This window comes from Argentina anserina, chromosome 4 (assembly GCF_933775445.1).
Source record: "Argentina anserina chromosome 4, drPotAnse1.1, whole genome shotgun sequence".
Classification (NCBI taxonomy): Eukaryota; Viridiplantae; Streptophyta; class Magnoliopsida; order Rosales; family Rosaceae; genus Argentina; species Argentina anserina.
In genome coordinates this window covers 18,886,833-18,958,285 of record NC_065875.1, presented here as the reverse complement: position 1 = coordinate 18,958,285, position 71,453 = coordinate 18,886,833, and the positions used below count along the sequence as shown (strand labels likewise).

Here is a 71,453-nt window from a genome sequence, read left to right as displayed (position 1 = left end):
TTGTTTTACTTCTAAAAAATCTGTTTCTGTTTTGCAATCGCACTATGGCAAATGGTTTTGTGAAACGGCTTCATGACTCATCTCTTCATACATGAGTCATCTTCTTCATGAGCTTTTATTTATTCTCTTCATGTTATCCAAAACTCCAAAGAAACTGTGCTTCAAAATGCCCTGCATCAAAACATATTAGATCATCATGGACTTTGGTAAACTTTCTGACGCAGCTTCCTGTATTACAGCTTCATCAATCTGTATGATTATCTTTGTACAAGTAAAACCTAGTATGTAGTAATCATGTAGTACACAATGTAGTGTCTTGTCTCTACGGTTACTCTTTCCGAGTCGATTCATCAGATTTAAATAGCAAAAATGTTGTGTGTTCTTATTAAAAACTTCCAAACTATTATGCATCTTGAGTCCAGATAATGTCAAGGGGATAGGGAAGAACTGCATTGCAAAAGAGGATGAAAGGAAAAACTTGTGAACAATGAGTTGTTTAGAGATAACACCTTGCACAATATTTATAATTTTACATGTTTGGCATTGTGAGTCGATGAAAATGTTTATGCATCATTGGTTCTCTAGCAGCTAGAAGAAGCACAACGTACTTTTTACAAAATATATATGACAGTTTTTTTATTACAGGCTTAAAATAAGTAGTTTAGAACTTTGTGATTTGTTTATATAGTAGTACCAAGTTAGATTTACCTTGCTAATCTATCTACATAAGCTTTCCATCTGTTCATTCTAATGAAGTATATGGTTCAAAGCCGTTAAGAGGGAAATAGAACAATATGGAGGGTAAAAAAATCATTCGAGGACCAGAATGAAGAGAAAAAGATAAAGAGATAAGGTGAAACAAGAAAATAGAGGTGAGGCAGGTGACTTAAAACGATCCTTCTAAATTTCCATTAATAATCTCACTGTAATCTTCCATTTAATCACAGGGATTCCCTATTTGTTGACAATTACAATCTAAAAAAACTTCCAGGCAATGGGGGCAATATAACAATCCCTCCTCACACACCCTTCTTTACTTTTGTGCGCTCTCTTTTTTCCTCAGTTGGGTCTGTTCTTCTTGCCACCAGAGTTTTTGAAGCAAAAGATCATCATACACAAATCACTATCCACAAGTAGCCAATTGGCATAAACAGAAATGCATGCCAATTGCTGAAGTGGGTCTTTTTTTGGGTTACTTTTCTCTATGAGGGTAACTAGATAGATACTAGGCTAAACTGGGGTGATAGCTTAGCTCCCACATATGTTAAGAAGTGATGTTGCAGGCTGAGGAGTTGGATTTGTCCAGAATAGACCACATAACCTGAACATCTTCATAACCACAAGCCATCACTTCACCATGCAGAGCAGTCACATTATTCTCATTACCTGTTCCACATAACATCAATGGAATACGATTACTCTATGACTCCTTGAATCTATACATAGACACATACATATATACAATATATAAGGTGGTAGTCTGATAGACATGTGTGTATACCTTGAAGCTGAGACTTCTTCTGATCTCTGGTGTTTGGCTGCTGGTTGAAGACCTTGGCAGCTTTCCTGAATGGGGTCGTGATGGTTTTCTTCCATGAAGCCATTATGATGATGATGATGATGATGATGCTTTTTGGAACAGGTATTGTATTGTATTGTATTGTATTGTATTGTATGGTATGAATGTTTTGTATTGCAGAAGAGTCTCACAGCCTTTCTCTCTGAGCCTTATTCAGCTTTTGCTGTAAAAGATGATTGCTGAGGATTCGTATATATAGTGGGGAGGGGTGAAGAAAGAGAGGGGCAAGATCCGTGAGATGGGGTTCGATTAGAATAGAGGAACATCACTCACTCAGTTAATCACTCTTTTGTTATTTTTCTTTTCTTATCTTCATTGAAGGTCGCCGACTGCACCAAAGCACATGGCGCACACTCCCACAAGGCTTAGAATCGGAGGGAAGGGAGAGACTCCCACACGTGAAACCCTTTATTTTTTCTGAATGTGACGTACATTATGGGATTTGCATAAATCCACATGTATTTTGCCCATCTTACTCTTCTTTCTCTTTCAATGTTCGTCACATAAGTTACAAACTTGCCTTTTCACCAAGACAGACATTACCCATCTCATCATCACAGTCACTCCACCTAATTGTGGAGATGATTTGGTATGTTTTGTTCAATATTTGTGGCTTTGACAAAGTTGTTTTAGAACGTTTGAAACGAAATCCACATAGATTACTGTGGCGTCAAGCTTTATAGCAACGAGCGTTGAAGGTTGATACAAGGTCGATGTCGGTTGATAGTAAGGTGGAAATGAAATCGATGATATTATATGATTCGTAATCATTACTCATTCGTCGGTTGTAGAATAACTGGGATCATAGTCAATTGTAAAAGTAGGACACAAACTATAGTCAAGGTCGAGTGAAAACCATTTTGACTGCGGTTGTTCAAGTAAAAGTATAGGTAAAGAGGGGTTAAAATCACAGAAAATAAACTACAAAGGTCCTGATGCATTTGACCCAGCTAGAGAGTTCAATTTAGATGATGTGTGAGAGCATTTTGTCAAAGGATAGGTCGTTAGAGTTCATCTGTCCACGATGGTAGCAAATTAATGTGACTTTTGTACGCAGACATGATATTTTTCTAATAATTTATATTTTGTTCTATCTTTACCTTAGAAATAGACGTGAGTTTCAAAATATATACACAAATGATAGTCGCACTTTGTACGACGTTCTTAACATGTTTTTACTTCTATTTGTACTTTACTTAGCCCTTATTGTTATACTATTGAGTCATTAAGTTGTAGTAAGAATCTTGTTATACTTAGATGTATTTTTATGCTTGCATGAGTTAATAACGCAAAATTAGGGTTTAGGGTTTAGGCCCTAAGTCAATCTAAATGTTAAATGAAATCTTGCATGATTAGATGATCCCCTAAGGCTCTAATTGGTGTCTAAAAAATATGTAATTGGTCGAATTAGAATGTATGATACGTTCGAACTTGTAATTATGCGGTGTAATGGTAAATTTGGTTTAAGTCTGTTAAAGAGAAGTCGATCATGTAAATAGTAATTTAGATTTTATTTTAGTAGTTAATATTCAATATCAAATCCCATATTATTTGTTAACACTAAAAGTTTAGAGTTTTCTTCAATTCTCCGGACTAAACAATCTCTGCTTATTCTATACTAACAATAACATTTTATAGGGTTAATTGTGTGACGCTCGCGTGTTCATCAACAAATTACCAAGATTCAAATATATTAGAGCATTTACCATTTTCACTTCATGCATGATCTCATCTCACCCATGAAGGAATGATCAGATATAACATTGCTGCCAAATTAGCACTGTCCTAAGGTAAGAGCCTTTACTCTTACACCACGGTTCAAGTAGCTTCTAGTGCTCTAGTTGGATGCGTTGATGCAATAATGCCCTATTCATGTCTACAATTGGCCAATTTAATTCTCCTGATCCCTTGAAGGCCCTGCCAGTCTGTGATCACATGCATTTTGAGTCTCAACCCTAACACTCGCAGCTCCCATTGGTTCCCCTTCTTCCCCAGGGACATTTTGGAGTCAGAACTCCCACTCATTCATTCAGTACGACTCCCCCAACCCTATGATTCTGCAAATTATTCCTGCCCTGGCTTCCTTCAAGCAGAGGCCGAATTATCCATTTCATAGGGTATGTGATTACCACATGTTGTGCTAGGGCACAGAGAGTAATCTCCGAGACAGCCAAATCTACTGCAGCAGTTTCTGTTATATGTACATACACCAAAACCCCAACCATATATTGCAACTTGCGTTGTATTGTTCAGAGCTAATTAGTAATCTACTGATTCTAAACCTATCAATGTTCTATAATGTGGGCAGAAATTGAGATACATAGATTAATGGATCCGCATTTAAACTTGTACTCGATATAAAATTGAAGCTAACATGAATTTGTGGAAACGTTGATTCTAATCATGGGTTGACAAAACAAAGTATTCATACATTTTGAAGATATGTACGTAATATAATATACACACCGAAGTTTTTTGTATTTTGGTCTTTTTATTGGTTGTTTATTTTTGTTCTAATTTAATTGAACATTAAGTATGTTTGAACGCTCTTGTTTCTTTAAGTTTCAATCATTCGAATATCCTCCCTACAGATACGTACCTTCATTCATATGCTTCACGAGTTCAAGTTATGGGGCGCACTACTTTTTTAATTTACAGAAATTGGTGGAAAATGGAATTCTTGATGATTAAAGACTAATGAAATGTCACAGTTAATTAGCACAAATAGAGGATGATTGAAGATATGACTCTTCGATATATATATATATATATATATATATATATATATATATATATATATACACACGGTCTGTCTCTGCTATAGTAGTCCAGACGGTCCACACTATGCGGATTCGGCAATTTCGGCCACCGATGACGCGCAACGACAGCGCCGATCAGCACATCCGCACTCCTTTTCTCCCGGTGCTCCTATATATGTCGGTCGGAGCTGCCGATTCCGATTGTCGTCGTCCCTTCTCTTATTAAACACACAACAAAGGCATCCTAAGCTGCATTTTCCATGAAGATGAAGCCACCTTGATCGATCTCCTCCAAACTAGTAAAGGTTTAGATAGCAATCACCTGAAAATTCAAGCACCAATCAAGGTTGGCCGGAAACTTATATCCAGCGACTCCACCGGCATTCAGAAGCTCAAGATTGAGGTATGGCCTCCATTTGATAAGAGAATGGTCGTCAGTGGTGGCTGATTGTGGCAAAAACAAGGGATGTCTGCACTTTAAGAACATTGTGGTTGTCCGCCTTAGAACCACCCTCTATGTTCATATATATATATATATATAGTTTTTATTTATAGTGAATGTTCATTTTAAAATTACAAAGTGAGTTTCATTATTTCACTCACTTTTTCGGTTACATTTCCACATCTCCGCCGAAAAATGAGTGAAATAATGGAATTCACTCTATGATTTTAAAATAAACTTTCACTCTAGATATGGATTATATATATATATATATATATATCATGTGCAATGTACAGTTTGTCTAAACTAAATTACAATTTTATTTTCAAAAAAGAGAACTATATTAATTATAACATTGTGCTCATTTAGAGATTTTTTTTTTGTGACCAACACTCTATAGTCAATATAATATATTAAAATTTACACACCTCACAATGCACAACAAAATATAACACCCCCCCGGACTGAGGACTACTCTCGTGGAACTCGATATATATCGACCCCCGTTATTGGTCGTTAACGGCGTATGAGTGTGATGGATTTGGTGTGGATGCAGTAAGTCTTTTGTTCTCAAGGTTTGCCAAAGCACTGATCGATCTTGGTGTGGATGTGGTAAGTCTTGTGTTCTCAAGGTGTTGCCAAATCTAATAACTTGAAAGCTCAGAGTTAATATCATATTCTCCATTTTATACTAATAATTTTCGGTTAGTTTATCATGTTATCAAGCAACTTGTAGTCTCCAACTCTCAAGGCGCGCAGCATTATATTAGTAATGCCATAACATGCACATGATATATCCTTCTTCGCAAAATGTGTTCTTTTCTAGCAAACCGAGACGGTCATGTTGCTAACAATGTAAGAAAGAGAAGAATTAGAAATCCAAGTCAAGGTATACCTTACCTTCATTGGACTCTTAGCAAACCCTAGAGCTTAAAATATATCGTTATAGAAACTCAAAATGCTCTGTTACATCTGACATGGTCTGAACACTTAAATATATGTATATAGTTCATGCAGTGAAATGTGAAATGAGAAATGCATCCCCCTTCTATCTTACTCCTAGCTTATCCTCTTCTCATCTTTTCTTTAAATATAAGTTAACTCATTAGTTAATTAAGCCTGTGTATTATTCCAACCCACATGCTCAATGTCAGTTTGTATGAGATAAATGATTGAATAGTTTTGAAGAATGGATCTTTGATCTATGATTAAATAATAACTAACAAGGAAGCAAGGATAGTGGTGGGTAGTTTTCACATGTAGACAGAGTGCATGTTTGGGCACTCATCAATTTTTGGTCGGTTTTTTTCTTTCTTTAGAACCTTTCTAAAAAATGATAAAGACGTAAATTATTGAAGATCCAACCGTACAAGTATAATACGAATAATGCTTCTGGCCTGTATTATGTATTGGAAAGAGAATAAAGCGACATGCAAAACCCTGATAAAATTAAGAGAAAATTACAATTACCTGATCATGCGATGAAATTTGAAACAATTAAAATCATTGTATGCATTTTTCGGACTAATTAATATCTTATATTAAATCATCGAAATTGAATTAATACGTTTTCAAACAAGAGTCAGAAATTGCTCTACACATTACTTTGAAAAGAAGGATCTATTATTCTTATATCATCTGGGAACCTTTACCAACGTACGATAGTGTTCTTAAACCTTCAAAACAACAGAAATAATCGCAACATGCCACTCGGAACATAAACCCTAATGTAACGTTCGGTTTGTTAAATCATGGCATGGACATGTCTATTAACTTTAGTTTCCAATTTTCTAGCTAGCCTTCTTCTTTAAATGTTTGTCCTATTATCCTTGGTCTTTTTTACGATAAGCCACAAGAGCTCGATGACCCACTTAATAATTGAATAAAAACACCAACAAATTATGGTGATAATGAGAGGTGAATGAGATTTGTGGTAATCGATCAGATACAGTGGGAGATTGGAAATTTGGATCTTGTTAGTGCATATGAATAATTGTACGTACAACCAAACCAGTACCCACGATAGCAACCCAAGCCAAACTCGGTCACCCATTTTTGTCCATCCAAATATAACAGTGCTAGTTCCTAGTTGGTTCATTTTTTTGCCTTAAGTTGTAGGCTATCAGACTATGTGGCTCTAAGCTGCTCCACACATTTCAGCTTGTTTGTCTCTTAAAGCCATGAAGAGTGTCCCCAGAATTTAGCTATATGGTGTGATTCTTCACGAAAATTTTATTATGTTCCATGACCGTTGTGTATGTGATGTTCTGTATTATGACTATCACAGTATCTACAGATTTAAATTCAGTGAAAAATGTTGACCTAACGTCTGAAAAATTTAGAACATCATTAATTGCGTTTTTTTAGACATGATATATACAAGCTTGATCTCTTAGCTAAGTTAGCTTCAATCAATGGCTTCATGCATGCAAGTAAATGTCTTCATCAATTCCAATTTTTAATTCTATTTAACTACTATTCATCAATAATCAATTAATTAACATCGATCATAATAAGAAGAAGCATGGAGAAAATCCTTGATTATAACATCAACGGGCTATACGTACGTATTGGCATGGTACGTTACTGAGAAACAAAATCTATCATGCACCAGATTTAGCTAGCTCTATGTCACGAGCTTACTCTTTCGCTATGCAACTTGTGCGGCCTTAACACTCCCTTATGCTAAGTCAGCCTTACTCTCGCAAACGCCCTGCTAGAACAATTGAAAAGCAACGAGAATATCTCGAAAAAAAACTTATATTGAACAAAGAAAGAAAGCTTACAAGTATGCTCCTTACTTGATTGCTTGCTTACTTACTTGATGGAGCAAATGAGAAGGGTGCCTTGCTATTTATAGGCCTCATCATCCTACTTTACTAGTTCTAGAGATTTCTAGGACTATGTACATTGTAGAGAATTCTAGAGAACTCTATACATGTCTACATGACCCTAAGATGATCCTTGAGTGTTCTAGAGAATTCTTGAGTGGTCTAGTTCTCCTAGCCTCTCCAAGGTTCTAGAGATGTCCGGAAATGTCCCAAGGCTTCTTGAGACTTCTAACGCCTTCTAGGTTATTCCAAAGAGTTCCGCCATATTCCGGATCTATCTAGAATGCTCAAGGTAAAATTTTGCTTAATTTTGGCGGGATGTGACATTCTCCCCCACCAAATCCCGCGGTGCCCTCATCGCGCTTCATTGTATTGTTGGATTTTGTCCTTAAACTGCCAAAGCGTATCCTCGGACTCCCAGCTTGCTTCCGTATTGGGCAGACCTCTCCATTTGATGAGGTACTCTTTGTAACTTGGTACGCCTCGACGTCGAATGACCCGATCTGCGAGTACTTCATCGACTTCCTTGTCAAAGTTGGTGATTAATACCGTAGGTGTCCGATGCGATATTCCTCTCGATAGGTCTTCCTCGTCCTCATTATAGGGCTTCAACATACTCACGTTGAAGACCAGATGTATCTTTAACTTGGGCAGGAGGTTGAGCTTGTATGAAACTTTGCCTATGCGCTTGATAACTTCAAACTGCCCTTCATATCTACAGATCAAACCCTTGTGCACCTTTCTAAAGGTCTTGAACTGCTGCGGCAAGAGTTTCACAAGTAAAATGTCACCTTTCTTGAACTCGACATGCCTCCTCTTCTTGTCCGCCCACTTCTTCATCCTCTTGGCAACCTTGTGCAACGCTGCTCGAGCTAACTCTACTTGCTCATGCCATGAATTGGCGAACTTGAATGCGGCTGGACTCTTCCCTTCATAGTGAGTGGCAAGGGATAGAGAGGTAGTAGGCTGCTGTCCCAAAATGATCTCAAAATGACTCTTGTTGGTGGCTTCATTTTGCTGCAGGTTGTAGGAAAACTGCGCCACATCTAGAAGCTTGGCACAATCCTTTTGATTGGCACTCACGTAGTGTCGTAAGTATAGCTCCAAGAGTGCATTGACGCGCTCCGTTTGACCGTCACTTTGTGGATGGAAACTTGTTGAAAATTTCAAATCTGACCCCAACATCTTGAACAGCTCCGTCCAAAATCTTCCCGTGAAGCGCGGGTCTCTATCGCCGACAATGTTTCTTGGAACTCCCTAAAGCTTGACTACATTGCGTAGGAATAGCCTTGCTATCTCCTCCACTGTGCAGTCGGCTGATGCGGCCATGAAGATTGCATACTTGCTAAATCTGTCCACCACGACAATGATGCTCCCAAACTCCTCGGACTTCGGTAGGAAAGTGATAAAGTCCATAGAGACACTCTCCCACGGTCTCTCCGGTATGGGTAAGGGGTCAAGCAAGCCCCCCGGCTGCTGTTGGACTACCTTGTCTTGTTGGGAAACTAGACACGTCCGCACATACTCTTTGATCCCGTCTCGCATCCTAGGCCAATAATACATGAACTTTAACAAGGAAAGTGTGCGTTTCATACCTGGGTGGCCGGCCCATTTGGAATCATGGCATTCCTTGGTTAGCTCCATTTGTAAGTTGCCCCACTTCGGTACGTAGATGCGGCGCCCTCTCGTGTAGAGAAGGTCGTCGTCTAGCCAAAACCTCTGAGTTTTGCCTTCCTTCACTAAGGTAATGAGGCTTTGTGCTTGAGGGTCTATCCTTAGTCCCTCATTGATCTTACTTATTAGTGGGTTAGTGACTTGCGAAATGCTTGCAAACTCCGCCTTGCGGCTTAGTGCATCCGCTACCACGTTCGCCTTCCCGGGCTTATACTCCATGGTATAGTCAAACTCCGCCAAGAAGTCTTGCCATCTTGCTTGCTTTGGACTTAGCTTCTTTTGAGTTTGGAAGTAGCCTGTTGCTACATTGTCGGTCATGATCACGAACTTTGTCCCAAGCAAGTAATGTCGCCACACTCGAAGGCAATGGATGACGGCAGTCATCTCCTTCTCTTGCACGGTGTAGCGCCGCTCAAGTCATTAAGCTTCCGACTCTCATAAGAAATTGGATGTCCCTCTTGCATTAGTACTCCGCCAATGGAAAAGTCAGAAACATCGGTGTGCACCTCATATGGCTTGACATGGTCCGGTAGGCGAAGTACGGGCTCCTCGCATATCGCCTTCTTCAAATCTTTAAAGGCTTCTTGACACTCCGATGTCCATTCCCATGCCTTGTTCTTCTTGAGAAGGTCGGTTAATGGTGCAGCCCTCGCCGAGTATCCCTTGATAAAGCGGCGGTAATACTTAACTAGCCCAAGAAAAGATCTTAAGTCATGTACCTTGGTGGGTGGCTCCCATTCTTGGATGGAATGCACCTTGCAATCCTTCATCATAAGCTTGCCGTCCTTGATCTTGTGCCCTAAGAACGACACCTCCGGCTTGGCGAATGATCATTTCTACATCTTGATGTATAGCTGGTTTTCCCTCAATATCTTAAGCACTTCCCGCAAGTGCTTCACATGCTCCTACAAGGTCTTGCTATACACCACACTATCGTCCAAGTAGACGACCACAAACCGATCAAGGTAGGGGTGGAATAATTTGTTCATCAAGGTGCAAAATGTCGCCGGTGCATTAGTTAGACCAAATGGCATGACCAAAAATTCATAAGAACCGTACCTTGTGATGCATTCGGTCTTCGGCTCATCTCCCTCCGCAATGCGCACTTCATAGTACCCCGAACGAAGGTCTAACTTTGAGAAGTAGTGTGCATGACCCAATTGATCAAAGAGATCGGCAATGAGAGGGATAGGGTACTTGTTCTTTACCGTGATTTTGTTGAGCACCCTATAGTCGATGCACATACGTAGAGATCCACCCTTCTTCTTTTGGAACAACACCGGGGCACCGAATGGGGCTTTCGAAGGTCTAATGAACCCCGCATCCAAAAGCTCCTTCAATTGCCTCTTTAGCTCTGCTAACTCGGGAGGCGCCATGCGGTATGCACCCATGGCGGATGGTTTGGTCCCTGGTTCCAACTCTATCTCATGGTCGATCTCTCTCCTTGGGGGTAGTCTCTTGGGCAGCTCCGGGGGTGATACATCCTTGGACTCCTCAAGAACTGCAGCTACCTCCTTGGGTATGTCATCTTGTGGCCTTGGCTCCTCGTCATCGAACTCACTAAGGATGGCCAAGTAGCTCTCCTCTTCCCTTTTGATGCCTTTCTTGAATTGTAATGCCGACAACACCTTGATGTCTTGCTTTGCTGCTCGAGTTGTTGGCACCACGCACGACCTCTCGCCATCCATTATGCATAAGCTATTGGCGAATGGCACCGGGAATGCCTTGACTTGATCATGGAATTCCAACCCCAAGAATACCTTGTAGTCATCCATCGGCACTATCGAGAAGTCTAGGTTCCCACACCAAGTTCCCACGCTTGTCTTGACTCCTCGAGCTACTCCTTGTATGCGGCGGGCATGTGAGTTAACCGCCTTGATGGAGCCTCCTCCATTAGTTGCCTTGAGTCCTAGCCTGTGTGCTTCCTCAACGGAAATGAAGTTGTGAGTTGCCCATGTGTCGAGCATCGCCGTTGTTGGCTTCCCATATATGGTGATGTCCGTGTAGAGCAAACATTTGGCTTGGACCTTGGGTGTTGAGCGGATAGCATTAAGCACCTGCATTGCCACCCTCGGCTTCACTTCCTCCTTGATGACTTCCTAAGAGTGCGTTTAGCGCTCTCCTTTGTGGGCAATGTATAGCCCAATGCGGACCATCGCATAGCAAGCACTTGTTGTCATTAGGCTTGTCCGAGCTCCGCATGTCCCTTTGCTTGCCTTTATCCTTGAATCTTGCCGAGTAGCTCTCACGGCGTGGCTCCTCCTTGCGTTGGACTTTGTCTCCCCCACCTTTGGCATAGTTGCTCTTCTTCTCCTTGGGCTTGGTGGACTCTCTTGGACTTGAGAAATCTACTAAGCCTTCGGCTACGGCAATGGCGGAAGCAAGGTCTGGCACTCCTCGTCGCCTTAGCTCCGTCTTGGCCCATGATTGGAGATCATCCATGAAGTTAAAGAAAGCATCCTTGTCAGATAAGTCGGGGATCTCAAGCACCAAGTTAGTGAATTCTCTAACATAATCACGAATAGGCTCGGTGTGCTTGAGCCTTCGCAAGCGAGCTCTTGCCTCATCCTCGGCATTCTCGGGATAAAATTGCTTATTGAGTTCTTTAACAAAGTCATCAAAGGTAGAGATGGTTCACATACCTCTTTCGACATCTCCTCGCCTTCTCCATCACCACAACATGGCGGTGTCGGTGAGATAAAGAGTCGCGGTCTTTATCTTGGCATCCTCCTCCATGATGCCTACGGCCCCAAAGTATTGATCTAGCCCCCATAATAAGTTGTCTACTTATCGAGCGTTGCGCATGCCTCCAGAGCTCTTTGGTTTTGGCACCTCGATCTGCTTGGCCTCTACGTTGCTGCTGGTGCTAGCCCCCGTGGCTAGTGCGCGCTTGCATAGGGAAAAGTCTTCCTGAATTGCCTCCATTCGCGCAGAATCTGCCTGCATCTCCTCCATGCGTGCAAGCATGCTATTGTGCTCCATTTCTTGCACTTCACGCATCCGGGAAAGTTCCCCCATGAACTCCTCACGAACCTTGTCTATCTCACCTCGCAAGGACTCCTCTAGCTTGAGCATCATGCCCTTAATCGCAGTGTGGATTGCGGCGTCCTCTGCCTCCAAGTCTTCCACCTGGGCTCCCATGCCACTCACACTCTCTTCCACTTGAGTTAGTCGTGAGTCGATTGCAGCTAACATGTCTTTCACTCGTTCCTTCTTTGGAATCGTCGGGTTGACAAGTTCTTCATGACCCTTCTCTTGCGTGTCGTCGGAACCACTACCAATAGGATTGCCATTCTTTGCCATTGTGTCGAGCTAGCCTTTTGATCGAACTTCGGTTCTGATAACAACTGTCACGAGCTTACTCTTTCGCTATGCAACTCGTGCGGCCTTAGCAACTCCTTTATGCTAAGTCAGCCTTACTCTCGCAAACGCCCTGCTAGAATAATTGAAAGGTAACGAGAATATCTCGAAAGAGAACTTATATTGAACAAAGAAAGAAAGCTTACAAGTATGCTCCTTGCTTGATTGCTTGCTTACTTACTTGATGGAGCAAATGAGAGGGGTGCCTTGCTATATATAGGCCTCATCATCCTACTTTACTAGTTCTAGAGATTTCTAGTACTATGTACATTGTCGAGAATTCTAGAGAACTCTATACATGTCTACATGACTCTAAGATGATCCTTGAGTGTTCTAGAGAATTCTTGAATGGTCTAGTTCTCATAGCCTCTCCAAGGTTCTAGAGATGTCCGGAAATGTCCCAAGGTTTCTTGAGACTTCTAACGCCTTCTAGGTTCTTCCAAAGAGTTCCGCCATATTCCGGATCCGTCTAGAATGCTCAAGGTACAATTTTGCTTAAGTTTGACGGGATGTGACATGTAGCTGGCTAGCTGCAAGTTCAGGCGACCATGCTCACATACGAATATGAATACTTTTTATATATGCAATGGAAGTTTAATATCTTCAAGTAATCAATTGATGAACCGATAATTCAGACAATCATTCAAGGACATAGGACTAGTTTACAAATAAATTTCCTCCGATAATTCAGACAATCATTCAAGGACATGGGACTAGTTTACAAAAAAATTTCCTAGTCGATCACCATCGTCTAGGAGGTCTAGGGGACTTGGAACCATTGTTGATATATAAGCGCAGAGTTACTATGAATTGCTATAAGGTGGATGTAATTAGGATCACCGTTAGGGTCTTTGAACAATTAGTATTGTCAGTGGTGCGACTACTGAACAATTAATTAATTCCCAGTCTCCTCTTATCAAACATCAACTCCTAATTGGAATTATGGAATATAACTATATAAGGTTAACTCAGATCGATGAGAAGGAATCATTTCTGGTACTGGTCTACTATGTAGCTACGATAAAACTAACTATCTAATTAATGCATAGTACACAGGAGCAGGAGCAGAAGGTAACATATTTATTCAGTTACACACAAAATGAATTAACTGGCCGGTTTCATTGAATTTAGTGATCACATCTTATATAACTGAATTTAGTTTTAGAATAAACTAGATATGTGAATATATGTTTATTGATTTATTCAATTTATTAGTAACTAGCCTCTTTACACGCCAGCATTTACTTTCAAACAAATTAATAAAAAAAGAAAAATGAGAGAGGACTTGTGGTTAGAAGTAGTGGGCAAGTGGGTTGTGGGTTGAAAGTTGTGGGTTGTGGGTTAGAGTGAGGAATTTATCTAATTTCTTTTTATTTTTTTATTTTTTTTATTTTTGGATTTACAATTCAATCATTGTCTAATATTATAAACTATCTTAGAGCTTTAATCTATTAAAGGTAATTATGGTATTTTTTGGTTTGGCGGTTCCATATGGGGAATTGTTTTAATTAATACTAGTCTTCTTACAATATGTGTATGTGCGAAAGAGTATTCTCATATTTAACTTTACATGAATTCGCTCTCTCACTTTCAATTTTTAGTTTTCATATTGTTTTTCTCTTCGATCACATGGAAAGATTTGAGTTATATGAAAATGTTTTGGTATCTTGGGAAACAAAATAAAAAAGAATTAATGGAAGATATTCAATTATCTTTTATTTTTCTTTTTATTTGTATATTATTAGATTATCCATGCAATATATTGTTTTTTGTTAAAATAGTTTTCTTTAGAAGGGTAATTAAGTAATTAGGCTAGTTACAGCTCCATAAGCCTTATTTGCTCAATTAATACTGATTAGCCTTCTTGTACCCTCGTGTGTGCGTGCGAAAGAGTGCTTGTGCGTTAAAATTATATATTCTCCTATTTAGCTTTACATGAATTCCCACTCTCACTTTCAAGTTTTAGTTTCCATATTGTTTTTCTCTTTGATCAATGGAAAGATTTGGGTTATTTCTTAATATAAAAACAATTAATGGAAGATATTCATTTTTTAATATTTCTTTTTATTTGGGTATTACCAAACTATCCATGTAAAATATTGTTTTTTATTAAAATTATTGGAGGAAAAATACCATTAGTGTGTCTTTGTTAAAGTAAATAACTGAATGAGTTAATGACGTTTATGATCAACGGACAAAACAAATCAACCACCATTATGTAGCCTTAATTACCATTAAAATGAGTAAACTAATTCCATATTTCCTACAACACGTTATTAAAACGTTTGCTTTAGATCTGAGTGGATAAACCAAAGAGAAAAAGGAGAGATGTCTCAACCTAGAAACATTATGCCGGAAATCGGTATCGGCTTCTACTCTGGGCACCCATCATCTCCGATTTGCAAAATTCCTAGCAGACCGGATATGGGTTTTTCAGCTCCCATCTTTGCCAAAAAAAGAAGCCTTGACCCGTAACCAGACCAAGATCCCGACCTCAAGCAGCCCCTATACGCTGATCCGACGACGACGACAACCCCCCTGCATCCATGCATCGATCCCGCCTCTAACCAGGCCAGATCAAATCGGTGATGTTGTTGCAAGCCCAGTGCGCAACTACACTGGGGTCGTTGAAGCCCTAGATCCCGGTATCTCTTAAGTGCGACACGCCTCCCAAAGCATAAAACTATTTTCATTTTACTGTTTCATAGTAATATAATTTATATTTTATAGACAATTAAATTCAATTTATAATGATTAAAGTGACTAATCATATAAATGTCGTTGAGTTTTATGTAATTCATCAATAAAATCGTAACGAGCGACATAGAATCGTGAGATCGAGAATTGCTTAATATGCAGCTTATTTGACAAACTTGCAAGTAAGATCTAAACTAGTATTGCCGCTATTATTAAATTTCATTCATTTACATGAAAGTATGCATGTTACGTGAACAAAAATAGTATCTGAATATTGTGACATATTATATGCCATGCAGATTTAAATTTATTTTTAAATTTGATTGGGTAGCATGTATTTGAATTGTAATGCTATGATTTACATTTTAAGCATTATATTTATACATGACATTTGACATGTATTGTGAGTACGATAATTACCTTCGTTTTGTAAATTACTTAACCATGTAAGATACTATGCTCTATTTGTTGCACATGCTATGTCTATATAATTTTTATAATTATTGTATTTAGCATGTTATATGGAATAAGCATAACCATGACAACGAAATTTCATGAGAATTTTATAATTCAAAAATAAAGATAGGACAAACATATTCTTATGATAAAGTATTTTCATGAAGCATCGAAAAATACGATCATTTCAATTCTTGGTTTTGCAATCTGATTTGTATTTCTTATAAATTAATTAAATTGTATATTTTTACTGTGATAAAGCAACTTCATAAAGCTCCAAAGTTATCATAATGTATCTTGGTATGTTTAATTTTCGTGTAAGTCTATTTAGAATTTTAAACTGCAAAACTAATAAGTCTAGTACTCTATCTACAGTTGGTAAACCAACACAACATATATTGGACTCTAAAGAATTTGAGTACCAACCTCCCCTATAAGCCAACCAAGGCTCAACCATGATCGAATTATGTAAACATGTTTTCTTGCACGTAACTTCACTACTGCACATAATGACATCTATGGCGTTTGAAAAACGCCATGTAAGGGTTTTCATAGCGTTTTTTATGCCATCCTTAAACGTTGTAGAAACCGGCGCCGTCCTTTCATAAACATATCCATGGCGTTTGAGAAACGCCACCAAACGAGTTTCCATGACGTTTTATAAACGCCATGGAATATATTTCAACGGCGTTTGGCAAACGCCATAGAAGTTAGGACATCGTCTAAACGCCATTGAATTTACTTTGATGATGTTGTGGAAACGCCATTGAATTATATTCAATGACATTTTCAAAACGCCATGGAATGTTTTCCAAATTTAAAAAAAAAATTATATATATTGACTTTCAAATTAAATGCAGAAAGTCTATAATCCTAGGGCCAAAACCATTAGGCATCTATTACACATCACAATAATCATTTAATCAATTTACAATACTCCGTGTCTCAATTACTGCAATGTTTCTTGTTCCCTTACAAATTCACAAGTGTTGTCTATGTGAAAATAATGACAGAACAGAAGTAGGTATTTGGAAGCTAAACCAAAGTATAACTGCTGGACATTGGCAAATGTTGAGCCACTATCTATATCAATTCCATTGTGGCTGCATGTGGTCATTCTCTGAGATACAAAAATGAAAGAAAACAAATTTACAAAACTTGTAAATGTTAGAAGTATAGCTAAAAAAGAGGCAACATGCACTACTATTTCATGAGTTAAAATATATTGTCCTGGAAGTATGAGTTAAGAATATTTCCAAGACTAATAAATACTAGTGACAAAATTGATAAGAACTAAATTGATAACAATCTTCAAGAAGTAAATATTGTATAAGGATGTACATCATCAACAACCTATATGAAGAAAAGTGAAACCTTAATTACCTAACAGAAAAACGAAATGCATAAACCATGCTCAAAATCGATGTGAGTAGCATTATTTGAAGCTAATTAGCAAAAGAACCATGCAAGTGGATGAACTATAAATACATAAAGAAATATAAAAGCAACTGTGCTAATGCATATGCACTCAGCCTATAATCATGAACACTATAAAGGAAAAGCAGAGCAGATGAGCTTAATGCAAATTTGTAAGTGTATACAATAAGCATCTCTACCTCAGATTATTGGTCCGTCCACAGTCACGATCAAGGGTTGTAGCCCTCCTGTTAGATAACTCCATTCATGTTTGTTTTTACTAGAGAACACATATTAGCACCATTTATTTTACATACCAAGTTAGAGTTTGCAGTGCATGGAATGTGCACCAAAGTGATATATGAGTAAATAGTATTGAACTTGACGAGCATGGAATGAATGTTTTAACTTCAGAAATTAGAGTATACCTCTACAACATGTCTTTTATCCTCCTATCCTTCTCGGTCAGTTACGATCTAACATTTGCTAAATCATTTTCTAAAAACGAAAGTCTCCAGCTTCTTTGACTTCTTCTATATGGGAATCTTTCTTCTTCAATGTTATCTGCCGAACAGAATACAAGAAAACAAAAAATGAATAAAGATGTAAACAAATAGTGCAAAGATATCATTTATAGCATAAAATTGGTGCAACATAGATACTTGGCCAGATAGCATCATTTATATTCTATGTACTTGTTGGCATAGGCTTATGTCCGCCATAATCAGCGCAACTATCAGCACACTAAGGCTAATAAATAACTCAGCCTCGCAATACCAACAGTGAGCCAGCCGCACTAGCTATGCAACGAGCTGCCCCGCGGCCCAAACCGACTACACAATTAGATCTATTGATCCATAATCTCAAATCCTCCTTATGATAATTCTTGGATTTTGGTTATCACTAGGGGACGCCTTAGATGTTAGAACAAATCCTTAAAAATATAGAGATCTCTACAAGTACAAACCACATAAGGACGTAGGATATTGAGTCTTGATATCAAACCATACTTTGTTGAGAAATAGCAACGTAGTAATTTTGGCCTAATAGAAAGAAGCGATCCAACATGTACTAAGGTTTACTAACAAAGAGATAGGTATTTGGGCAGGTGAAGCTGACACTGCAAATGTAAATTCTATCACATGTCTTTGTTATGATGCGTAATGAGAAATAAGAGCTTAGACTCACCTTATGGCACAAGGTCTTTCAGAAACACACTGGAATCCTACGAGGAGATATTCTTTTGTAATGGACCACAAAGAGATATTCTCGTAATAGATGTCATTGCACTCCACTACCTTATCAGTTTGGTAGTTTCCGAAAAACCTGACAAATGCAGCTTATGAATGGTGAAATAAGGTATCTCTATGGGGATTGAAATTAAGAGATATACATGAAAGTCATAGAATAGACTTTATCTACCTAATAAATGATTCTAGACCACGTAGCGTTACAAAATGTATTGAAACGTTCACAAAGTAAAATACTTGATTATGAATAAGGATCATATGTGTTATGTCATTGCATATTCAATATGAATTTGTAGAGTCTTTTGATGAACTAAAAAGATGTCGTCATTGCAAATCCTAAGTCGAGAATGAAAATATTTTTGGGAAGACACAGTCTCAAAATGGATCTTGAGGACTATAATATTGATGATTAACCATCAATCGGCTTTTAATCACTCTAAAGGTTACAAGTGAGGCTTCTATAGCTCCCATGATCAGTCGAAGTCTTTAAAGATAGATCAGTTTTTGTCTAATTGAAAGATGACGAATAAGTGTTGGGAAATGAAATTCCCTATACAAGTGCAAAGATGCATTATATATTGCACTTAATACAATATACTTTACTTGACCTCTTATTCGTTGTATAGCTTAGCGCTCACGCAACAATAATACCTAAAAGTTTAGGTTTATAGTCCCTATAAAGAAAAGAGAAAATGACATGATGAGAATAGATACTATTCACGTCATTGCATATTTGGCGTAAAAAAATACGTACAAAATAAAACACATAATTAAATATGCAAAAGTTATCAAATCTCTCATAATTAATGTAAAGATTAGGAGGAGGTGCAGACATCAGTGGGAGTCTAGCACATATATGCTAATCTTATATGTAATAGGTGTGTTGTGTTATTTTCCCCTTCGACCAAAGTTTTATTTTCTCCCACTGGGTTTTGTTACTTGGCAAGGTTTTTGATGAGGCAACATCGTATGCACCATTATATCTTTAAACTCGGCACACGAGGGTGTGTTGAAGGAAAAACATCATTAGTGTGTTTTCGTTAAAGTAAATAACGGAATGAGTTACTAACATTTATGATCAACGGACATAAAGGATCAAGCACAATTATGTAGCCTTAATTAGCATTGTAGTTACCATTTACTTTTATTATAATCCTGGCCCATATTTATAGAAGATACATATATATATCTATCTTCCAATTAGGGATCCCTTTTTGGTATTTTAAAGGGATAACTCATTAACCAACTTTTCGATTACATTTTCACATCTCTACCATTCAATTTTTAGGGTCTAATGTGTATATCACTGTGTAAAATTTCAGGAAAAATGGTAATCGTTAAGGTATCAAACTTGTTGAAAGCAATAGACGCACCAAATCTGTTAAACTTGAACCGTTCATGCTTATAAGTTTAAATCTTAGTTTTAAATACCTTAAACACCTATATTTTAGTTGAAATTTTACAGGCTCTAAATGTTGAACGGTGGAAATGTTGAAATGTGATCGAGAAGTTGATCAAGTGACTTATCCTTTGATCAAGAAGTTGATCAAGTGACCTATTCTTTTTAAAAGATTTTAAAAAAGGATCTCTTAGTGGAAGAGCTATATATATATATATGTGTGTGTGTGTGTGTGTGTATTAGTGGCGGAACCATGATTTGAAACCTGATGGGGGGGGGGGGGGGGGGTTCAAGTATAGCATACGAAATTGAGCTTATATTAAAATTTCATAACAAAATGACCGAACATACAATTTTGTGTAATTTTCTTGTAGAAGTCATTTTTTTTTCAAATGAAAGAAATTTATAGTATACCATAAACTACTAGCACAAATTAAGATGTTTGGAGATCCTAAACTAGTTAAAAATAATTAAAAATGTACAAGTAAAGACAGTAGTAATTTATCCATTTGTTACTTCAAACTTTTTTTTTTATATAAATGCATAGATTTTTCTATTTTTTGATAAAAGAAATCAATTATTTTATCTATTTTGATTGGTAAGGGATAAAACCCAGTGAAAATAATAAATACACTCCCTAATATAATTAATTGTCATTTCAATTGATTGGTTATAATAAATTCTAGAGGGGTTGATGATGAAATTAAGTAAGAATTGAACTGATTTTTTTTATATTAATTAGCTAACTAATAAAGCAAATATCAAATATGCTAAAACCCATGGGGTCTGAACCTCTTCAGGCCTCATAATAGGTCCGCCCCTATATTGAAAGTACTTAATGGATCAACTCTTATTTAAATGAATGTATAAAGAAAAACTAAATCAATGCAAGAACACAGAAGTTTAACTATAGTGGAAATCTCCAAGAGATAAAAACCACTACGGGACGTTTGATGTAGTCCACACACTGCAAATTCACTATAGTTGGAAATGTTTACACAAGTCGAGATATAAACTGAATCTCTTTTACAAGCTACTAAGCATATTTGATTTAACCAGATCTACTACTCAATGAACTCAGTTGCAGGCTACCATACTCTGAAGAGATCCTCCAATATCTCTATCTTGAATAACCTATTAAGCAATCACACAAGTGAGTCAATAGGAGTCAAGAACTCAACACAACACTTTATGTTTTTTTTTCACAACTCTGTAGAGACTAAGCAATATAATATATCAGAAGCAAAATAAACTCAGGGAAAAGCCACACAAGCACAAAGATAACATGCTGATATATATAGAGGAACTCAACTCCCCTTAATTCGGATCTTCCTGCACCAAAAAGGATAGAATCAAATAACATAACCAATAAATCAATTTAACCTTGATTTAAGACAATTTATTAGAAATTCTATAAAGGCACAATACTGTTACCAAATAAATCTGAGTGAATCAGAAATAAATCCACACAACAAGTGCTCATAGTCCAACAAAGAATCGTGTTGTATGAAGAGCCAAAATGCAATATATATATATAGGGTTTTCTTTAGTTTTCAAATGAGTATCTAATTTAGAATAATCTATTTTGAATGGAATTTCCTTTTGAAAACTAAAGAAAACAATTATTTAAAGATTGGCAAAATTTGATGCAAAAGACAAAAACTGAAATATTCTTTCTTGATTTCCTAGACCAACTAAATGAACATAAAAACATTCAAACTCTAACAAAAGCAAAATGGCAAACTGTCGTTCCCAATTCAACCCAAACTAACACTATTTCTTCTAGTCATCCTCCTTCAGAAACTATAATTTTTAATCACAAATCAACCCCAGTTTTAGTTTCGCCTTTTAAAAATCATTCTGAAGATCTAAAAGTTAAAGAACTTTATCCGGATGCTAAGAAGATCATTGAACAAAATAATTACACAAATAATTACTTAGTTACTATTGGAGAACAATTAGACAAAATAAAAACAACACTTGATCATGTTACATCTAAAGTTCACATTCTACCTAATCCTAAAACAGAATCTCCCATAATTCACTTCAATAGTAAGCCGACTGTCACGCCTCCAAATTCAATCCAAAAGATAGAAAAATTGTTAAAAAATCTAAAAAATGAACCAAGATCATCTAATACAATCTCTGTAATCAATAGAAAACAAACTCTTGATTCTACTTCCGATAGCGATTCAACCATAATTTTCCAATTAGACAAGGCATTCCAAACTTTGAATATTGATAGAATAATGCGACCAAAGAAACAACATTCAAGAAATTGGACTGAAAGGCCACTTCCAATAGATATTCAACCAAGCACTCATTCAAATATACAATTTGCAGTTTCTTCTTACAAAACATATGAATGGAACATTGATAATTTATCAGAACAAGAGATATTAAATAAACTACATCACATGTCAATGGCAGCAAATAGTTACATCACAAATCACAACTTCACACAACCAGAAATTGTTGATATTCTATCCTCTGGGTTCACCGGAATGTTGCATTCTTGGTGGGAAAAACATCTCACCGCTGATGCAAGGTCCGACATTAAACATGCAATACAATGTGAACCGGATGGAACCCCAATCTTTGACGAACGTTGTAATATGGGCGTTTCAGATGCAATAAATACCTTATTCTATACAATCATTCAACATTTTATAGGTACTCCGAGTCATATTACTTCTCGAATTCATGATCAACTCAGTAACTTAAAATGCCCAACCTTAAGTGATTTTAAATGGTACAAAGATGTTTTCATATCCAGAGTAATGCTTCGAGATGATAGTAACCAACCCTTTTGAAAAGAAAAATTCATAAATGGTCTTCCCAAACTTTTTGCACACAAAATTAGACAAGTCCTCAGTAATGAAACATGATTTATTAATTATGACTTTTTAACCTATGGAAATATAATTACAGTTATACAGAAAGAAGGCATGAAAATGTGTATTGATATGAAACTAAATTCCCAACTAAAATCAGAGAAAAACATAGCCAAATATCAATTAGGAAATTTCTGTGAATAATATGGTTTACCATCCTTACCTCCCTCCAGACGAAGAAAGTCATCCAATAAATTTATTCATCATTCCAGGTCTAGTTGTCAGAAACTTTATTTCCAAAAAAGAGAAAATTTTGAACCAGACAAATTTTATTCAAAAAATAAGCCAAAGAAAAATTGGAATAAAAACTGGAAATCCTACCCAAAGAAAATATCTTTTGATAAAGGTAAAACTAAATGTTTTAAATGTCATAAAACCGGTCACTTTGCAAATGAATGTCAAGTTAAAACTACAATAAATCAATTAACACTTACACCTGTTGAAAAAGAGAATCTAATTAAGGTATTAGAATTAAGAAATACAGATTCAGAGAATGACATAAGTGAAGATATTAGGTCTTTATCAGGATCCTCTTTTTTCGAATCAGAAAAAGGATCTTCCCCCTCTCAAAAAATCACTTTTGGCTGCAATGATGCTTGTTGCAAAACAATTAATGTTCTCTCTAAACAAGAAGAACAACAAGAATTATTAATTGATTTAATTACTAGAATTGATAACCCTGACTTAAAAACTGAGTATCTCAAAAAATTAAAAAAATTAATTACCCAAGAAGATGTCGGTAAAATACCCTCACCAAAAGTCAGTCTTACCTCAACATTTGATAGGTTCAACAGAAGTAAAAAAGAAATTACCATCCAGGATTTACAACAAGAAATTAAGAACATTAAAGTAGAAATTCATGCTTTACAACAATCTCATTCTAAGCTTATAGACGATAATATAAATATCAAACAAGAATTAAACATTATTAAAATAAATGATGCATTTTCCAGCTTAGAAAATCCTCCAATATTAGATGAAGAAAATAAAATACCAAATGATGAAGAAACATCTGAACAAAATATTCTTAGTGTTATTAATCATATTCAACTCAAAAAATGGTATACCACGATCTAACTCAGGATCAAAGATTTTGAACTCACAACAATAGCCCTTGTAGATTCTGGAGCCGACCTTAATTGTATCCAAGAAGGTTTAATACCTTCAATATATTTTGAAAAATCTAAAGAATCTCTCAGTTCAGCAAATGGTTCAAAAATGAATATTAAGTATGAAATCCCCAGACCACATATCTGCCAGAGTAAAGTTTGTTACAAAACATCATTTGTCCTAGTGAAAAACCTAACTGATAGGCTCATCTTAGGTCTACCATTTATTACCTTAATTTACCATTTCCTTGTTAATTATGATGGAATCATTACTTACCCTTTTGACGAACCAGTCAAATTTAATTTTCTTTCAAACCCTGAAATTCATACCTTAAAGGCATTACAAGAAAATTCAGTTACAAAAACTATCAATTGTATCCAGACAAAAACTAGACAAATTAATTTTCTCAAAGAAGAAATTAATTTTAAAAGAATTGACAACCAACTTCAAGATATCACTCTTCAAAGTAAAATTAAAAATTTTGAAGAAAAAATAATTAAAGAACTGTGTTCTGATCTTCCTACGGCATTTTGGCATAGGAAAAAACATATCGTTTCTCTACCATATATAAAAGGATTCAATGAAAGTAATATCCCTACCAAAGCTCGTCCAATACAAATGAATCACGAAATCATGGAATTCTACAAAAATGAAATTAATGAATTACTCAGAAAAAGAATAATTCGACCTAGTAAATCTCTTTGGTCATGTGCCGCCTTTTATGTTCAAAAAAGTGTTGAACTTGAAAGGGGTACTCCTCGTTTAGTCATCAACTATAAACCATTAAATACAGTCCTGGAATGGATCAGATACCCTATTCCCAACATAAGAGATTTAATCAACAGACTAAATAAATCAGCAGTTTATAGTATATTTGACATGAAATCAGGTTTTTGGCAAATCCAAATCAATGAAGTTGATAAATATAAAACTGCATTTGTTACTCCTTTCGGCCATTATGAATGGAATGTAATGTCATTTGGTCTTAAGAATGCACCCAGTGAATTCCAAAATATTATGAACGACATTTTTAATCCTTACAGTCACTTTTCAATTGTGTACATCGATGATGTCCTAATCTTCTCTCAGTCTATTGATCAACATTGGAAACATCTTCATCAATTCTTTTCTATTATAAAAAAACAATGGTTTAGTAGTATCCGCTTCAAAAATAAAGCTATTTCAGTCAAACATCAGATTCCTAGGATTTAACATCCACCATTAGCAGATCCAACCCATTAACCGAGTTATTCAATTTGCAGACAAATTTCCAGATATCATACTAGACAACACCCAATTACAAAGATTTCTTGGATCATTAAATTACATAGCAGATTTTTATCAAAATCTCCGAAAGAAATGCAAACCCTTATTTGACAGACTAAATAAGAATCCTCCTCCTTGGATCCTTACTCACACATCTATAGTCAAGGAAATCAAAAGCCACGTTAAAACATTGTCGTGGTTAGGAATTTCCCTTCCAGATGCTTTTAAAATAGTTGAAACCGACGCTTCAGACATAGGATATGGTGGTATACTTAAACAAAGACTTTCTCCTACCCATCCTGAACAAATTGTCCGTTTCCATTCCGGAGCTTGGAACCCAGCCCAGTCTAATTACAGTACGATAAAAAAAGAAATTTTATCTATCGTCTTATGTATCAGTAAATTTCAAGATGATTTACTAAATCAAAAATTTTTAGTCAGAGTTGATTGCAAGAGCGCAAAAGATGTCTTAGAAAAAGATGTTCAAAATATTGCTAGTAAACAAATTTTCGCCAGATGGCAAGGAATCTTAGGTATTTTTGATTTTGAAATTGCATTTATAAAGGGGAGTGATAATCATATACCAGATTTTCTAACCCGAGAATTTTTGCAGGGTTCATCATGCAACGGTTCAACTCTCCCGGCTCCCACAGGGCCGGAAAAAAAATAGTAAACCTTGAGTCACCATCACCAGTAAAAAATGAAATAAAAGATGAAAACCCCAAGTCATCCTCATCTCTTAGTCTTGTTCCCCATACAGGTCATACTCTTTTGCCAGTCACAAACAGATATAGTCCACTAGGAACTACTCTCAGTCAACCAAAGCCCAATTACCAGTCAGCATTAGTCAATGATTATGATCCTTTCAAACTCCAGACAGCTCCACCTCCACCGGCGTATGTCCATCATCCGAAATCATCACCTTATCAGTTTAGGGCTAGAGAATTTTGTTTCTTTGCTGAACCATCCTTAATACAGTTAAAATCACCAATTGCTATGGCGAAACTTTTCTATGGCGCAATCAACCATTATCCTCCTGGTAAACTATTATCTTTCTATCACAATTGTCTCACTACTTCTGAGTCAATATCAATCAAAGCCATCTATGAAAATCAAGATCCAACAAAGAAAATTTTGTACCATTCCCTTTATATTAAAAAAGTTATCCCATTATCTGATTGGGGTTTCGATGCTTTTTCCAAACACCCAACATTCGAATGTACCTATCATGACTATATTGATGCCTGGAATAAAATTTTCCTCCATCAAAAACAAGATTTCAGTCACTCTTAGTTTATCAATTTTGATAGTAAATTCATCCGCCAGTTCCCTTTATGGTTCGGAGAATGGTGGGAGTACCATGGTGCCTCTAATGATATCATTCCTCCTGCCCTACAATCAGCAGTAAAGAAATTTGAAGTTTCAGTTCCCCATACTACTTATGAAGAAAACTTTGACCCAACTCTCATATTCATGTCAAAATACAAAATCCCTTGGATCTTAAAATGGAATTACGACTTTCACAATGAAATTTGTATTTCTAGAAACTATCTAGTTAAATGGTGGGACAAGTTCAACACCGACAGAATTCTCACCCAGTTTGAAAGAGAATTTGCAGACAATCCTCCCGGTCAAGTTACAGTTAAAACAGCTCCGATCAATCCCCAGTCAACACATGGTCAGGTCACAATTAAATCATCCCCTGCAGAAGTCATTTTGGCCCACCAGCCGTTTGCAATAAGCCCAGGCCAGGCCAGCACGGCCCAAGCAACATCCTCCTCCAGTTAGAAAAATAAGTCAAAAAAGTCCACATCTTCAAAATCAACCTCCACCACAGCATCAGAGCTACAAAAAATGGCTGAGAAACTTATTCAACAAGCAGTCACTCTATCATAACAAGCTACTAATCTTTCAGAAGCCGAAGATAATGAAGATAATTACTCCTCATCATCAGAAGCCCACAGTGAAGCAACCCCGAGTCAACCAACCAGATGGGCTGACTACCAGGACAGTCAAGATCCGTATGAACTGTAGAAAGAGCAGTACATCTCAAACCCAGTCAAAACCTCAAGCTCAATCAAAGTCAAAAGCAGAAATTAACTTTTCCACCGAAGCTACAGTTAACCGGCAAAACACTATTCACTCACATGCCAGACACTCCACTATTCAGCAACAGTCAAAAGTCAACAGTAAAAACAGATTCGTTTTCTTATATAAGGAGGCTCTCTCCCCCATCAGAAGGCACCCCCGGAATTTTCCAATTCCTCTCTTCTCTCCCTCTCTGGACAATCCGAGAGCTTCTTCATTGTAATAGTTCTCCTCAATTCATGCATAAGTTCTTAGTCAGTAACCTTTAAAGTTTTCATTCTGTTGTATTAAACCTTCTGTAATATTATGGTCACCTAGTAACAATCAATAAAACATAATAGTACATGCTTCCGTGGTCTCTGGTATCATATATATATCTGTGTATGTGTTACCTATGGTTGTAAGTTATGGAGCTTAATTAGAACCGTGCGTGTGGGTCCTTAAATTGTAAAATAACCATCAAACTGATTACCTTGTCCCAGATTTGTTCTCCATATGATTACCATGCAGATAGGTAATAAAGATAAATTATCAGTTCGAAAGACTCACATATATTACCTCTTTTGAGGATTGATATAACTACTCAAAGTAATTTTTATGTTGTATGCATGTCATACAATGTGCTAATTAATTGTTTTCTTCGCTATATATATTCTCATGATAGTCACATGCATGCAGAATCGTGCATGCATGTTAATGATCTCTCTCTCTCTCTAAATCACTTGCTTAAGAAAGATAATTCACGATTAGAAATATATTAAAGTAGTAAACACCAATTTATAAGTCTTTTTTTCTTGAAGGAAAATTTATAAGTCTTAAACGTACAAATGTTTTTGGGGGAATCATAAGTACTGTTGGGCGCTCCTGAGCAATATGGATTCCCCCTTATTCTCTAGAGGAGTTTTTGGCTGATAAAGTAGTTAGCATAAGTCTTGCACTGCTGATCTGTTGCCCTTCTTAATCAACATTAGTAATTATATTTCTATATAAATATTATTTCATGATGTAGTAAATTTGTGATAAAAAAAATAAAAACATTATCAAAATATAAATAAACAATCAAAAATAAATACAATTAATAATATTAAAAAATATATCGCATAAATTATATACCGAGTATATATAACCCAAAACATTCATCCAATAACTAATTAGATAGGTATAACATCCTGCGGTGAATTGTTTTTTCAGTCGACGTGTTGTGTAGTTTTTTTTTATTCATATTGTTTAAGGGGCAGAGCCAGCTATAGACGAGATGTTTAGATTAGGCATGATTATTTAATTGTCCCCTCACTAGAAACTATATGGTGCCCTCCATTAGTAGGAAAAACTTGTGATAAATTGTGTACTTAAAACACTTGTCATATTCTATGGACCTACGATTCCAACTTCTTAACCTTAGTTTTTTTTTTACATCTTAACCTTAACCTTAGGTTATCTTTTGTCTAAAAAATAACCTCACGTTATCATTAATTTCTAGTGGAACAATAGCCATGTTAACGTAGTGATAATACTCGATGTGATACGTTGTATTCCTTGTGGATGATGCTCAAGTGAACTTGTTCCCGTCTTTTCGTTTGCGCGCGGCCTTCGCGTTGTGATTCGTCGTGTTGATGACTGCGTTCAGCCCCCTCGAGCTGCACTCGCATCTTGTCGAACTCGGCTTGCAGAGCTGCTGTCTTCTCACGCTCGTGTGCTTCGCGCTGCTGGAACTCGGCTAGGTCTTTGGCCATGCTTTCCATTCTTGCGGCGGTAGCTGGATCCGGAGTCGCGTTAGTGCTGACGACCGTTCCAGGTGTATGGGTAAGGATGATAGGGTTGTTGGCGGAAGGTATGGGATGGTTGAGACTAAGGTCTGTGATGTCTTCGATATGACCGTCTGCCGGAGTGGAGGGGGAGAGATTGACGGTACTCATGTCGAAGTGTAGTTGCTTTACTAAGTGTTGCATGTGATTTTTGGTAACTTTTTGTCGCAGTTTCCCACAGACGGCGCCAATGTTAACGTAGTGATAATACTCGATGTGATACACTGTATTCCTTGTGGATGAGATACGTCATACTCCTTGTTCCTTTCCTGTCACAAGTGGCACACGTCGTCAAAGTAGAGACCACGACGGCGTGGTCTTCAACTCTCTGACGCTTAAGTTAGGATGATGGTAATTTATGCATAGTAACAGTAGAGGATGTAGTGTACTTATCTTATGAGGTCAAGGATTTGACCTTTTATTATTGAGTTGAGATAGATCATTTACCTACATTTTGGTGTGGGACGAGGTCCGATTAAGGCGTTCTCTAGAGTCTTCTTTGAGATGCGCGTGAGGGCGTGTCCGTAGTCAGTTTGGGCCGCGGGGAGGCCCATTGCGTTGCTAGTGCGGCTGACTCGCTGTTAGTACTGTAAGACTGAGCTATTTATTAGCCTTAATGCGCTGATAGTTGTGCTGATTATGGCGGGCATAAGCCTATGCCAACAAGCCACATCTTTGACTAAAACTATTTATTTTTCTCTTATGCTAAACCAAGAAAATGACAACTCTTTCATCTTCTTCTTTACTGCCGCCATGGTTGGAGACCAGCTCCTTAAACCCTAAAATTCATCTATAGTAAGTTACCATCACTCATATTCATCTTCTTCTTCTGATAAATTTCCTCCCTATCAAAAACAACCATTAATTAAACAGCTTGGTCCCCGTATATAGTTTGAGTTGGTGCAAGGAATGCAATGAATAATTATACCAATGTTGCAAATCAGAAATGAAATATTGTGTTCATTAATCAATAATTACATTGATTTTTAATTTTTTTTCTTGCTCCCACTGGTGAATAATTCACCCTCCGCCACTGATATTGTTCATCCAAAATTTCAAAGATTAACAGAATTTAGGGAATCATAATAACTTGCACGACAAGACTAGACTTGTAGTAAAAAGTCGTGGACTGGTGATTCTCTTCAATCGTTCAAACTTTGAAGTTTGAAGATGCATTGTTTAAATAATTATTGAAGAATCTTTGGCATGCAACTTGATCTCCAGATTAACTAATTCATGGTTCTTGATCTGACCTTATCGATTAATCGTAGCTTGATTATAGAGTATGGACCAAACTGTCTGGATTTAGAACCCCAGCAGATTTAAACTAATATAAACCAAACTAGAAGAGAATATATTTGAGAATGCGAACCATGAAACAAGGCCGATGGTAGTGTAACCAAAAAAGAATTAAGGCCTATGGTAGCGTTCTTGCATGCAGGTCATGGTCTTACTTCGATATTATGTATATTATAACCTTTTAAAGTTATAAAACTACTGTCGGAATCCTATTCAGTTAGCAATATTTTATTTCGTTTCATTTTTGTATGGCTAAAGCATATTAGTAGGCTCTTCCTGATTTGAACGTTAAACTTAAAAGAAAGCTTACCTGGACTAATTAAGTGATAAATTTAAGCCTGTAACTCTATAAACGCTTAAATAATATGCATATTGAATGTATTGATTGATAACTAAATTTGGTGCATTCTTCCAATCGTAATTGGAAAGTTCTTATTCAGTTCTTATCGTATGTTCGTACGATCTTCATTCGATAAATTTCATGCGTATATACATTAGTAAACAATCAGTGTGCCTTTCAAATGGTATTGGGGTATATATCGTGAGCATAGTATTTGAGACATATATTTCATCTAAGACTTTCTGCGGTCATAATTTATTTTTACAACAACATCAGTAATATATAATTAAAATATGTAATTGTCTTGACACCAACATGATCAAATACTGGTGGAATAGAAAAGGTAGTTACACAGCTAGGGGTTCGATTCTGTCACCAATTCACCGGAGTAAGGTTAAAGATGCACATGGTGCATGTAGAAGTAGAACCACCAAAAGGGATCCCCTTGCAGAAAGGGATAGGATCAGTCAATTCATATACATATAAATGGTTCACCTTCGATCACTAACGAGTTAGAAAAGAAACAGAATCAAGTGAGAAAGAACGAGAGAGCGTACTTTTACCCTGAGAGTGTTTCACTACTTAAATGGACAGAGGAAGAACGCAAAAGCGAATAAGAATCCTTACCGATCGAGTTGGTAAGTTTTAGCAATGGGCAGGCTTCTTCAGCAATATTGGTTTTTAAGCTAGTTTTAAGATTTAGGGTAAAGGGTTTAGAGTCACTTTAATGTGTCTATTTTGCTGGGTTCATTAGCCATGAGTTGGAGGCCATAAGCATTAGGTTCCTTTGCCATTCATCCTAAACTTTAAGACAACAAACCAGGGGCCCTGTTTTTCTTTCTTGAATTGAAAGAAGCCATTATTGTAACCTAGCTAATAAAGTGGATAATTTCTGGGGTTGGCATACTCCCAGCTCTTGTTGAAAACACTACTTATAACTATTTCAAGTAACCTATAGCGTTATATAAAGCATACTCCAGCGAGCTGTATGAGTAGAAATTACGGATTTCTACTCTTACATGCCAATCAAGCCACAATTAATGCCAACATTTTTCATTGATAAATGGAATATGCCTAAATGGTACTACGTCTGGGTTAAATCGTAATGCAGGATTACGAACTTCCAACTGAACAAACTTCTAGCTAGCTTTCTTTCGTATTCCTTTATGGAAAAAGAGAAGTGATTGCGCGCCGTCCCTTTTCATTTACAATGCTGATTATGATTGATCTTTCTTGAGCTACCGACAAATGAGCATGAATCCATGGACTGTTGATGATATGTCTGCTTCTTTCCTGTAGTAATTATATGCTTCTTTCTAGACTCGCATGCACTAATTTGCTGCTCATTGTAATGTTATATATGACCATCTTACTTGCGATCACTTTGGATGTAAGCACAAACATGCAAGATACTATTTCATTTGGACTCAAATTAAAACAATGCGAAAAAAGGTTTTTTTTTAAATGGGTTAGACCGGCGGCTCTTACGCCGCCGTATCCATTAATAAAACTGAAGAATACATGAGAAACATTAAGTCTAAACCTCATACTGTAAGAACATCCCGAAATAATATCAGGCGTTTTTACATAACTTATGCACTCTAACAAGCACCATTTAGCAAGAAGGGCAACATGTTAGCAACTCCATTTGCTTTACATAATCGCGACATATTGGAAAGATAATGCTCCCACGGACCAATGGACATATATACAGTTATGCATCTCCATCCACTTGTATAAAATGGATGCTTGACATCGATCATTTATTTATCTGGAAACTGCGAAAATTCAAAAACGTACAGACACTTTCGTGTGTTCCAGCATTGGTTGCCTAGTTGGACTAAAAGGAAAAGGATATCTATTCTGTTATGTATATTTATGCAGTACATCTTTCAAGGTTAAACTTTAGTCCATTATTTATCTGTGTTAACGTTGTTTAATGGGGCTAACTTATACATGTTTACCAAAGTCAGGTGTTCTCGCTTGATTCTCAATTTTAGGAACTTTCGATTATCACGTACTGATTCACTTGATGCCGTTCTATTGAGAAAGATGAAAGAGTAATCAGTCGACTAATCATGTAACCAATTAAGATAGAACGTCTGCGTATACAGCCTACTTAAGTGTTTCATTAGTACTTTGTTTTCCAATAGGAAAAAACCATACGTTGATAAGTGCATCTATAAATAGAGCAGTAAAATGTGCTGGTTGGTGATTTAATCCATCACAACTTTTACATTTTGATTGATCGCTGTACGTTTGATCTAAAAATATAAAAGAATGCAAATGTTACAACCAACCCTCTCTAAGCCCTCTTTTGGGTAGCCCAGTAGGTCCAGTCTTTAGCTTTGTAATTGTTAGCTGAGAGATCTTATCCTCCAGCTATGTTTTGGCTTCTTCCTCTATCTATATGTAAATATGTAGTGGCTGTACTCTCTATCTTTGGCATGAATGAAAATATCAACTATCTCTTCCTTTTGTTAGCTTTTATTTCATGCATTTCATTTTGTTCTTCCTGTTCCTACTCAAATTCCCAATCCAGAGAGTGTGGTTGTATCAGAAAATCTACAACAGCAAGAGAACGTACGTACGTAAAAGGTGAAAAAAATCTATTCTCTGCGTTTTATTGTCTGCATTATGGTAATTAACTCACAGATTACTGCACGCTTCCAAGAAAATTACAAGAGATCGAAGAAGAAGAAGGAGCTGAAGGAAGGGAAGTATGACAAAAAATAATGGAAAGTACAATTACCAGCTGATCTGATCAGTCAAACAGTACTACATTAATCTCTAGGTTAACGTACTGATTGATCAAACAGCATGGTACTCAGCATCCGAAACGTGACTCTCGTAGAACCTTGCAATAAAAGCAGTGGCCTTGCGGTCGATCCCAGGCTCGGCAGTCCAACCGCCTCTGTCCTCATCGCTCGGACATCTTCTTCTATAAATACCACCATCATCAGAATATGTGTCGTCGCGGCTTCCACCAGAAAAGCAGGCCTTGAACATGTTGCAGAAGGAGAACAACGATGTCTTTCCCATGATGATCTTCTGCGCTTTATGTTCCCTTGCTAAATTTGCTGGCTGGTTTTCTTCACAAGCAAACGTTTATAAGCCTGTAGTAGTACGACGCAATGGAGTGAAATATATGTGCCTATTTATAGTTTTAGGAAAACCACCTTTCTTAACATATGGGAGTCCAGCTAAGATTGCTGAAGGTTAAGATTTACATGGACGGCTGGGATTCAATGATATGATGGTCATGAAACTTAAGAGAAAGAGAAGCATCAGTGTTATTGTCCTCTACTTTTGAATTGACCCAAACAGTTCTCTTTGGTGGTACAGTACCCAACTTTTCCTTTTGTTCTTACCAGTTTTCTTCATCACCCAAAAGATGCTCTCTAACTCTTATAAACTAATGCCTACGGGAAACTAGATTGCAACTACTTCTAATTCTAAAGAATCTCTTTATATAGAATATGTATATGAACGTTAAAACTACTATTTACTGAAGTACAAAGTACAAACTACAAAGTAGATCAGATCGAACATGCTGCATAAACCCAATTAAGCAACCAGATAGTCTTATCGATCTATGTCTCTGATATTTATAAATTTAGGAGAATGCGTTCTCGCTCTCGATCATGTTAGCTTGATATATACATTTGTTTCGGCTCATTTCTGTACGATATCAGCTTTCTTTTGCCCTAACATGTTAGAGCCTTGCTCATACATCAATTTTTAGCTGTTAAAATTTGAATCTGCCAACCCCCGTCTAATTCTATGGCTGAATGTATCGATCTGCTGCTAGCTTCTCATTTATCTGTTGTCTGACAACCATGGAAAGTAATACCAAATCATATGATTACGGATCGATCAGACCCATATTAGAAATTGAGAACAAAACTTGGACTTACGCGCGCAGATGATAGTTGAAAATTGAAATTATAGCCAACTGCTACATCAATATAGTACGTAGTTCTTTCAATGGTGTTTGAAATTTCAATGGCATAATTGGGCAACATATATTATATTTGGAAGTTATATAAAGTCGCACCGCATGCTCTGTACCTAGCTAAGTACTTCTCTTACAAGGAAACGAAGAAGACAGTACGAAGATATTGAAGCAAAGGAAAAAAATCAAAAGCAAGCTTTTTGTGTTTGCAGAGCACTGATAGCTTTCAGCTTTCTCTTAATTTACTTATTTTATCAGCACTTTTGGGATAAGCATCGGCTGTTTACAATAGCTGGGAGGTTTCTGAGAAAGCAGCTAGCTACTGAGCAGTGCATTCAAGCTGTCCAGCCTTGTGGCATCTCATCAAAGCTAGATACACACAACGGGTTAGAACCAGAGAGTTTGGTATGCAATATCTTCTTTCTATTCAATATGCAGGGCACAAGATCTTCTTCTTTTTCGCCTTTTAGCTTGTTTGATTAATTACCAACTTAGTATTATATGATTCCTTGTAGCAATCACATCTGTGATGTATATCATTTGTATAGTTTCATAAAGAAGGAAGACTGGAAGAGATGGTATCGATCTAAGATATTTGATCAAAATCCTAGAACTAAACCTAAACTCAGACACGTGGCATACTGGCAGTAAACGAATATATGTACAGATTAGACTCTTGTGAGTAAATTATTCACAGATAAATTCCTTCCTGCACAGCTAGCTATATCTAAACGGAATACGCAGCTAGCAATATTCTGACTTGACGATGTATTATTTCTCACCTAAAACTTCTAGACTATATTCTTCGAGTTCAACAACTGAAATCCGGTAAACGTATTGAGCTTCTTAATTGATTGGGAGTGAAGATGTAAGTTTGTTGAATTTTAATCTTACGCTCAACAATCATTGGATGTTTGTCCCTTTTGGTAATTGATCGAGTTGTTGGCCCTAAAGAAGGCTGCGAAGGCTGGATAGCAATTGTTCTTTATTTAGCAATGGAGGTGGATAGCTCCGAAGGCTGAAAGTAAAGGTCGGTTCATTAGATCAACTGCCAAAATTAGGCAAGAGCCGAGTTAGCTACACCATAAATGAGAATTTTAGAAGGTGAACAAAAAAAAACTCATTCATGTATCACAGTTTATAACTAACAACCGATCAGCTCGTATAATTGTAGTTTGAAAATGTGATAATGTATATGTACATGTACTTGTACGGTCTTTATACTTTAAGCATCAATCGCAACTATGTTTGTACACTAACTCGTGAACTCTTTATAATATAATTGATTCACACGGCTGAGGAGTCAAATTTCTCTCCATAATGATAGCAAAGTAATTGCTAGTATTTTCGTTTTCTTTTAGGCCCCGTTTGGTTAATAAGAAATCATGTTATAAAAAATGAATTCATTTCAGTTTCATCTCTAAGTGTTGTTTGGTTGTCATGTGATATTAGAATGAATAAAAAGAGTGATTTGACTGGAAATTGACTCATTCTTAAAGCTTGAAATGAATTACCTACTTAGAGGTGATAATATATTTTCATTCCCATCAATAAAGATTAATTTTCTTTTGATTTAGGAGGAACGAAACAAGAATAATAATAACGTAATAGAACATAACGTAACTTTTTATTAATTAATAATGAGGCATATATATAGACATTACATACGGATTATCCCGAAGAATCAGGGATTCATATCTATTACAAAAAACATAATCTACTTCAATAAGGAAACCTAAATAGGCTAAGACACACACAATAGTATAGTAATAATTCTCCCGGAACACTCCCCCTTGTGTCGCATGCCTAGGTTGCATGGTGTACATATCGTTGCCTCGGTAAAAACCTTGTTAAGCAAAATTAAAACTTATTGGGTGAAAAACAAAAGCTTGAACGAAGGGAAAAAGAGCACAACACATCATCTACATTTGATAGCATCATGTGAGGTAGACTCCCCCTTGAATCTGCGAAACAACTCTCCCTAATTAGTGACATAATCATGGAGTATAAAGAACAACATATAAACGTTCATTACATGCTTCTCAAAAATAGTCTTGGGCTAATGATTAATCATTAATCTAGCCACACACACTTAGATCATACATGCTATACGTAGCCAAACTTAGAGTTTAGGAAACAAGATTGCATAACAACTCAAAATAAGAGTTTATAAGGAAAATCAGATTCTCGGATAGAATGACCTTCACTCATTTTAGACGGCCATAACTTCTTCGTTATAATAGGTATGAGTGAACCGTAAAATGTTCTAGAAAGTAGACACCCGCGGCTTTTTAGTGAGATAATGTTCACAACCTAATATGACCGGACCAGTTCACAATGCTCTTTTGAAGTTGACTGACTTGCAAATTCCCAGGCAGAATTATCATACATCCCAGACAGATATAATCGAATGGTTGGTGTCCCTGGAAAGTAGACACATAGACATTTCCAACGGTACCAAATTCACCATATTTCATGAAGTGAGCTGTCCTATAAGTCTCGTTGAAATTGACATGTGAAACTGGATACATTCCGATTTGTCACATTCAATGTGTCTTTTACCATGGAATGGGGGAATGTACCAAGGAATAACTGATATTGGCCCGAGACAGAACTGTACGCATCATTTACGCTGCCAATGTCGACTGCTACACCAAGGCGCACGTTGATATTGCTGGAGCTGCTGGAGGCTTTGGTGTGGATATAATTTGTGTTGGTTCACTAAGTGTAGAACTTAACCCATGTCAAAGGAGCAATGCAAGTCCAATGACGATGCATAGGCACATAGTTAATCACATCATAATGAAAGCAATAGTGTCCCAACAACACTAACATATATGAATATATAGCTCATTGAAACTCATCATCGTCTTTACTTAGATGGAATAGAGAATTAAGAATTAGCTTTCATATGAACACGTATGTGTATGAGTTCTTACAACCAATTGTACTATGTTATCTTGAACGTCACAATTTGACTACATAAGCTTTTCGTGGTCTGGAGGCATTTAATCAAGCAATTAAGGTCATTCAGACACTTTCATATATGTATTAGATCCCTTTACAAATATGTTATGACCACTATCATATGTTGCAAATCAATTTTCATGGACACTACTACTGATCAAGTAGCGGAAATCAATTATGTTAATTACGAGAGAATATAACTCGTCGTGGTCAATACTAGGATACTGAGACAATTTTTGCGCCATAAGTCTTGCAAATATCGCATGACTTCATCATTCCCATTACACTTACGAACGATGACTAACATAACAAGTCTAGTTCAGCCTGTATTGATTCTTTCCACTTCGGCCAAGTTGCTCATCGTTGATTCTTTACAATGGAATAAGAGCATAAGTGAATACATCATCAATGATGGGAGATCAATCCATCAACACACGCGTGCGCGCTTATACGATCAATTGAGAGATTTCTTTTGTTCTCTAACATCAACAAAAAGAGTCTATAGTGTCCCACAGAAACTTAGTTGATAGACATGTTTAGAGAATATCTCTTGATGATGGGTGTAATACTTGTGCCTACGTACCTTGTTTCTCTCTAGTTTTTTATTCCAAAGAATAATGGTATTGCCATTATCTAGGTAGGAGCTAAGACCGAAGTTATGACCCTCACTAGTCCATTCTTGTGTTTGCCTCCTTTGTTTTGTGGTGCAATACCACATGCGCCGAAAACACTACAGCGTACGATGGTGCCATCGCTGGCTTCCTTCATATTGTCAGGGATGGTGCCAACGGTGGTAGGACCAGGTCATATCAAATTCTCCCATATTTAGAGAATTCCAACCTTACTGGCACATCACAACATTTATGTGCAATCTCGTCACTTTTACAATATCAGTAAAGTCATTGAGCATCGAATCTTTAACTTTCTGGAAGTCGATAATGCATTACACTTCTTAATCACTTAGAGCAGTGCGCGATCTTAATGAGACATAGTCCACGTCAATTCCTGGCGTTAAAATTGGAATGGGAGCATTCCATATCTCCCCATAACGACGGGAAATATGTCTCATCAAAGTGATCGTCAGCTAATATCGCAGGATAGATATCCACAGTTTTAAATTGGAAATAGTGGACAAGTATTGGTGATTCATAACCAACCAAAATACTTAATCGTCTCATGTAGACCCATTTGAGATACTAAAATAGAAATACATAAACAACTTCACCAAATAGACGTTAGTGAAAAAAAGGTTGGGACTGTATCCAGTAACCATATGATACGCACTAAACGCTTGGTGAGTTGTGGGTCCGAAACGAATAAGTGTCGTTGCATGCAACATTACATATCTCCATGTAAAAAACCAGCATGTTAGTACCCATAACCAAGTCTGAGCTCTGCTGGATCATACTGTGAATGAATATGAGGAATTATTTGTTCAACGACAATCCCAATAGATATGCAAAAAATGAAATCATCAAAAGTCTTGGAGGTGAACTCTCCAACGCTATCCAATCGAATAGATTTGAGAGGATGGGAAGGGCGGTGAGCCCTTAATATGATGATCAGAGCTAAAAACTTAGCAAATGCAACATTCCTTATGGATAACAAAGTGACGTGTGACCAACGCGTCGATGCTCTTAACCTATACCATAAAAATACCGAAAAATGTCCGCGTTCGGTTGGATAGTGTTCACTAATGTCACCTTATATACTTTGTAAGAATAAAATATTCTCAATTAGAGTCTTCACATAAAAATATTGAGAATAAGTGATACGACCCGAATCTTTTACAATTCGTCGCGATTATAGTTTTATCTTTTTCTCAAAACGAGAGTTGTACTAAGTGTGACGACTCTAAAAGTTGATTTTTGATGTATAAGATATTCGGGAAAACTTCCTTAACAAAACTTGTAGGGCTCGTCGATAAAAATTCATGGACATGTGGCATGCCTAAATCGGAGTTCGTATCAAGAGGTTACGAATCAAAAAGCATTTGGGCATTTTTGGAATTTAGTATAAATAGGGGGTCAAAATTAGAAAAATGAGGAGGATTTTCGAAAAACCCCATTCGCGCCACTGTTCACCTGACCCCGATTTTTGTCCGAATCGCCGTCAACGTAGCGCCGCCGTCCGACTGATCTGGGCTGCCGCACCGGTCGCGTTCTGGAGCTTGGGGGGTCTCCGTTCAATCTGGGTAGGTGGCGTTGTCCCTAGTTCAGCCGTCCTGGAGAAACGACGCAGAGAAGCTCCATTGTCGCCAATCTCCTTTTCATCAAAATTCACTCCTCCGGCCGCCGTAGCTCGAATTTCTTGAAGGGTTTTGAAGGTCTCATCCAGCAACTTGGCCTAGTAGTGAACTAGAAACTTGTTAGAAATGTTGAGTAGATTGTGTTGATGAAATTTGGTGGTGGTGAAATTCCGGCGGCGCGTGGCGCCGGAATCTGACCGAGTTGTAGGGTTCAAAATAACCCTCCGGTGTAGGGAATTCATGAGTAGACTATGAGATTGAATCGATGAAGTTAAGAATAGTTAGGATTTGTTGAAAATACGGATATTCAAATTGTGAATCGTGAAAATCCACCCGTTGGATTGTTTTTGTTTTCATCCTTGGGAGTAAGGATTTATTTATCGGACTTACCAGACGTGTTGGTTATTTAATTACTAGAGAATAGGATTCTCGACTTATTTCTTCGATTAGAATGGTGTTACACCTTATTGTTGAAGTACGAATGGCTTGACCTCTTTAAAAGGATACATAGACAGCCCAACCAAGGTTTTGGGTGCAGCTACAAATATTCTAGATTAGATTCTCATTGCTAGATGTGTTGATGCTTTACGAATTGTGGTTATTTAATGATGGTTGCTAGATGATCATATTGTTAGATGAGAGTATGATGTTAATTTTTACTCCTATAGGAATTAGTGTTAGGATCATGAAAATTATTGTCAGGTAAAGGCATGCGAGTAAACATCGAGTGTTGTGTGATCGTTCGGGTTGTGGGTTCGGTTATCTCAGTTAGTCGGATTGATTAGCTTTGGCATTTACGAGTGAGACTCAGGGTACGATGATATCGTTATGCGTGCGTGAGTGAGACTCGGGGGAGAACTGGAAGAGAGGGGATGAACCGGAAGCGCATTGATATTACTGAGTCGCTAGAAGAGAGGGGATGTACTAGCAGAGTTCCGATAGAGATTAGAAAGGAGAGGACTAGTGACTCACCGAGTGACGTATGGTCTTGTGTTTACTTCCTGAGTGAATGTAGTTATAAGTGTAAATTTACACGGTTCAGCATTTATAGAATGTTGTTGGATTGTTGTGACCAAGTCGTCTTAGTGGGTTGGGCAGTTGCAGTATAAAACGAGCTATGAGCTCTCGGGGTCCAACGCGATTAGGTAACGAACGTGGCATACTCCATCATACTTTTTGAATTATATTTTTGAATTGTGATTGTGGAGTTGAAATTTTAGGGAGCATGGTGCCTCTAGGTGTCGAGGTTGGATTTGAGATATTGGGAGTGCCTTTTGTGAAGGTTGGGTTGACTACTTTCAGGAGAGACTGTACCGAAATTTTTGGTATATTTCCTTTGACAGTGGTCCCGACACGATCTGCCTGGATATTAGGGTATAATTTGGGGCGGGTCGTGTCAATAATAGTCAACAATTAAGAATGTTTTTTCAGGAGGCCGTGCACGAGGGGCCTGCAGAGTAGTGCAGGGGTCGTGCAGGGAAGCTGCGGGCAGCTACAAGGGTTGTAGGGCTGCGGAGTTGCATGGAATGTAGGGTAGCTGCAAGGGTGCAAATCCATGCAAGGTAGCTGCGGGGCAGGCAGCAAGGTTGTATCCAACCAATTTTTGAATTTCTGACAAAGATATTCCTCTACATTCTCAACATATGCATTCAGATGAAAATTATTGGCATGTAAGATCTTTAAAACATAGCAGGACACAGATATAAAACACAATCTCCGCACGAGATCAGTAAAATAACTATATGCGCCGTAGGACAATGTGGGTGGTTACACAATTAGCAAGACACTCGATTTCATGACGGGACATTCTTAAAATAAAATTTAGAGAATCAACGACACGATGAACTTCTCTAGACAATACGTCGTAGGATATTGTAAGAGGAGGGATTAGAACAAAGTGCAATCACATCGAGTGTATCGCATGACAATAGTACTACATTCTTCAACGTACGTGTTGGAAACGGATGTTAGAAGAACCCATCCAAATGGTGCGGGTGGTCACCAATAATAAAAATCTGTTGAGCTATGAAAACGACTTGGAGAAAACCGGAAAGATAACCAGAAAACCATATCCAAATAACTCAAAACCGAATAAAATTTTGGCAGGAAAACGTTTCAACATGGAATGTTAGAAAGGTATCGGAAAACAACGAGAAAACAACGAAGAAACAACGAGAAAACCGGTGGTGCTGGTGACCTGAAAATTAGCCGCCGCCGGCCGGAATCTGGCTGGTTAGGATGCCGGATTTCATATTCAACAGGAGCGTCGGCAGAAACAGGCAATGGTGCCGAAAACGCCGAGAATGGGCCGGAAGGCGGCCAAAGCGGCCGAAAACATCGGTAAAACGTTCTGGAAACACCGGTAGTGGCCAGAAACAGTCAAGGAGACCAAAAAGACGTCAATTTTGACGTTCCGCGGTTCGTTTTCCAAATACTAAGTGTCAAATTCACAATTTAGTATTATTGGGGTTCTATATAACCCAAAAAGGCCAATTTAAAAAACATGTGAGTTACAAACGTTGACCATTCATGCTAAGTTTAAGGCAAATAAAATTCTCACGAGACCATCTTGTGAATAATGAATACGAGAAATTTTATTGAATATGTCAATCTTTAATATAATACAAACAAGCTTCCAATTCAGATAGACGACTTAAGCTAAAGTCGAGTAAGAAACATGACAATGTCAATGTCATACTTGAAAAATATTAAGCATAAAAATATAGTCAAAATAGATTGACTAATCAAATATTCATAGCAAACAAAACTTGGTTATGAAATGGGGCGGAGCCTTAGCCTAAGGCTCAAAATATGCGAACTTGAAAATGGAAGAATGTTACGTTTCCATTTCAAATGTTCCCTCAATAGATATAGATATATGTGCCAAAAATGGCATGTTTTTCTTGGATATGGAGCATGCATCAAGGTCTACTCTGATAAAATAACGTCATAGACGGTAATTGAATCACTTTAAGTATGTCCCATAAAATTTGCTATTTTTGAGATATTTTGTTAGCAAATAGTGATGCTTCGGAGTAATGAATTTCAACTCAAATAAATGAGTACGTATACCTTAGCAATATCGTTTATAGACATGAGTTTAAGAAAACTCAAACATGCAAATAACAGTCGCGATGACGATGCATCCACAAGAAACGAGGGTTGTATAGGTTTCGAATAAACGAAACAATTCAAGTATGTAACCAGAATTATAAGGGTTGTGATGTATATGGTCACAAAATAATCGATGCATATCGGCGATTCTCATTATCGCACCCAAAACAACGGTGCACTCATGCTACCACACGAAATCGATTCTTTCCTTTAAATAATAACGTGACTCCCCCATGACCGTCACACAAAAAACGTTGATCAAGAGGGGAATCATATCCCTCTTTGGTCTCATCGGCGCTGTAAGAAGGGCCGGAAAAGAGACATGAAGAAGGCTAATATCACCTAATAATATATATATATATATATATATATATAAAAGCAGCAATTTTAAGAAAAGCTTACTTAGTGGTCTACCAAATAGACCGCATTTAAATAAATTTCTCTGTAAATCGATCTTCATGCAGGAAAGTTGCTTGATGAATTCATTTTTTCTTGTCGATCTTCGTACTGATGGCATAATAATCGCTTGAGTAACGTCCATCTCTAGCAAGCATGACATCACAATGGTACGACGATTGATCATTTTTCCTATTACGAGCACGTGAAAACATAGTTAGGAACTATACGTGCAAATAAATGATTAAAGAAAAAAATAGGAAAATGAAAAAGAGAGAAGTGTTTAAAAGCCAAATAGGCTTATTGGGCTGGGCATGGCATAGGCCCAGAGGGGCTTGTATAAGGCCTAAACTAGCATTGGGTCTTGCCAGGTCGGAATCCTTTTACCGGGTCGGAGCCATATAAAACGAGTTGAGTCGTCCAGGTCATCAATTCGCGTCGGAGTTGGCAAGGAGGCGGCGACGATCTTCGAGGTTTCCGAGTTAGGGGTCGACAACGTCGGGTCTGACACGAGAGAAGGGGCCGGAACCATGCAGAAAAGTTATTGGCAGACTGGTTGGGCGTTGGGGAGGCCCGACGAGAGCAGTCGTCGATTCGACGAGTTATAGGATGACGTTGAGGGAAGCGGTGACCAGGCTGAGTCGAGGCGGGGCAAACATGCAACACTAGTTCACATCGACGAGGAGGGAGACCGATTTGAGCTGATTAGAGAGGAGATGGGGTGCCCAGAGAAATTTGCTGGGTGCCCATATCATCTTCGATTTGGTTTTTTTTCTTTTTTGACAGGTTTTCTTTTCTGATAACTAATTGTTGGTACTGCAAATTCTCGGGCGATGCCAAAAAGGAAAAAGGCTGCCAGAGCATAAGATTTCAGGGTTAGGATTTTAAATTTTTCTGTTGGTAGTCTCGTCGCTCAAACACTTTAGAACAAAGTGCATAATAACGTGATCGAGAATGAACAAAACGAGAATAATAATAACGTAATGAAACATAACGTAACTTTTTATTGATTGATAATGAAGCTTATATATATGCATTACATACAGAGTATCCCGAAGAATCCGAGATTCATATCTATTACATAAAACATAATCTACTCCGATAAGGAAACCTAAATAGGCTAACACATAAGGGTAGAATAATAATTCTCCCATAACACCTTTAAATTGTATTTTATTTTCTTATAAATGAATTTAAATGAAAATTTGGATTAAACATTCTATTCTAATGACTTACCAATATAATTCTAATTTTATATTCTAATATCTTCCAAACACTCACATGTAAATATGAAAACTTATTCCATTTCAAATTTGTTTGGAAAAGAAAATAATTCATTTCCATGTCTAGACACTCCTGTCAACCAAACGGGCCTTAGGGACATAGAGTCAAGCTCAATGAATTATTGATACGACATCACTTACGGTAAAAGGATTCGAAACTCCCTCAACATGCAAATTGATGACCAGATCAAGTCTGCGCACAGCAAAGGTGCTAATTAGGGGTGGGCATAAAAAACGGAAATCCCGATCTCGTCCCGATCCCGTCTCGAAATTCGTAGGGACGGGACGGGACGGAGTGTAACGACCCCAAAATTTCGAGCTTAAAACTCAAAATTCTAAAGTCGTTTAACATAAAATAATCTCAATGAAATCGAAATCATTTAAATGTCACAGCGGATCAATTCTGAGTTCTCAATACAACTCAGTCAAACCAATTATTACAACCCAAAATTATAATCCATACATAAAATGGAAATGTAATAATCCTCACAAATCACTCACAAATCTCACAGATAAAATCACACCAATTCTCACACACAAATCCACGCTAAAACCTCACCACAAGTAGGATACGAATGATTTCGAGCCTCCGGAGTCGTCGCTCAATCTCCACTAATCAGCACCTGCGGAATTATCCCCTACACCATCGAATTGGTGCACCGGGATTATAAACACAAACCCGGTAAGCTTGTAGCTCGTATGAGTAAAATCCAAATATAATTCGCATATCAAAATATACGAAAAATCACAAATCAACAAATATAAATGCTCTCATGAGTCAATGGACAGCCCATCTGGTTGTCCCAAAGGAATATGAAATGAAACGCTCATGAGAAAATTAAGTAACCCTTCTGGTTACCCAAATGCATTTATAATACGGGTACCAAGAACGCTGGTACACATCTGTTACCCCTCTCGTAATACACCGCCGATATTGGATAGCCACCCGCTACCCAACATCCAAAACAATCTGAGTACCCATGAGCAGATAACCACCCGTTACCTCACATGCAGTACTAAGGCAGACATACTAGAGCTCTAACTGTATCGTAACTTTCGCCCGGCCAAAGGCTAGTTTCCGACTTGCCAAACACGTACAATAATCTCACATCATATTGTACTAATCACGTCCGAAGACAAATCAACATTTTAACAATCTCAATGTTAAAAATTCACGTACAATAATCTCACATCATATTGTACAATTCAAATCACATGCTCAATATATTCACAATAAAATCATAACAGTATATTATATAGCAAACTATATATATTCGTACTTATTTACCATTTATACAATACATATATAGTCCGCTATATCTTATACATGTCATATTTCACCACACATGTTCAATACACAAACTTCCGTCATTGAAATGACCATTTCTAATGAATTTATAACAGTATATAATTTAATGAACTATATATATATGTACTTATTACCATTATACAGTATATATGTAATCCACTAAATTGTATACATGTTGTAATTCATTATTAAATACTCTTGCAAAATCTTGAATCACCGCGAGGGTAGATTCATAAATATGTGAGATTTTACTCACCTTATTGACTTGAGCGTAATTCCACAATTCTCGAAGATAATTTCTTTCCTTGATTTAACGATAACCTTGAAAAGATAAGAAAAGAATTTAGAATCGTTTCGTAAACCTTTAAATGCCGAAACAGTAATAATCGGTTACTGTTCAGCAATTTTCGGTTTTACGAAGTTACTGTTCACTGTTACTATTCACGGTTACTGTATAAATATACAATTAATACGTATTTCTGTACATATAAATAATATATACGTATTTCTGTACGTATAAATACTATATACGTATTTCTGTACGTATACGTACGGTTTGAATGTAAATACAATCTCAGTAAATAAAATTTACTAAATTACCCTTTTACAAATTACTTTTTACATTTACTGAAAGTAATTTATATTTACATTTACCGTAGGTAAAATTTAATTACATTTACCGTATGTAAATAAAATTTACATTTACATTTACCGTACTTAAGTAAATTACCAAAATACCCTTATCGGAATCACTGTTCACGCGCCACCTCCGGCAGGCCGCGCGTGGGGCCCACGCGCCGAGGCTAACCACGGCGCGTATCACGCCACCGCCACCACCAAACTTCTTCTCTCTTCCTCCTCTACCTCCCCACGGCATCTCGCCGTGCTTAGCCCCCCTCAAGCCTCCACACGCGCCGCCTAAGGCGGCGGTATCCCCAAAACTCCTCCTCCTCCGATTCTCCCCCAAACTTCATCAAATCGATCCCAAAATCATCCACACACAACACAACATCAAATTAAATGTATTCCTTACCCGTACGTTGCCCTAAAATGGCCGGAGAACTCAAAATATTCGGCGGGGTCGAGACCGTGCGATCTGCGAATTGGGCGATGCGAATCGAGCTCAGGTCGCACCGTTGATGGTTCTGGAAGTGAGAAGCGGCGAAGGGATGAGCGCCGAGGTCTGCGTTTTCAGGAGCGGAGCATGCGGCGGTGAGAAACGCAGGAGGTTCGGTAGTGGCTCACTGCTTCACGACGACGAGGCAAGGCGTCATTGGCTCGGGGTCCGACGCGGGGGTCCTTGCGAGGTCGTGTGGAGCGGCGGTGAGGACCACGGAGGGCTGGAGGGTGGCAGATCGACGAGAGGAATTTTCGAAGGGGGAGAAGGAGAGTCGGGCCGAGAGAGAGAGAGAGAGTGAGAGGGAGGGAGGCGGAAGTGAAGAGAGAGATAGGGTTTTCCAATTATGGAAACCCTAATCTCCAAAATGCCCTTATATACTTGTTTCCAAAATCGGAAACAACTTCTAACGTTAATAACTTTTACGTACAACGTCCGATTAGAACGCGTCACATATCCACGAACTCGTATCGACGAGCTCTACAACTTTCGTGAAGAAAGTTGTCGAAACTGAGCGACGGAATAAAAGTCGATAATTTCGTTCGGAAACGTAACGTTTTTTTTTTGAATCAAACGTTCCGATAACGTTTCCGTTTCCGTTCCGTAAAGTTGCAAACAATTATATTCATGTTAATTGAGTTTCACAACTTTATAGAATTCAAATCAATTCAAAAATCGTTTTTAAAAATTAGGGTTATTACACGGAGGTCTAAAAACGTTCGTCCCGTCCCGATCCCGTCCCGTTTCATAATAGTGGGATGGGACGTGGGACGAATAATTTATATCCCGCTTCGTCCCGTCCCGTCCCACCTTTAATGAAAACTTAAAAAATTCTTATATATTTGTATCAAAATGAAACTAATTTATGTTCTTAATAACTCCAAGATTATATCAATTCAAATAATAATTGTAAATTATAATATTTTGAACATAATATGTATTTTTTTTGTTAAAATTTCATTATTAAATGTTATTTTGTTAATGAAAAAGTAAAAATATAGGTTTTTATTTAACTTTATAGGAATGTGGGATTTGTCCCGTCCCGTCCCGATCTCGTCCCGTCCCAACCGGGATTAGTCCCGAGTGAGATGCATTTTTAAAACACTCGTCCCATCCCGTCCCGTGCCCACCCCTAGTGCTAATTGCTAAACACAAGAGTACAATCTCATTAAAAACTGCAAATTAGCCAACATACAATTACATTATGTACTAGACAAAGGGCAAAATTTGAAATGCTTAAAGGAAATTATTTAGAACATAAACCAAATTAATACTAGAAGCATATATCCAAACTCTAGCCTCTCCCGAAAATGGAACCATTAATTTGATACCCTAAACTGCAAAGCCCCGCTGCCACGATCGACCTAAACGATAAACACAGTAGCCTATCAAGCAGATAACACTAGATCAAGGCTCCACTGGCTATTCAGAGCATCAACCCGGTCACCTATACATTGCCAGCCCAAAACTGCATATCGGTACTAACGTTTACCCGAAACTCTAGTCGGGTTTTGTGAGATCCCTACGAAAGATTTAGAGTTCCGTAATTGCTTCGCATTGAACCGGATTTAACCGAAAATTCCAGGAAACAATGAATAGAAAAAGAAGTTGAAAAAGAATTCTTTAGATAAAATATTTGAAATATGACAATGGAATCAGGCACCACGAGGTGACAATAATAGTGACATGTATTTGTATCGAAGTTCACATAGCTACAAGGTGCGAAAGAAACGACCGGGTGTGGAGGAAGGTGGAGAACGCACCACGAGCGTCCGCTTACAATTCAATCACAAAGACCGGTAGCCACCTACTGCTCCTCCTCCATGGTTTACCTCCGCCCCCACCAACCACCTCCCTACACCGTTGTGTGAATTGACTAAACGGCCCCTCAATCCTTGTACCATGGACCCCTTCCAAGCATATGAACAATGCCCATGCCACCACCAACCAAGTAAATAAATAAATGATATGATATGTGACCAAACGCAGAAGAGTCTTACAGAAAAGAGCAAAAGTCCTCATCTCTCACCAGTCACCAACTCACATCACACGATCCCATTGAATTGTGTTGAAAATAATTGGTTTTGTATCATCATTTTGGCATAAAGAAATTGAAACAAAATTAGAAGTGGAAAAAAGTACATATACCATTACTTCCAGCTGATCAAACTTCCTCAGTGATCATCTATCTGATACTGACTGCACTGTCATGGCTTCCCGGTCACCGGAGGACAAGACGGAGGCTATAGATGCTCCCCTGCATGCAGTTGGGTTCGAGATTCAAGAAGTGACACCACAGAAGGTCTGTGGTTACCTCAGAGTCACTGAAAGAAGCTGTCAGGTATCATCGTCTTCATTGGTTCCATGTTTCTTCATAGATTTGAGTTATTTCCTGAAGAAAGTCAAACACGGAGAAATTGAACATGGAATATTACTGATCGTTTGGAAATAACCCAGAGCAGCCATTCAAGGTGTTACATGGAGGTGTATCAGCTCTAATATCGGAGGCTCTGGCTAGCATAGGAGCTCACCTGGCTTCTGGTTTACAAAGGGTGGCTGGAATTCACCTTAGCATCAACCACATGAAGCGAGCTGAGCTTGGTGACCTTATCTATGGTGAAGCCTTACCCATCAGCGTTGGCAAAACTATTCAGGTTCATCTCTTCCACATCCAACTCCACTAGTAGTCACTAGTTAGTATTTGGTTGTCATAAATTTAGTTTCCAGATGACATTTCAGATCTGCATACTAGTTTCACATCATCATCAATATTACCCATTTTAGGCAGAGTAGAATGTGTGGACTCTATTTCCCATGTCAGTTTCCCAGCATTATACAGGAGCCTATTATACAGAGGTAATTTCTAATGAAAAAAATATAAATCTACTGGCACCATCCGGCCTACCTTTGTGGAACTGTAGGAATGTGAATCTATTGGCACCATCCGGTCTGCCTTTGTGGAACTGTAGAAATGTGAATGTCATCCAAGAATGGGGTTCCCTCCACCTTGGGGGTTCATTTACAAAATGATTATGATTTATGAATGACAAATATATTACACGATTCTAAATTGTACTGATGTGGTAGTATTGAATAGGTTTGGGAGGTGCGACTTTCCAAGATTGATCCTTCAAACTCAGATATCAAATCCCTCGTATCATCAGCAAGAGTTACTCTTTTGTGCAACATGCCTGTGCCACAGCACGCAAAAGATGCAGGTGAAGCCCTCAAGAAGTATGCCAAATTATAAAAACTTATGTAACCCTGTTTGTGTTTTTAAGTTTCCACACTTGTTACTAAACTTTATGAAGAAATTAGTGAATCCATTGCCAGCATGCATAACTATACTTTAGTGTTGTTTTCGCCGATAACCTGAGACTGTCAAACAGTATGAAGTACACATCTATTTTCTTTCTTTCCTTTTTCAAGGCGATGTGAACTAAACAGAAGGGAGTGCCCAAGCAGCTAAGCTAGCTAACTCCAGTACCTGGATACGTTTAGAGACGACACAAAATACAGTGATGATAAAAAAATCAGCTAAGCAAGGAATCAGTTTTAGAAAAAATCTTCATGATAATCCCCAATCCAAAACTAGCTCCCAATCATTGACACCATTTATTTTGTCTAAATTATATTAGTTTCTCACTTGTTTATAAATCAATATTATCCGATTCCCACACCTAAGTGGATAAGTCATAAACTATCATCACTGCGATCATTATCCCCGAGAGCCAAAGTTCTCACTTTATTAATCATATAGTAGTTGGCATTGTTGAATTCAAACTTGATTAACTGATACTAAAGCAAGCTTACATTATGTACAGAGCATACTGATACTGCTCACACCAAGCTAGAACGAAGTTACTGACTCTACACTTTAGTGCCTTAACATGCATACAAATCGAATCAACAACAAACGTCACTTTGAACTCTTCCCCCAGCCAGTTGCAGAAATCATCTGCCTTGAAAACGAAAATCAAAGTAGTATTAGCAAAACGGTCTGCTAAGGAAACAGAATTGGGGAAGCAAATTATGGTAGTACCTGATACTGCTAAGCTGTTTGGTCAAATCATTGACCTCAAGGCCAGACAGTTTCAGAGAAAGCAGAGTTCCAGGTACCTCCTGCGAGACCACATCGGAGAGCTTCTCCATTGAAGCTGCCAATTTTCTCAAAGACTGAAATCCCATTAAACTTGATTGTTATATGCACTGATCCAATCATCTTATTGCTCAATGTTCAAAAGATAACAAACTTACCTTGGTTGTTGGAATGGAAAATATAGCAAGGGATAGAAGCGCAGCAAAAGCCTTGAAATTACAGCCAGTAAAAGCTTTGATCAGAAGTTAATAATAACTTTGTGTTTGATTATAATGATGTAAATCGAGAAATGGGTTTACCGTGGAGAGGACGAAGAGGAGAGAGGCGAGGCCCAATTCGGGAGAGGGTCGAATTCGCAGAGCTCTGAAGGGTTGTAAGGTTACAGAGGAAGAAGAAGAAAGCAGGGTTTGTGTTTGTGAGGTTGGGATATTTGGTAGTTGCAACTTCGATGAATATGGAGTATTCAATTTGTGGGACACGACGGAGGGATCTTTCCGGGCGCCGTGAAAAGGGACTGCCGGCTTCAACGGCAAGGCCACCGGAATCGATCGACTCCACATATATGTATGACGTAATCCACTAAAAGCTATATTATCGTCCAAGACCAGATGAGCGACGTCGTTTCGTCGAGCTGCCTTACTTGGCTATTTCGGTATGCCTTCATTGCCTTGTGACCATATAAGGTTTTTCAAAAAATAAAAATAAAAATAAAAGGTGTTTAGGGCTTCTTTGAATTGGGAGCTATAAGCAGTCTCTCAAAGATTTTGTAGGAAATTAATTTATGAGGGAGGAGGTTGTGAAGCTGGCCTCATCATCCACAGAGGCTTACTTCTTGCAACTAAACTTCACCTCAGTTCTCCTTCTATTGAAGCTGATTGTTCTACTTTGATCTCAGCTTTACATTCCTCTGAAAAATAAGCTATTAATTGGTTTTTGAGTCCTTTGATTTAGCAGATACTTGTTAAATCGAAATTTATTTCTTCAGTAAAGCTGGTCTTGCATAAGTCGTGAGGCCAATAATGCTGCTGACCTTGTAGCTTTCTTGGTTTCCAAGTCTGAGTGACCTCTGTATTAGATTGAGAATCGTCCGATTTGTCTTTCTCATTTTTTATATTCTTTTTTTGATAAAGAAAATAGTGAATTGGTGAATCTACTACTCTGGATCCGGAGAGCAGATACGGTACATGCCCTCTCTGGGGGGTATTTTTCACATGCAGATGATCAAACTTTTGACCTCATATTATCATGAGTATCACATCAGTATTCGTCCAACATGCAAATGCAACCTGCATTACCACTACACCAAACCCCTTGAGAATCCTCCGACTTGTCTTTCTCATTTTTTATATTCAGATGCCTCATGAGGGCTTTTTTTTCATGGCTCCTTGGTTCTTGTTTGATAATTTAGAGTTTGTTTGTCAAAAAAAAAAAGAATAAGAAATCTGGATGGTGTGGTTGAAACTTACAAGAGTCATTAATAAGTTTAAAAATACATGAGTTTGCTAGAAATATATCAAGCAAGTGTCACGCCGTCACTTACTAATTAAAATTATTTTCAAAGTGAGATACATATAAATTTTGAAGTGGTATTATGTACTTATTCTTCACTGGCAGAGATATTTCGTATACGTAATTTGTATCGAGTGATACATTGATACTTATAATTTACGCCTTCAAAATGATGAATCATGCATGAAGCTTAAAAATTGGTGCGTGCATGTATCAGAATGCATAGTTCAACTCGGATGTATCGGCTGAAGTTGACTGTTTATCCTAGCTCTTGACTTGATCAAAGTGACAATCCCGCCCACGGCCCACCTAGTCGGCTGGTTACTAGTTGTACAACTTGTTAGTGCGTGTTAGTGAGTGTGTGTTAGTGCATGTTAGTGCAGCATGATTAACTCCATAAATCACGGGAGTGATTCATGGAGGAATCGCTTGTAGTTAGCCTATATATAGGTTAGTTTGATGTTGTATAGATATATATTGTGATTAAGGAAAAATACTTACCTTGTTTCGAGTTGGTATCAGAGCATTGCTCTGCTCCTTTCTTTTTTTTGTGTGCAAGCTTGCCATCTTCTCTTCTCCCGCTGCACTAAGTCGGAATACCCGACTCTCACTCAAGCCCACACACCGGCCACTACAAAGCTCTCCTGCCTCGCCGCCGTTGTCCCACCATACGCCCTCACCTCGACGTACTCATGCCTCATCGAGCCGGCCACTACAAAGCTCCACCGCCGCTGCAAAGTCCTGCATCGCCGACGATCGCTCCTGCCTCACCGAGCCGGCCACTGCAAAAGATCCACCGAGATTCACCTTGGTTCGCCGCCGCATCAAGCTCGCCGGTTCGCCCCCGCGTCAAGCTCGCCAGTTCGCTGCTCCCCTCCACCAGCACCGCTGCAAAGATCCACCTTGTTGGATCGGATCTTAACCCAACCAGAGAAGGTATAAAGGAGAAGCTATTGATATTTCATCCAGGGATTTGTTGAATCCGACAATTTTTTCACCCGACCCGGTCCATATCCCATATCCGACCCGGACTCAACCCGACCCGGATTCGACTCGACCCGGTCCAAGATCCGACCCGGCCCGATCCGGTTCAAGTTGGTGGTCTTTGTTGTCAGTTTAGGTTCACCAACAGTGCACGTACACCCTCGACAGTTTTTTCTCCATTTTCTACTTTTCAATGGGTTATGGAGACGAAGCTCATGTTCCGAAATTTGAAGTATCTGTCAAGAGTTCCGACAATGGGTCATTTGGAGGAACTAAGCTCAATGGGACCAATTTCCGAAAATGGAAGCGAATTATGGCGGCTCATCTTCGAGGCATGCACAAAATGGGGCATGTCACTGGAGTTACTAAGGCGCCTAGTGCATATGATATTGTTGCCTACACTAAATGGGACGACGATAACGGCCTTGTGATGTCCGTCTTGTGGAAAGCTATGAATGAAGAAATAATTGATCTGGTGGAGGCATGTGACACTGCGCAGGCTATATGGCAAACACTTGAAGATTTATACACTAACGACTCTGATTTCATATAAGTTCATGAGTTAATGTGCACCGCTTTGGCAATACAACAAGATGGGCAACCGGTTGCGCAATATTTCACTAAACTAAAGAATGTCTGGGCTGAAATTGATATGAAACGTCCTTGCATGATCAAGAATCGAGAGGATATTGTTTGGTACCAACGTGAGAAGGAGCTTGAGCGAGTTCACCATTTCCTGAAAGGACTTGATGTCAAACATAACAATGCGAAAGGAGAATTACTCTGACAGACCGAACCCCCTAGCCTCATTGCCGCTTTCACATATATCCGGAATGATGAATCTCATTAAGAGAGTCTTCATCAGACACAAGTTGAAGTTTCCAGCCTTACTGTTCGTGCTCGCTTTCCTGCCTCACCCCTTCAGTGGGTCCCTCCAGCTCCACTTCATCAGCAAGGACCACCACCAGGCTTCGGGAATCAGCCCCGCCCTCCTTGCTCTTATTATCATAGTACTACCCATGCTCGTGTGACCTGTTGGAAGCTGTATCCACACCTTCGGCCTAAGAAACCGAGTTATCGCCCCCCAGCAAAAGCAGCTATTCAAATCGTCCAGGATCCCAATCTCTATGGTGTGGTTGGACATGATCATCATACCGCAGGAGGGGCAGTACCTACCGCATCCATAGCTGGTCGTGGAAAAATTGGTATGGCTTTAAATATTTCTACCTTTGTTGGTTTTGATACTTGGATTATTGATTCGGGCGCATCTGATCATATGACTTATGAAAAATCTTATTTTACTGTATTGTCTCCTCCACCAGTACCCTATGTTACTAATGCTAATGGTGAGGCATTTCCCGTATTAGGGAAAGGGTCAGTTCGTATTACTCCCACCATAGAGCTTCACAATGTGCTATATGTACCTGCTTTATCTCATCATTTGATATCTGTCCCACAATCGAACGCTGATGCTAAGTGTTTAGTGACCTTTTTTCCTATGTATATGATATTTCAGGATCTTCTCACCGGGGAGTTCATTGGTCAGGGGTATTTGAGGGCAGGTTGTTTCATCTGGATCAGACATATGCAGGGGAGAAACCAGGTGCACAGTCACGGACCGCTTTAATCTCCACTTCTGACAAGCTAAGTGAAGTTTGGTTATGGCATCGTCGCTTAGGGCATCCATCTTTTAGTATTATGAAAAAATCCATGCCTACTTTGTTTTTTAGTGTGGATGAGTCTTCTTTACGTTGTGAGACATGTGTTTTGGGAAAGAGTCATCGGTCTACTTATTCTCCTAGTACTTCTAATAAAAGTACTTTTCTTTTTGAATTAATTCATTCTGATGTTTGGGGTCCTTCCAAAGAGTCTACTGTGTCCGGGATGCGGTATTATGTCTCATTTATTGATGATTGCACACGTCTTTCATGGATTGTTCTCCTTAAAACTAAAAATGAGGTTTTTCCAGCTTTTCAGGCCTTCTATAACAATGTACAAACACAATATAATACCACAGTTAAAATTCTTCGTTCTGATAATGGGGGGAATATGTGAATCATGTCTTTCAGGAGTTCTTTACCACACATGGAATTGTTCATCAAACCACGTGTCCTTACACACCTGAGCAAAATGGAGTTTCTGAAAGAAAAAACCGTCATTTACTTGATATGGCTTGGTGTCTTTGTTTTAGTGGCCATATGCCTCCGTCCCTTTGGGGTGATGTTGTCATAACTTCTGCCCACCTCATTAATCGTCTTCCCTCTCGTGTCATTCAGGGAAATGTTCCATATGAGGTGCTTGCATCTCATGTCTCTTTACCCTCTTTTCATAATCTACCTGCTCGTGTTTTCGGTTGTGTTGCTTTTGTCTATCTTCCAAAACACCAGCGGTCTAAGTTGGATGCCCGGGCCGTTAAATGTGTCTTTGTTGGGTATGGAGGACATCAGAAAGGATACTGGTGCTACCATCCACCTACTAGGAAGTACTATGTCTCTATGGATGTTACTTTTTTGAGGATATGAGTTATTTTTCCTCTTCTGATACTGCTCTACAGGGGGAGAATTCGTATTTTTAAGAGCTGTATCATGGGAAGGGGGAGAAAAATACGCCAGTAGGTATGGTGACAGGTTCAGGCTCAATTGAGATTATCAAAATATCAGCTACACAAGCACCATCCGATAATTCTGGTGTCATTACTTCAGAGATTCAGGAACCAGAAGATGATAACACAACTGCCCCTCTTGTCTCCGATACTACTATTACACCTGACCAATGCTCTCATGGTATGGAAGATCACTCATATGAGGTTAGTCATTCTACTAGGACTAATACTAGTGAGGCTAATAGTTGAGAATATGTCTTACCAAATAGGTCTACTTGGGGTCAGCCAACAAAAAAATATGAACCTACCATTCAGGCTAAAGCTAAGTATCATGTGACAAATTTTATATCTACCAAAAGATTGTCTAAGTCATATGAATCATTTGTGAATCAAATATCTACTGTATCAGTGCCTAACACAAGTACAGGATGCATTGTGAGATCCAAAATGGAGGAAAGCAATGGAGGAAGAAATGGAAGCATTTCAAAAGAACAATACTTGGGAGCTTGTATCTCCACCACATGGCAAGAAGACTGTAGGATGTCGTTGGGTGTTTACAGTGAAGCATAATCCAGATGGGTCAGTGAGCCGGTATAAAGCACGCCTAGTAGCAAAGGGGTTCACCCAGACATATGGCATATACTATGATGAGACATTTGCACCTGTTGCAAAGATAAACACTATTCGGGTATTACTTTCTTGTGCTGCTAACTTAAATTGGCCACTTAGACAGTTTGATGTTAATAATGCATTCCTCCATGGAGAACTTACAGAAGAAGTGTACATGGATCTTCCACCTGGATATGCGTCTGCTTCTCCAAGTAAATTTGTATGCAGATTGAGAAAGTCTTTGTATGGTCTTAAACAGTCACCTCGTGCTTGGTTTGGAAGATTCTCACAATTCATGAGGAAAATTGGCTACAAACAGAGTAACTCAGACCACACATTATTTCTCAGACATCAACAAGGAAAGGTAACAGCCCTAATTATATATGTTGATGATATGGTACTTACTGGGAATGATACTGTTGAGGTGGATAGATTACAGAAACAGCTAGCCACAAAATTTGAGATGAAAGACCTAGGTACACTCAAGTACTTCTTAGGCATTGAGGTTGCCAGAGGAAGTGATGGTATCTATCTGTGTCAGAGAAAGTACATCCTTGATCTACTAACGGAGACCGGTATGCTGAATTGCACTCCCATTGATACTCCTATTGAGCAGAACCATCGGTTAGCAGAATATTCAGATCAAGTGCCTACTGAAAAACCTCGTTATCAGAGGCTAGTTGGACGCTTGATTTATTTATCACATACGAGACCAGATGTTGCATATGCAGTAAGTGTAGTGAGCTAGTTCATGCATAATCCCAGTGTAGACCACATGGATGCTGTTATGAGGATTTTGAGGTACTTGAAGTCAGCACCTGGAAGAGGAGTAATGTTCTCCAATCACATTAATATCCTTGAGGTGTGTGGCTTCACAGATGCAGACTAGGCTGGAAATATTACAGATCGGAGATCCACATCAGGGTACTTTACCTTTGTTGGGGGTAATCATGTTACATGGAAGAGTAAAAAACAAAAAGTGGTAGCTCGATCTAGTGCTGAAGCAGAATACAGAGGTATGGCTCAGGGAGTGTGTGATTTATTATGGCTTAAAAATTTGCTACAAGATTTGGGTATTAAGCATGAGTATGCTATGCAGCTGTACTGTGATAACAAGGCAGCCATTGATATTTCACAGAATCCGGTGCAACATGATCGTACAAAACATGTGGAGGTTGATCGTCACTTTATAAAGGAGAAGCTAGACACGAAGATCATTAGTTTTCCTTTTGTTCATACAGAAGAGCAACTTGCCGATATGCTCACAAAATGAGTGTCTAAAAATGCTTTTTATAACGCACTTAGCAAGTTAGGCATGGTTGATGTATATGCGCCAACTTGAGGGGGAGTGTTAGTGCGTGTTAGTGCATGTTAGTGCAACATGATTAACTCCATTAACTCCATAAATCACGGTAGTGATTCATAGAGAAAGCACTTGTAGTTAGCCTATATATAAGTTAGTTTGATGTTGTATAGATATATATTGTAATTAAGGAAAAATACTTACCTTGTTTCGAGTCAACTAATCGTTGGATTAGAGCAGGTCCAGCATATCACGTCAAATGATGGTTGAGTGGTACGTCCATTAAAATTTATAAATGAATTGGGAATCATAGCATTGCATTTCAGCATTTGCACCATGCAGCTCAGGCAAATCCTATCCTGAGATTATCATAACAATAATCATTAATGCATAGACCTCAAAATCAAGAGCCATGACTCATCACTGCATGGATTGGAGGCACACAATCACCACATGAAAATGGTTTAAGACTATCATAGATTCATAGTGATTCGCCATTTCACCAAATTAAGGATCGATCAAGGGCAGGCGATAGAAGACCGTACGTACCTTCCTTCAACTCTTAGTGTATAGGAGTATAAAACTACCAAGAACAGATTGCAACTATCAGAATCTATGCATGTATGTCATCCAGTATAATACCTCTTTCACATTATCACATAGATTACCGAATCAACTCCTCTTCGCCGCACAAACACGAAGTAAAAAAGGAAAAGAAACAGAACGTTTACTACAGCAAAAAGAAAGAGTTTCTTTCACGATGAGTTACAATGTTCCATTCACACGAACTTAGGCTTGATGTTGATATCCAAACACAATCAATCACCTTCATCACCACCTACGATATGGTGAATTGACTAAAATGCCCCTACAAGACCACCTCCAGCCAAATGATCATTGGTATCATGCCCCCCACGTCACTCGTAGAAGAGTCTAACAGAGGAGAATAGTCTTTTCATCTCACCAACTCCCACATTGGAAAAGCCGCACAAACGTTAAATTGAGTTGGAATTGTTAGGTTTATATCATCATCTGTATATACAGGGCAAAAGAAAGCCAAAACAAGGAGGAGAAAAAACGCATACAATTACTTTCAGAACAGGTCATCTAGCTTTCCGATATTGACTTACTCATGGATACCCTGTCTCCGTCTCAGCCACCACTTCCGTCATCGGAGGACAAGACTGCAGCTCTGGATCCTGTGCTTCATGCATTCGGGTTCAAGATTGAACAAGTGACTCCCCGAAAGGTCTCTGGTCAACTAAGAGTCACCGAAAAGAGCTGCCAGGTATCATGCATCTCTTAATTTCTTTTTTTCTTTCTTCATATATGAACTCTTCCATGGTGGAAGTCGAAGTAAAGAAATTCATCAAGGATGACAAGGAATATTACTAATCGATCATTTGCAAATAACTGTGATCATCAGCCATTCAAGGTGTTACATGGAGGTGTGTCAGCTCTGATATCGGAGTCTCTGGCTAGCATAGGAGCTCACCTGGCTTCTGGTTTACAAAGGGTGGCTGGAATTCAACTCAGTATCAACCACATGAAACGAGCTGAGCTCGGTGATCTTATCTACGCTGAAGCCTCACTGATCACCGTTGGCAGAACCATTCAGGTTCATCTCTTCCACACTCGTACCCTTTAGTAATTACTACATATTCCATCTTAATTTCTAATGACTTATAATGGTATTTGACAATTGGTAATATGTACAACCAGCAAGGGTAGGTTTCAAGAAACAGATGACATGTTTCAAAAATCAAAACTGCATATTAGCCGGTTTTATCAGCAACGTTATCCACATACGTCACGATGCATCCGGACCCCAATTCCATTCTCATTTTCCCAGTATTATATAGTAGTCTATATTTTACAGATAATTTAGACTGCAATATTAGAATCGATTGGCACCATCTATCCTCCAACTTGGTTGTAGAACTTATCAATGACGTCTATGTAATGACATTTACAAATATGTTATTCAATCAATTCTGCATTCTTTTTTATTAGGTTTGGGAGGTGCGAATTTCGAAGATTGATCCTTCAAACCCAGGCATAAAATCCTTAGTATCCTCTTCAAGAGTTACTCTTATATGCAACATGCCAGTGCCAGAGCATGCAAAAGATGCAAGTCAAGCCCTCAAGAAGTATGCCAAATTATAGAGCTTTTGTATTCTGTTTAGATACCATGACTTGGGTGGATATTGTTTCTGAAATCAGATTTCATGATTAACATTGATTAAACTTGAAAATATTCATGGAGAACCAGAATCTGAAAACAAATAATAATGCAGACACGTGTACAAATAAAGTGTGATTTATTGAATATCAAGCGCGGGGTAACAATTTTTGTGAACTCCTCTAATTCTATTTCCGTATGTGACTTGACTCAAGGGTGTACATTTGATCTTGAGAATTTTCAGTTTGATTTGGATTTAGATTTGATGAAGAACGATCGATTTGGCAACTTGATGATTCTTTGTGGACTTGGATTTGGATTTGGATTTGATGAAGAACGAGCGATTTGGTAGCTTGACGATTCTTCGAGGACTTGAGTTCGATTTGGATTTGGATTTGATGAAGAACGAGCGATTTGGTGGCTTGATGATTCTTCGTGGATTTGATGATCTTCGTAGACTTGATGATCTTCGTGGACTTGAGAGACTTCGGGATTTGTCGAGAGTGATCTTGCTCAAGTGATTTTCTCTCTTCTTCTCAAGTCCCATTCTCTTCATGTTGGAAGGGGTATTTATAGTGTCAAGACTTATATTTTGTAGAATATTTTAATGACACTAAAATAATAAATTTCTTTAATTGTATAATTAAATCAATATGTATTTTCCGATTAATTTAAAATTAGTTATTCCCATAACTAAATTAAACAGAAAATAATTGACTTAATTATAACCGTTAAAGAATTTATTAATTTATTAAACGTCCTATTACCATTTCGAATCGTCAATGACATTCAATTTTTTGATTTACGTAGTTTCAATTACGATAATCCATTTATGTACTGACACGAGTTTTATTCGGATCCGCACCAACTTTATTGACTTTCGGGCCACGTGTGCAATCTTATCGGGTTCTCGGTCGATTTAATTATTTAATGAAAATGGTTTACTCCATAATTTCATGTGTTTACAATTCACAAGAGAGCACACACATCATGTTTGGGGGTACTCTGATTGAGATCTCGTAAAATCATCAACAAAACATTTAGGACAACTCAAAATAATTAAGGGTGTTGTTACTGGAACTCTGGCGGATATCTCAAGACATCTTCCTCTGTCTCTCCCACCACATTCCAAATAAACATGTTTCTTCATAACTCAGCTGGAAGAGTAATTCAGAGGTCTCATACTCCAACCAATACAAATTGAAGCCTTGTATTTTCTTGTTCTTATGAAGCAATTTCGTAGTACCAAAGAGCAAAACAGTTTCTAGTTTCTCGTATATGATTCACGTGGGACAATGAGCATCAAATATTGCTGTTACTTATTTACAATTCAATGATTCAAGGATCAGATGGGATGTATTTTATTTACGAACAACCATAAAATGCTCTGCATATCACATGGGATACCAAAAATCACTTGATCCTTGATTCCATTTTGATGTCCTAGTTTGAGGAAAATACATGAAGTTGAAAACTAAAGGATTGCATTGCACTATGCAGCTCTGGCAAATCCTACCCTGAGATTGCCAAAGTCGAACACAGTGTGGTATGCACCCAAGAATAGAGCTCCAAGAACCCTGCAGAAAGCAGTAATGTCAAAGCAATGCATACATATCAACAGTTCAACACCAGGAGTTGGCAACACGGCCATCTCTACATGGAGGTGCACAATCACATGAATGCATTAAGTTGAGAAGTCAAAGAGAATGATAGTGTCTTACCATAGTGGACCTTGTGGTGGAGGCACATCTAACGCAACAAATCCACTCAGGCAGACAGTAGAACACCTTTCTTCAACTTTAAGTATATACTGAATATTGCATGCAATGATATTAGGAGCTATAAAAGAAGAATCAGATTAAATTAAGAAGTTGGTTAAATATATTCCTTTCAGAATATGTGCGTTCTATCTTAAGAATAACATATCAATCAAGTAGGCATTGTATTTAAAAAGAACCATGAATTTATATGCTAAACAAATCCACCTGATCTGGAGTGAGGGTGAAGGTTTTGTTTCCAATCACGAACGAAACATCTGGCATGGTTGCAAGGTTATCGCAGTTGACAAACGATCTTCGCACAGGATTTGGAAGCTTCTCACACAACTTTTAGAGACAAGGAAATAAACAATTCAAGAACATGTAGTCTATAGAAATATGGTAGCAAGTCTGGTATTTTTAAAAAACATTCACCTCATTCACATGTGTAAATACTTTCTCCCTTGATACTTGTTTTCTAAGTTGAAGTTGAATCCAGTAAGCAATCATCTCGCACAAAGTACATAAAGGAGTTTCATCAAGAGATGCCTCCTTCTGAGTTATATTTTGAACCACTTTCTCAATATTATTGCTGCAGGATGTTAAATATGCATTTGGTTATTATTATTTAGATAAAGTTACCGAATCAATTAACTTCTCTTTCCATAAAACCAAACATATCATACTAATAAACTCTAGAATAATTATTCAACAAATAAAATAAAACCTCTAGATTAATTAAAGGCAAACGGAACGAAGTTGATAATAACTATAAGAAAAATGACTCACTTTACATGATGAGGTCCGTCATACGAACATAGGCTGATATCGACACACAGTACATCAGGCCTTACCTGCACATAATGAGGAAAATTCTAATACATTACTTCATTTCCTAAATGGAAGTGCTAAAGACAACCAAAATCTAAAGGGACAAAGACAAACCCCAGAGACTAAATAGTCCCACATCAGATTTCCATAAGTGGAAACTACAGTTTTACATTCCAAGCTTGCAAACCCTTCAGCTCCGATGGCATGGTTGATCTGAGCCACAACAGTCTGGAAAAAAAAAACAGCTAAAGATGGAGTTTAAGGTCTTGAGTGGAAGTAAAAATTAACATCAATTAATTCAAGTCTGAAGCTTTAGGCATGATTTGATACAGTTGGACCAGCAAGTAAGGATGTCCCTGAATCCACAATGGCAGCGCAGCCACCCTTGCAGAATCCTGAAAATTTGGAGTGTGATGCATTAGTCAAGTGAAGCTATTTTCTTACTTTTACATATAAAAGAGACGAAGCATGAATTCCCACACTCAATCAAAAACTTAACAAACTTTATCTGTCAACATAGAAAAGATGGCTAAACACGATAGGGAGTGGAAATGTGAAAGGACCTGTTGAAAAGTCTGCAACAATAATATCTCCCACCTCAATCTGGGAAAATCAACATTAATTTGAGTTATAAATTATCCAACTTGTTAAGTAATACATGTATTATAGAGGAACATCATTTCCTTTCTATTGTAATAAACCTGCCAGTATCCCTTATGTGAAATGGGGACATATGTGTGATCACCCGTAAAGTGCTTCCAATCATATCCTCCAAAGACGATTTCACCTCCAACTTGTGATTTTGGATCGTGATTGAGCCAAATAGAGAAAATATTCTGGCTTATACGACCTTGTTGCACCATGTTGTACCTGTATCCGAAAAACTAAAAAGGCATAAATCCAATATATCCCTTTTTCCCTTTAATATAAGGTAATTTTAGATGGTTTTTAGTTTTCTTCCCTTTATATTTACCCCCACCCTTCCCTCATCTTCTTTAGAAACTTTACTAAGAAGCTAGCTATTTTCTGTGGTTTCCCTATCACTATGAACATAGCTAGGCACAGTATTCTAATTTGATGAGAGATACGAAATAAATCTATAAAGATATTGTTGAAACAATGAGGGTTGGTGGGATTAACTTTGGCTGAACGGGTGATGATCTTTTTTTTTCTTGCTGAATATAATCATGGGGAAACCCAGCTTGTTAACCATGGTGTTGGGATGGAGTTAGACTACCCTTTGCTGGATAATGTGCCTCCCCCTGTTCTTAGTTACTGTAGCTAAACTCGTAGCACCTTTGTGTCGGTTATGGGTTGTTTTGTTTCATAAGGCTCTAAGTTGAACAGAAATGAGGTGCATCTGATATATCAAGATGATGGCATAGGAAGACACATATAATAGAGAGATTAAAAAAGACAAAAGCAGCCAATCCCCAGAGTATACCACACTGGTGTGGGTTCGCCAACAGAAATATCCTGAAATCCAAGTCCAAAAACCCCATCAAACCGTGCAGCTAAGAATGAAACAAACCCTTCCTTTGTAACCTCAACAAATTCCTACAGTATGGGAGCATATATAGCATCAGATATTTGGGAAAAGAAAATAGCATCAAAAAAATCATACAACCCAAAACGGAAGGAGAAAACCTACTTGATTTTTAACGATAATATCCCCAACTTTAACATAATCCCCACTGAAGTAGCCAGATACAGAACCAGAGCCATAAGGAATTTTGCAGGGTATTCCTAAAAATTAAACACACCACAAAATTTGAGTTCCCTTCTATCAAACATTTCCCACAAGCAATATTTCTGCCAACATAACAGTAAATGCCATTTACCAATTTTGGTATAGGTACTTGATATAGTTGCCCTGTATTTAGAATGAAAATAGCAAGCAATCTGCATAGAACCATTCTTAACAATAAACTTAAAAATGGATAAGAATCATGAGTTCAAAACACATTATACTCATTGCAACACTTACAGAAAGAATGCATCTCGAAGACGGGACCCAAAGCTTAGAGCTTCCAGTATCAAAGACAACAGCAAAGGTTTGTGGGGGTGATCCAATGCCAATTTCTCCATAAAATTGGGAATCAAGATAGTTCTTCAAATATACAATGCTACCTTTAAGACTATCTTCATTATCACTCTGTTGAGAAATTATTCTACTGGTGATTCTTGCAGCATTTATCCTACTGATGTCTAAAGGATGCTTTTTTAGACTAATCCTCACTAACCCATCATCGGATTCCGTAGCAGCCAAGTAAGTTGACCAAACCCATAAGCAAATCACAACTAGAACCCACTTACAAGCCATGATCCTAGAGTTCTCTCTAGCTGTTTATCACATAAAAGAAACAGTTTTTAAGAAAAAAGAAAACTCTCACAGACATTTCCACACTCAATTGAACCGCAACATTTCAATATCACATCACAAAGTCGATCTCTGACATGATTAAAAGGAAACAACTTTGAGTGCACTACAGAGAATTTGATAAGTTACTTCGTACCTGAGAGCAGTTTCAGTCTTTCACAGAGTTGAAGAACGTACGAGGGACACAAAGCTCATGCCTTTACGTGGGTGGATAAATGAGGGAGGGAGGGAGTGAGTGAGTGACCAGTTAGCTGCTTTTGGTTTAAGTAGCTTTCTTCTTCTGTTGTGCTTCCGGCATCGTCGTACTCCATTTAGATAAGAGAGAGTTTGAGGAAAGCACGAGGTAGTTTCGAGGTTTACGTATGGATTGGGAAGTGGTGTAAGTAGCCAACTAAAATTGACACAGAGATGGGTAAATGTGTAGGCTTCTTCCTGACTCCTCAGTCTGGCCAAGCTCGTCAAATTGATTATGTATGTGATGACAAATCGATCACCATCTAATTCAGCTATTTATGAGAGATGGTGAACCGAAGAGATTTTTGTTGGTGGTCCCGGCGACCCGGCCCGGCCCGGCCGGTAGTCTGGAGACCCGAACCGCCTCTAACAAATCCTACATCTACTCGGAAAAGATACACGACTGCACACAGCACACTATACATGCATTTTATGCAATAAGGTCCTAATTTTACAAAACCTAAATCTGCTCTGAAAGGCGAGTCGATCTCTATATAAAGACTAAAAGTCTATACTCATAGAATCACAACACTTCATTTCATTCTATCGTTCTAGACTTGGTTGCAAACTCTCTGCTTCTTTCGCAATTTCGTTTGTTGTTTTGGGCTGTTTGGTGACTTTAAATGGCCTCGTCTCTCTCTCATGCAAACCATTCATCAGGGACTGAAGGGGCTATCTGGGTTTCGCTCTTGTCACTCTGATCTTCGAAATCTGTCATCCCCCTCCGTGCAATTTTTGGTCCGCCCTCGAACCTTCAAGAAACTCCAAGTGCTGGCTACTCAAACTACCTCTGGAAACTACTCTCGTGTTGCAACTTATGGAAAGTTTCGTCGTGGTGGTATTAGTTTTGTAATGGATGGAGTCCCTCCTCGGAGTCAACTATCTGAAGCCGATATGCAAGCGGATCTCGACAGAATAAGGAGGCCAAGCAACAAAAAAGAGGCATGCATGATACTCTCGGGAGTCCATGAAGGGATTGACTCTCGGGACGCCAATTCACGTGTTTATACCAAATGCTAACCAGAGAGGTCGATCGATCTGGTTATGACGAATTATCCGTCACTTATAAGCCTTCACATGCAGATCTAACGTACGACATGAAGTACGGTATCAGATCAGTAGTGAAAGGTGATGGTATATTTTTAACTAGGGAAGCAATTAATAGGAAAAGTAGCTGCAGCCTGCAAGACCAGCTGCGAAGAAATTCCTCAAGGACTTGGCCGGAATCGAGGTTCTTGGCTATAGTTTCACAAGTTCACAAGGTTGTCCTCCCGGAGAACTTGGTTGATCATGAAACTCTTACACTTGATCAGAATCATCAGATAGAGAGCAATAGAGTTAGGTGTCCAGATCATGAATACAACAATAGAGTTGGTTGATCACGAACCATGGCTTCACTGCATGTACTTTTGTAAATTGTAATAAGCATGAGTTTTGTAATGATACAACAAAATCAAATTAAATTTTCCTAATTGAATGCTTGAATGATAATATGATCCTTGCTAAACATAGAACAAGAGTTGGAAATGAGAGAGATTGATCAATGAATTGAGAATTAATCAGATCGTATGAAAATCACGCACACTCTTCATTTTCTCGCAGAAGTATATTACTGTATGCAGCAATCTGCATGTACATGATTATACAATCAAAGAAGCCCTCATCTTCCATATGGCAGCCAAATTGTAGGAAGAATTCCTCATTTCTTGAAGCATATCCATTTGCGAGGTTTTGCAAGCATCCAACTAGAGGTTCTACAAGTCAATGCTGTATTAGCAAACCGAGTCTGAGTGGCTCTAGGATTAACAGGTAACCCAACCTTCACCCCTTTTTTCCTTTTGATCCAAAACCCAGATGCTTCCGCACATCTCAACTTCTCGAAAATGCAACAACCCTCCTCTAGTCTGTTACTGCCTCCGTCCGGTATTTAGATTTCGGTTCATTTTCATGGTCTTCACTGTTGTTGCAACGCTTCAAGAAAAAATCAAAGTGTTTTCTGCTTTCCTGGGACTGATTTGTGCCTGGCTGGTTGAAACTTATAAGAAAGAGTGGAGTGTCTTGACTGTCTTCTGCTTTGCAGGGTTACTGCGTGGCTGGCTGTCTGAAACTTCCAATGAATTCTCATGGCCATCCATCATCTGATTACCAAAACCAGATTTCAGTTAAAAGTCTAAACAGGAAAGTTACTTTTCTTCTTCCTGGATGAACCGTGTATAGAAAAAGTTTCGTTCCTGGATATATAGAATACAATCTCATGGAGACGTCAAACCATTGTGACGTAACTTATGTTGCACGGACACGGACACGGACACGGCGACACGACACGGCGCGACACGGCGATACGGCAAATCTGAAAAACTCCTATTTCGACACGACTCCGACACGGTAAATAAAAAATATTTATATATATTTTTAATACATAAAATAAATTAACAATACTATTATAAAGTTGTAAAATTTATCAATTTTATAACAATGTTTAAGAAATAACATCAAATAGTCAAAAAATGCAAGTGACAAAGTGCATAGTTTAACATCATACTACAAAATATTCAAAATGTAGTTAAATTAAACTTCTCAAAAAGTCATAAAAATGTCTCGATAGCTTAGGAAATCCGCACTATCTCCATAACCTTTATTACCTACACATTTAAACCACAACAATTACAAAGTTAGCCAATTATATATGGACCTAGTAAATCTTCTCATATTGATCAAATATTCAAATATAATTTACCTCCATATAGCTAGGCCTCAAGACTCCATCTCATCATTGAAAATCACCCTCTCTAATGCCGGTTCATCAAGAGACAAAGTTGCAAGCTCTAGCATATCAACATTCTCCTCCACCAATGACTCATGGTCATCCCCCGCAAGATCCCACATTGTGTCCTTGTTTTTTGTAGTAGTTAGGATCCCTCCTAGCCAAAAGTCTAAGATTGGTATGAATATAAACCAAGTCTTGAGCTCTTTTTGGCTCCAACTTGTTCCTCTTCAAACCATATATGAAACTATATGTGCTCCAATTGCGTTCACAACAAGAAGATGAACAAGGTTGATTGAGCAACTTGAGAGCTAAAGTTTGAAGAAGTGGTGTAGAAGCTCCATAACTTGCCCACCAAATTATAGGCTCAAAATGAAACTTATTCTCCAAAGCTTCGAGTGTTGAATAATCCCTCATGTTCAATGAAAAATAGGCAAATTCCTCCATCACTTTGTTGCGAACTTGGGAATCCGGAAAGAGCTTTTGAAGACATTTCCTCCTTTCATTGTTGAGCTCGGGATCTCTATGTGGAGGAACCCGATTAGGAACCTCCTCAAGCCATTGAGAACTATAATACCTTGGATTCAAGGAGTGTGCTAAGCAATGAAGAGATGTAGAACTCCTAGTCCACCTATGTATTAAGATGGAGTACATCACATTATAGAATCGATCTACCTCTACATCCTTCTCCGCTAAGACACTTGCAAATTCCGGCTAATAAATTGCATTCCTCACTTTCTCAATCATCATATCCCACCACTCATAAACTAATTGAAGACAAGGTCTATCCAAATCTGTCATCCTTATCATCTCATATATAGGACCCATGAATGCAACTATGAAATCAATTTGGTCCCATAGCCTTTCTTCAATAAACATCTTCTTCACCGCTTTTGCCTTATTGACATCATCTTCCTTATACATGTCCCATCTTAGACTAATAACCATGGCTTGCAAGCCACTCTTCATCTCCTTAAACCTTTTAAGCATCACAAAATGAGAGAAAAATCTTGTCTCCGCAATAGTGAGCAACTTCAAGGCACAATGATCATTATACATAGACAAACGCATGCCATGGTTCATGATAAAGTTCTTGACAAACCACACATCATTGACAACACTTTCAATAAGCCACCCCAACTCTTTCTCTACACTCTCACCCGGGTCATGTGACTTTGCCTTCAATATATCCTTCAAAACAAGATTGAGAGTATGAACCACACACGGTGTCCAAAAGATATGTGGATGTGTAGTCTCAACTATTGCACCGGCAGCAGCGCACACATGGGCATTATCAGTCACCACTTGAACCACATGTTCGGCACCTATCTCATTGATGAATTCCAAAAGCAATCTACTAATTTCATGCTTGTCTTTATATTGCCCTTCACAATTTATTGCCTTTAACATAATAGCCCCATTGGTGGAAGCAGCCATCATATTGATCAATGGCCTTCGTTGATCATCGGTCCACCCGTCGGAACACAAGCTTACACCGGTCTCCTTCCATGTCTTCTTAACGGGTTGTAGCACCCGTTCAATGTGGCGCCTCTCATCATCAAGAAGAGTGGTCCTCAATGCATTGTACCCCGAGGGAGTATAACCCGGAATGTGTGAAGCACGAAGGTAGGAGTCTCGGTAATAAGGATTTCTTGCAACATTGAACGGTAATCCACTAGTGTAAAACAATCTTGCAACTTCGGCATCACATTGTTGCCTCTCTTCAATCTTGAAAGTTTTGGTAAGATGTGGACTCACCACCCTTCTCTTTTTGCTTGCATCATCCCTCTTCTCCAAGGGAAAGTAAGTTCCACTTCCTAACATAGAGAAATTTGAAGGAGGCAGAGAAACTTTCTTAGGAGCTTTCTCCCGCAACTTTTTCTCACAAAAGGATAGAAGATGATGTACTTCTTGACTCTGATCATCATTGATTTTGCTACAAATCCTGACCCCTGTGCCCTTTTCTTTAAGCAAATGAGACCTAACTCTAGAATGTGACCCATTGAAGCTCACATGGTAGAACTTACATTCCCAGCTAACATTTCCTCCTGCGGTTTTGACAACGTTTCCATCATCATCAAGCACTGTATGCTTAATAACATATTTCCAAAGAGGAGCACTTAAATTTCCCACCTCAGTTGTGTTAACACTGCGTTCGGACGGTTCGGTTGATGCTACACTTGAACTCATCCTATTAAAGTATTCAATAATTAAATCATCACATCTAATTACTTCTACTTCAATAATCAATACTCAACATCAACAATCTAGACAAACACTACAGCACTACCTCTACAATAGCCAATATCATTTTAGAATTTAGATGGATACTTTTCAACACACTGCCCAAAGATATGAAAGCATAAGTCCCTTACACATAATTTGATGCAGAAAATCAAGTAGTCCTATACCTTGTTGCCTACACAGTTTCAGTCCTATATTACTGTACAACATTTCATTTTTACTCTTTCTCAGTCCAAATCTAAACAAGCCAAGTGAAGTAAAGTTTAAAACAAAAAAGTAAGAACAGTGGAAAAAAAAACTCCACAAATTATCAAATTAATTCACCACTATAACAGACTGACATCATTCAATAAGAGTATGAATTTCTTAGAGATATACTCACACTGAAACAATGACCTTGGTATTTCCAAATTCTGCATATGCAGATCCTGCAGCAGCATTGACAGCACCAGTCTTGAAAACTGTAAATTATGAACACACTTCAGTTTCTTTATGCGCATACTAATGCAATTGCACAGCGACATAGAAACAGATGTCATAGTCGACCATTTATGAAAGAAAAACATTATAATCAGAAAAAGTAAAACATTATAATCAGAAACCCTATGAGATCTGTTGATACTTGACTTGAATATATTCACGTTTGCCTACTAATGTCTCCTCAATTTGACTTAAAGCCATGGTGGTTACTCTATAGCAGAGACTAACATTTTAGTTTTGACATAAAAGGTGATAGTTGAGATGACCAATGGTGGAGTTGATAGGAGTGTTGAGTGCACTGGAAGCGTTCAGGCTATGATCTCTGCATTTGAATGTGTTCATGATGTAAGCTTTTGTCTAACGCTTATGTGTTCTTGTTGGTAGTTGCTTTTGAAGTTTTAACAAGTAACTTAGCTTCTTT

The 71,453-nt window shown here is 38.1% G+C and overlaps 6 protein-coding genes across 9 annotated transcripts in view; 2 read left to right on the top strand and 4 right to left on the bottom strand.

Annotated features, from left to right (window-relative positions):
- The window catches only part of LOC126791570 (uncharacterized), a 1,658-nt gene extending 41 nt beyond the window's left edge, over positions 1 to 1,617 (bottom strand). The window contains exons 1-2 of the mRNA XM_050518040.1: positions 1,502 to 1,617; positions 1 to 1,386 (exon numbers count right to left, since the gene is read on the bottom strand). The exon at positions 1 to 1,386 is cut by the window's left edge and continues 41 nt beyond it. Of these exons, the coding sequence (XP_050373997.1) occupies positions 1,265 to 1,386; positions 1,502 to 1,604 (225 nt within the window). The 5' untranslated portion in view covers positions 1,605 to 1,617 and the 3' untranslated portion in view covers positions 1 to 1,264. The remainder of the gene's footprint in view (positions 1,387 to 1,501) is intronic.
- A 47,417-nt stretch (positions 1,618 to 49,034) lies between these two features.
- On the top strand, positions 49,035 to 50,401 carry LOC126792878 (1,4-dihydroxy-2-naphthoyl-CoA thioesterase 1-like). The gene is made up of 3 exons (XM_050519384.1): positions 49,035 to 49,395; positions 49,517 to 49,708; positions 50,152 to 50,401. The coding sequence occupies exons 1-3, from the start codon at positions 49,264 to 49,266 to the stop codon at positions 50,302 to 50,304; spliced, it is 477 nt and encodes a 158-aa protein (XP_050375341.1). The 5' UTR covers positions 49,035 to 49,263; the 3' UTR covers positions 50,305 to 50,401.
- A 367-nt stretch (positions 50,402 to 50,768) lies between these two features.
- LOC126792876 (uncharacterized) lies at positions 50,769 to 51,839 on the bottom strand. Of its 2 annotated transcripts, none has more exons than XM_050519383.1 (4): positions 51,453 to 51,839; positions 51,312 to 51,362; positions 51,097 to 51,230; positions 50,769 to 51,012 (listed from the first exon to the last, which is right to left on the bottom strand). In XM_050519383.1, exons 1-4 carry the CDS (start codon positions 51,711 to 51,713, stop codon positions 51,009 to 51,011), a joined length of 450 nt encoding a protein of 149 aa, XP_050375340.1. In that variant the 5' UTR covers positions 51,714 to 51,839; the 3' UTR covers positions 50,769 to 51,008. The 2 variants fall into 2 exon arrangements, with proteins under 2 accessions (XP_050375340.1, XP_050375339.1); XM_050519382.1 differs by having other exon boundaries at positions 50,769 to 51,016; positions 51,453 to 51,838.
- A 7,334-nt stretch (positions 51,840 to 59,173) lies between these two features.
- On the top strand, positions 59,174 to 60,924 carry LOC126792875 (1,4-dihydroxy-2-naphthoyl-CoA thioesterase 1-like). Of its 3 annotated transcripts, none has more exons than XM_050519379.1 (4): positions 59,174 to 59,448; positions 59,587 to 59,778; positions 60,174 to 60,310; positions 60,603 to 60,924. In XM_050519379.1, the coding sequence occupies exons 1-4, from the start codon at positions 59,293 to 59,295 to the stop codon at positions 60,670 to 60,672; spliced, it is 555 nt and encodes a 184-aa protein (XP_050375336.1). In that variant the 5' UTR covers positions 59,174 to 59,292; the 3' UTR covers positions 60,673 to 60,924. The 3 variants fall into 3 exon arrangements, with proteins under 3 accessions (XP_050375336.1, XP_050375338.1, XP_050375337.1); XM_050519381.1 differs by having other exon boundaries at positions 59,178 to 59,448; positions 60,587 to 60,617; XM_050519380.1 differs by lacking the exon at positions 60,603 to 60,924 and having other exon boundaries at positions 59,180 to 59,448; positions 60,174 to 60,421.
- A 595-nt stretch (positions 60,925 to 61,519) lies between these two features.
- On the bottom strand, positions 61,520 to 65,843 carry LOC126792874 (cyprosin-like). The gene is made up of 14 exons (XM_050519378.1): positions 65,447 to 65,843; positions 64,918 to 65,273; positions 64,772 to 64,832; positions 64,582 to 64,676; positions 64,375 to 64,487; positions 63,632 to 63,800; positions 63,494 to 63,533; positions 63,261 to 63,325; positions 63,045 to 63,158; positions 62,889 to 62,953; positions 62,535 to 62,691; positions 62,328 to 62,447; positions 62,064 to 62,152; positions 61,520 to 61,919 (listed from the first exon to the last, which is right to left on the bottom strand). The coding sequence occupies exons 2-14, from the start codon at positions 65,251 to 65,253 to the stop codon at positions 61,835 to 61,837; spliced, it is 1,509 nt and encodes a 502-aa protein (XP_050375335.1). The 5' UTR covers positions 65,254 to 65,273; positions 65,447 to 65,843; the 3' UTR covers positions 61,520 to 61,834.
- Positions 65,844 to 69,022: 3,179 nt separating this feature from the next.
- On the bottom strand, positions 69,023 to 71,233 carry LOC126792324 (uncharacterized). The gene is made up of 3 exons (XM_050518776.1): positions 71,194 to 71,233; positions 70,935 to 71,013; positions 69,023 to 70,499 (listed from the first exon to the last, which is right to left on the bottom strand). Exons 1-3 carry the CDS (start codon positions 71,231 to 71,233, stop codon positions 69,023 to 69,025), a joined length of 1,596 nt encoding a protein of 531 aa, XP_050374733.1.
- Between the last annotated feature and the right edge of the window lie 220 nt (positions 71,234 to 71,453).

Excerpts from the sequence above, each read along its gene's own strand:
- LOC126792324 (XM_050518776.1), bottom strand. The coding sequence starts at position 71,233 with ATGGCTTTAAGTCAAATTGAGGAGACATTAGTAGGCAAAC. Across the intron at positions 71,014-71,193 it reads GGAGACATTAGTAGGCAAAC|TTTTCAAGACTGGTGCTGTC; the intron begins GTGAATATATTC and ends CATAATTTACAG. Across the intron at positions 70,500-70,934 it reads ACCAAGGTCATTGTTTCAGT|GATGAGTTCAAGTGTAGCAT; the intron begins GTGAGTATATCT and ends ATACTTTAATAG.
- LOC126792878 (XM_050519384.1), top strand. The coding sequence starts at position 49,264 with ATGGCTTCCCGGTCACCGGAGGACAAGACGGAGGCTATAGATGCTCCC. Across the intron at positions 49,396-49,516 it reads TCACTGAAAGAAGCTGTCAG|CCATTCAAGGTGTTACATGG; the intron begins GTATCATCGTCT and ends AACCCAGAGCAG. Across the intron at positions 49,709-50,151 it reads GCGTTGGCAAAACTATTCAG|GTTTGGGAGGTGCGACTTTC; the intron begins GTTCATCTCTTC and ends AGTATTGAATAG.
- LOC126792875 (XM_050519379.1), top strand. The coding sequence starts at position 59,293 with ATGGATACCCTGTCTCCGTCTCAGCCACCACTTCCGTCATCGGAGGAC. Across the intron at positions 59,449-59,586 it reads TCACCGAAAAGAGCTGCCAG|CCATTCAAGGTGTTACATGG; the intron begins GTATCATGCATC and ends TGTGATCATCAG. Across the intron at positions 59,779-60,173 it reads CCGTTGGCAGAACCATTCAG|GTTTGGGAGGTGCGAATTTC; the intron begins GTTCATCTCTTC and ends CTTTTTTATTAG.
- LOC126792876 (XM_050519382.1), bottom strand. The coding sequence starts at position 51,713 with ATGTGGAGTCGATCGATTCCGGTGGCCTTGCCGTTGAAGCCGGCAGTC. Across the intron at positions 51,231-51,311 it reads TTTCCATTCCAACAACCAAG|TCTTTGAGAAAATTGGCAGC; the intron begins GTAAGTTTGTTA and ends ATGGGATTTCAG. Across the intron at positions 51,017-51,096 it reads AAACAGCTTAGCAGTATCAG|GCAGATGATTTCTGCAACTG; the intron begins GTACTACCATAA and ends TTCGTTTTCAAG.
- LOC126792874 (XM_050519378.1), bottom strand. The coding sequence starts at position 65,253 with ATGGCTTGTAAGTGGGTTCTAGTTGTGATTTGCTTATGGGTTTGGTCA. Across the intron at positions 64,833-64,917 it reads CTTCGAGATGCATTCTTTCT|ATTGCTTGCTATTTTCATTC; the intron begins GTAAGTGTTGCA and ends GGTTCTATGCAG. Across the intron at positions 62,954-63,044 it reads GGGACTATTTAGTCTCTGGG|GTAAGGCCTGATGTACTGTG; the intron begins GTTTGTCTTTGT and ends CATTATGTGCAG.